The sequence below is a fragment of the Crocodylus siamensis genome, chromosome 3 (genome assembly GCF_052110815.1).
Source record: "Crocodylus siamensis isolate JL-2025a chromosome 3, ASM5211081v1, whole genome shotgun sequence".
Lineage (NCBI taxonomy): Eukaryota > Metazoa > Chordata > Crocodylia > Crocodylidae > Crocodylus > Crocodylus siamensis.
Window position 1 is genome coordinate 215251379 of NC_143397.1, and position 72089 is coordinate 215323467.

A 72089-nucleotide genomic window follows, 5' to 3' on the forward strand; every position below is an offset into this window, starting at 1 on the left:
ATAAACTTACCTGGTATAGCTTGTATTCCAACACCTTCTCTTTGTTGCTAATTCTGGGCCCACTCCAGTTTCTCTACATCCTTCTTATAATAGTGACACCCACACTTTGGCAGAAGCCTATTCAGCCTCAAGTTAGGGGGTATTATCACCTCCCATGTCATGCATACAGTGCTGTTGTCACTGAAAACCAAGCATATTTGTATTTGTTTGGAGACGGCACTTGCAGACGAGGGGGTGACCACATATTTCCTATACTGCATCTGCATTCCTTCTGTGTCATTTAGATTGTTCTAATTACAAGGTTATACAACTTCTATATAGAACCAAAAATATCAATTTGATAATAATCTTTATTAGTTTATTTTAAAAGGTACCTTGTAATCCTGAGCTACTGCTTTTGTACATTTATCATCATACAAAGACATGTCATTTACAGTTTGAAGAATACATTTATTGTGCTCCAAAATCCTCATCTGAATGTCACTTTGTCCTAACAGGAACATAGACAATTTAAAATATTACGTGTATCCCTGGAACATTCACATTGTTTTGCTCATCTGACCCCGTTATCTAATGACTATTGTGTTCTAAACTGCTCAGGACGTTCCTTCTGAATTCAGCAAAAAGTGTTTTTAAAACTGTTAAGATGGGCAGTGCAAGAACTGGTCCCTTAATCCTTTGGGAATACATCATTAGAAAATCAATTTCTGTTTCCGTATTCTCTTGAGAGAACCAATGTTAAATTGACCAACTGTATTTTGATGGAATAGTCCAAGTAACAGTTCACTAATTTTCATATTATAGTAGTCAGTGTAAAGTTACAGTTTCTCCCTTTGCAGTGACCAGTGCATAATTCTCCCAAAAAAGGAAATGTCTGCCATGATCAGCTGAAAGTAAGAGGAAACCCACCATCACCTTATCTTCACCTAAATGACATTTAAGTAATATAAAACAAGTCATATGAAATGCTTCCCTTAGACCCTGTGTAAAGGAACTCATACAAATAACCAGAGTTAAGTTCCATAAATCCAATCATGGCTTTTAGGATTTGCCTGTAAAAAACAAAACATTAATAAGTCCCAGGATCCTTGAGAAAAACATTTATCCAAGTTAAATTCCAATACAGGATAAATGGATAATTTCTGTTCTTTAACTGGATTACCAAAATATTGCATCTCTCTACCTGAAAATCTGAAAGCACACAGTGTTTACAAATGTTCTCTTCAGCAACAATTTCAGTTCCCAAAAGTACACTCTTATATTTCACTTCTGGAATAAGGTCACTATGATCTTAGGTAAAATGTACAGTAAGCATTTCAAGCAAAATGCTTATTGCTTAGATTTTAAAGCAAGCCACTTTAGTACAGTTGTAATTAAAATGCAAGTACAAATGTAAAGCTACTGTAGAAACACTTATAAACACCTCTTGCTTTTGAATACTTACTGATCACTTAAAGAATGGTGCAGGCTGATTTTAAAATAATAAAAAGGAACTGTAAAACGATACCGTTTGTTGGAATGAAATTCAACAATACTTAAGACAGGTGTATGGACATGTAAACAAAGCTTTAGTATTCAGAGCTTGGGAATCTAGCAGCAAAACAACCCATTTGCATATAATGTAGTGCAATAAACATTTGTTTTTAGAAGATCCCAAGGCTTAAAACTACTTTTAACAGAATAGAATCCTTACAGGAAAACAGTTGAAAAATGTCCAACATGTAGAATCCAGAACTAGTAGAGAGACCGTCTCACCTGCTACAATCTACCAATATAAGTCTATGCAAAACTGTGCTCTGGATAACTGACTTTTATGGCTCCCCAGTAACAGGCTCGAATAAGGCAGATTAAGCCTAAGAGGTAAGCAATAGCCCAAGAAACATATGTTGCATGAAAACGCGTGGCGAAGTCTTGTGTACCAACCTGGAAAAGAAAAAGAGAGCATCAGATACACAACAGTCTGGGTTCTTGGAGGACACTAGTGTTTCTTTAAAGATATTATTTTTTAAGTATAAACCGTCACGAGTTAACTGCCTTTTTTTTTTTAATACTCCCAGCGATATAGCATATTAATTCTTTAGAGTACATTATACCAATATTATAAGTGATGTCAAACATGTAAGCTGTTTTTTTTTTAAATCCAGCAAGTTTCTTGTTTTTACTCACTTTAATATAGCAAATCCTCCATTAATTTAAGCATGCAAACAGCTTGTTTTCCCACTACTAAGTTAAGAAGGCTAAGGGGGAAGTGTACACCCCCATAATGGTCAAAGTAAAAATAAATGCAGTTTACAGAGGCAGTAGATGATTTCATCTGCATACACATGAAAGGTGAAGGCAATATGGCTTACCTAGGAATGATACTGTAAGGGGCATATAAAAGACATTGTAGAAGATGAGGAGCTGCAAGATGCGAAAAAGCACACTGGGATGCAAAAACCTTAACTTATGCCAAAACAGTGTTGCATGTTCAGTGCTCCAGAATGAAACCAGTTTTTACCACTGCCCAATCCTAGGCATAACACTAATTGGGTAGATCAAAGAATTAAGTCTGCTATTTTTAATTTTCCTGGGTGGCCCATTATTTTAGTTAGATTTGGCCAAATCAAAGCATCGAGCCAGCCTTTTATACATCTTTCATTATTTTCTGTACTTCTACTTTGATCAGTTTTATTCATTTCATCTGTAAAAATACTTCTAAATTTTGTAATTTTCCTTCCTATTCAAATCCTCCTGTTATTTTTACCTTTCTCTGAACTCATTCTATTCCTGCTACATTCATTTTACAATGGCGTGATCAGAAACTAGCATAGTATTCAATAGCTAGTACCACTGATTCATATAATGGCTATTTTATATATACACTATTAATTTATGTACTTTTATTAATATAGCCCAAGATCTTGTTTGATTCTTTGATCACAACAGCATATTGATCAGATATTTTCTCTGAGATTTTTTCCTGTGTGTTTGCAGATATTAGAACCCATTAGTTTCTTTAAGGTGGCTAATTACTCATTACAATGTGCCTCACTACATATTTGCATTAGTCATTGTATGGGTCAATTGCATAGCTTCATAGGTCCTTCTTAAAAATTCCTCACAAAGTTTTTAGTGCAACAGAAGTCAGGTCTATACTACTGCTTTCTGCCAGAATAGCTATATCAGCCAAAGGTCCAAAGATTCCTAGATTTCTTGCTGGGGTCTCTTGATCCCAGATGACTTCCTGCCTATGGCAGGGGGAGGGAAGGGGCGGTGCTGGACCAGATCATCTCTTGAGGTCCCTTCCAGCCCCTAATGTCTATGAAATCTATGAAAAAGGTTTCAATTCCAACTAACATCAGAGTCCTATTGTATTTTTTTAAAAACTAAGAGGTGTGGTTTTATAAGTACAGCTTGTTTCATTCATGGGTGGTGGTTTTATTGTACTTTTACAAAGTGCAATTTCAGTGGTATAGCTGCATCCATAAGAATACTATGCCAATATAGTGTACGTGTAGTCTTATACTAATGAAATGCTCTAGCAGAGATTACTTGCAGACTATTAATAACATTACACACAATCATAATTGGATCCAAAATGCACACTTTCATTTTAGTTATAAGTATGCTTTTAATGGTTAGTGAATGATGTAACCATACCAAGTTTATATATTATGATGTTGCAGTTATATATTCAGACCAAGGCCTGACTGGTAGGCTCTGAGGGAGGCACAAAAGAACTTAATACTAATACATTTTTAACCATGTTGTTTGAAAAACAGATAGGAGAGGTATTTACTTAAATACAAGGCAAGGTCACCCTCCACCACAAATCAGCATGGGGGGGGGGGAGCCCCTCATCTTACATCTACATACAAGGAAACTTCATTAAATACATCGTCTATCATTAATCTGCTGCCAAAAACAGAATGTACTCAGTAATGAAAACCAACTGTGAAGTTCATTAAATGCACCCAACACTGAGCATAACTATAAAACCCATTATTCATATTGGGCAAACGCAAGTGTGCATGCATGTCCCTTAAAAATAAAAATAGGTGGGTGTTCCCCCCTCAGGGAACTGGCACCAGGCCTGAAGGTACTGCACTACCAGGCCAGGACTGGGAGGGCCAGAGTCAGCCCCAACACCCTTTCCTTGGTGCCAAAAAAGCTATATTTCATCTTGGCCAAAAAGGCCAACATGCTATAGGGGCCAATCTATTACAAGGACAAGTTAGTACAACCTTTCTGAATAAAATGTATGTTAGTGGCCATTGTGCATAGTCCCCCTCAGCACCTATTCTTTTTCAAGTCACAGTGAACAACTACACTGAATACATTTAGACTTCTTCACTTTCACAGCTAAGCTGCACCTTTCCCATTTCCAAAGATCCCTGTTTCTTCACCAGCCTTAATGTCTGGCAAACATCAAATAGGGCCCCAGAATCCCCCAGTTGCCCCATCTCTCAGCCTGTTGCATATGATTAGTATGGGCTGGCCCTCCATGAGGTGCAAGTGGACCAGGCTGTATGTGCAGGTGAGGCACAGGCCATTTTTGGAGGATCCCAAGACTCAGGACGAGACCAAGCAGGGGCTAATCAGCATATATCTCTCCTTTGTGAGGGTCTCTGGAGTACACATACATACTGAGCAGAGCTGACCTATGGGGTCACCATGGCTTGAAATGCTGTTAACACTGCTCAGGTCTAGCCCAATGAATTTTATGGTAAATCATAAGTCTTTTGGCTTTGGACTAATCATGCATAGTTCGTACTATATATAAGTAGGTGCAAAAATGCTGCTTAAGTGTGTTTATGGAGTACCTCTGCTAAAACTTGCAGCAATTTCAGAAGAGGTAAAATGCATCAGTTCTGACTGAACTAAGCCTGTGGGTTATATATATGCAGATTACTTCAGGTGTTTTTATTTCAAGGCCAGTATTTTCAAGTTTCCTCCTTACTTCTATGCTCCTAGGGATAGCAGGGTCTGACAGTAAGGAGGGGGGGGGGGAAGGGTCTGCAGAGGGAATAAACTGTGGGGGGGGCAGAGGGCAAGGGGACTACCTGACCTCCAAATTTAATTTTCCCTGTGGTAGCAGTGCAAGTGGGACAAATTCAAGTTAAACCTCCAATAACTAAATTCTATGCCTGGAACATTATAAAAGTTTATACATGTTTCATATATAGAATCTAATTGTTGGGGGTCATCTTATATTTGAGTAAATAAGGTCATCTATGGACAAATGGACACAATCCAGTCCAGTCCAGAAAGCCTGAAATAATAGTAAGCCAAGTGAAAATTAAGACTCCTTTCTCCAAATGTTTCACCTTCCCTAACGGTGCTTTTCAAGGATCACTGAGGAAGCAGTCTAGGCTTACACAGCAGGGAGGCAGGCAGGAAGCTAGGAAGAATTCTGATGGAAATCTACCTAATCCTTATGAAATGAGGGTGTTCTGGCAGCATATTTCAGATTTCAAGTCAACATTTTAAGTGGAAAATGTCTGGCCAGCTGCAGTTAGTTCATCTTGCCCTTAGTGCCCTCTCAGTCCCTAAGAGCAGGCCAGTGAGCATACGGAAAGTGATGAAGCAGCCCAACTGTGGGAACATTTCAATGTTTCCAAAATGAAAATACTCTGAAATTTATTTCTGTGAAAAATTAAACATTTGCCTTTTTGTCCCAATCAGGACAACATTCCCTAACTCTGCAAGAGGCAAGGATTTCTTAGGGCAATATCTTTTATTGGACCAACAATTTAGTTGGGATAGAGTTAGATAGTTGGTCTAATAAAAGATATCACCCTGCATAATTCCTGGACCATCACAGCTACATCAGCTTAACGTTCCCTAACTAAGTTTTTCTTCTGCAGACATTTCAGTTTGCCACAAAGCTCTAAGCAGAACCTTACAGAAACCTTCCTGCCTTTTTTTTATTTATTTAAAGATGTGTGCTAAAATAGGAGTTTCTGCTCAATAGTGGTCAGACAGTACTAAAATGTCAGAACTGAAGAAATGCTACTGAGATGCTGAGAGTTGAGAAAACAGTGGGGGCCTCTGTGAAAATTAGTATTGAAAAATACATTACTCACAGTTAGTCCAACTCCAATGAAAATGCATATCATTCCAATAGTAATGTATGCACAGCAGCGCCTTCTTGGTAGTGCACTTCCAACAGAGGAACTGCAGATGAATAGCATGTAAGAGCCAAACAAAATGAGTTATTAGACAGTAAAACACAGCCCATATACACACACAAATCATGTTGAAGCAATAAAGTTGTAGGCCAAGCTTATTACTAGACTAAATAAGTGTAATGCTTTTGAGAATTAGTCTTCCTGTAAGCAGAGTATATCAGAGGAGAACTGTGTCAAGACGAAGATTATCAACCATCTAGTGTCTTAACCAACATAGTATTGTGTTAAGGAGAGAAATTATAGTTCTACGCCTTATGACTGCCTGATGTGCCTGTGCCTGTGCATCGCCTGAATTATCCAAGTCTCTTTTTTAAAACAAAAATTATCAAAACACTGAATTACACTAAAACTATTAGAGGTCATCACTGGTGTTCTCCTCTTTTCTCTGAAACTGTCCTTCTGTCATAGAACATACAAGAACTGAAAATACTCCGTATTATTCACTAAAATAAAAAAAAAGGGTTCTCAATGAAGACTTGATCCTCTGACACCCATATGACCACCCACTGAAATAGCTGAAAAGATGCTTATATGTTATTGTCGCCTTCCTGGTTTCCTTTTTTATTTGGATTGGTAGACTTGGTCCCTGAATGAATGTCAGGAGTGACCACACTACGACTAATGAGCTGGATGCAGCTTCTAGGTAGTTTAATGAAATAAATAAATAGTTTAATGAAATAAATAAATCTTTTTCTGTTTATTTTTTTTGTATTTTTGATTTTCTTTATTTCTTATTATTTGTTCTGGGAACTCATTTAAAATTAGAACACATTATTCTTTGAGCTGTAGGGCTATGTGCAGATCATTGACTCCAGAGCATGCTGGTTTTGAAAGCTGTGCGTCTTGTGCCTCTTAGCGACATCAAAGTTTTAACTTGCAGCAGGAAGGGTTAGGAAGTTTGGCCAGTATTCAGTGCAAGGCTATATTATGCTGAAATACATTGTGAACACCAACTTCAAGACCAACAGTAAGTAGTGCCTTTGTGAGCTTACTAATATACATAAAAACTCTGAATCAGGGTAGCTATAAAACACTTGGGCTAGATATAGACATTCAAGAAGTCAGAGGCAGAATAGATCTAAAATTACAAAATTTTCTGTAAGTAGCGTAGTTTAGATCAGTAGTAAACAGACCATACATTCGCCCTTTGGTTGTGGGGAAGTGGGGAGAAGGGTTCTGCCATTTTTAAACCAGCGTGTATGTGCTGAACTTCTGTCCTGTTAGATGTATATGCCAGTTTCTGATCACTTGTACCAGTAAAACTGGAATGTCTGTACCTGGCCTTGATGTTTGGTAAGTATTAGGTGCAGAGCGTCTCAGCCTGACTCGTCTTTGTGCCATATAGGCATATCCCAAATATGTCCTTCCTTCATCATGTCTGGTTCAGTCAAAGCAGAGATTGTAATAGATATGAGAGTTTAGTTATTCAGCAGGAGTGGATGAGATTCTCACTTATTAGCAAGGGAGAATAACAGATTTTAAAATTAATCCTTCACTACTTCTAGGTTACAACGATGCAATTAACCTGTAAGTTGCTTAGCTGGTACAGATGGTACAAGTTCTAGGGAATGAGATTGCAGAACATTTCCACTTAAGCAGTGGCCCACCAAACTGAGCAACAATACTGAACAAATAATGTGCTGCAGGCAATAATCAGGCTTTAATCTTCCCATCGAGTTAAATTTAACTTTTTAATCCTTTGGGACAGTGAACAATACAGGGTCTTACAGGCATGTTGCCCATAAGCTATGGGTGGGAACCCCCAATTTAAGGTCTGCACTAAGAGACATTTAGAGTTCTCCTGCCATTACTATGTGCAGCTATGGTACTCTTAAAAGTCTGAAGAGGAATAACCATGAGTATCCAAGAAATATTTGTACAAAGAAAAACAACATAGAGAGTTAGGGGCAGAAGCAGGAGTGAAACCCAGAAATCCCAACTCCTTCACCCCATCTCATATCACTTAACTATTTCCTATCTCCAATGCCAAAGTTTATCCTAGCACAAGTAATTCAATTCAGTTTAAAATAAGGTTACCTAAATTAAGAAGAAAATATTTTGGTGTGCTACCAAATAAGTCTTGAACAGTCTTTCCGATTCCATGAAAAAAACCCTTTGGCTCAAGGCTTCAGCATGATTTGCGAGACAACAAAATATATTATTTTAGATGTTTTAAATCTATTATTAAAAGACTAAAATAACTAGAAATCACATTCTATCTTCAAAGCGTGATAAGTCTTTAAACTCTACCATCTCCTAAAGTAATTATTTACAAAACAGTTTCCTGAAAGAATGTCTCCACTGTCAAAAGAACTCTGCGTGATTTCTTCTTAAAAAGCATGAAAGTATTGACGTTTTTCTACTAGTCATGAAACATGAAAATATTTACTTACATAAAAAAGGGGAATTACACTTGTGAACATTAACCTTTAAGTCCATTTCAAGTAGCTATGTGAATCATAATCATTTCCAGGTTTCCAATTAAGATATACTACAAATTAACTGCACAAATTGCCATCAGTGAGCAAAGTAAACAAATCCCTTGAAAGCTGCACTACAAACACTTTGAGGAAGGCACCTTGTCTTCAAACCTGCCAACCTAAATAAATCTGACTAGAGCACTGCTCTTGCAATTCCTTTCTAAAACTGGCTAATAAAGGTCTAAGAAACAAAACAGAAAGAATCATGGGATCACAGGAAAGTAGGGCTGAGAGAGACCTCACGAGGTGAACTCATCCAGTCCCTGCTCAAGGCAAGATCATCCCTGACTAAAAACCATTCCAGCCAAGTGTCTGTCCAGCCTGCTCTTGGAAATCTTCAAGAATGAAGATACCTTATGTAGCCTGTTCCAATGACTGACCATCCTCATAGTTAGATTGGATGGGACCGACTAACAGCAAACTACTGAAACTTATAGAACAGCGGTGGGCAATTATTTTGGGCAGAGGGCTGCTTGCTAAGTTTTGGCAAGCCATCGAGGGCTGCATGACAGGCAGTCAGGGACAGATTAATATTAATTTTCTAAATTTTTTTTAGGGGCCCCCGTGGGCTGCATAGAATGGCCTGGCAGGCTGCATTTTGCCCACCCGTGTTACAGAAGGATATGCGACATCTCCACAAAACTAATACTTTTAGTTATATTTGTTTTGAGTATTAGGAGACCTAACACCAAAAGTATAACCAGCCCAAATCACAATCTTTTGCATGGATGCTTAAGTATTCTTCCATCCCCCTGTCCTACTTTAAGTATTCTTAATCCATTGCCATTTCTCTGCTGCTTTTAAGTTATGTAGTGAACAGAAGAAAAAGTATCTCTCTATTAATTGCCCTATTGCTACATGGCAACTTTTGGAGTGAGAGGCAAATGGCAGTAAGCACAACTGTAAGCCCAGCCCAGTACAGACCAGAACAATTTCAGGTAGAACATTTTATTAAAGACGAGTTTAGGATAGTGACCTCAAAATTTTGAAGCAGCACCTGAAATACTGCAAAGAGTATAACCAGACCAGCTTTTTGTACAAAGTTTGTAAAGGCACCAGGTTAGTTCTACTAGTTTGGTCTTTAACTTTCCCCTAACAGGGTGGTAGGGCAAGTGTGTTTGGTACCATGAAAAGTACTCTGATTTTTTAGTTCTATGACTTGGTCTGATTGACTATCCACATTTCAGTTTTAGTTTAGCAAGTATTATTGCCATCAGTCACTGGACCCTAGATAAATAGAAAAAGAGAGTTATCCAGCACATTACAAACTTCATTTGCTGCCACTTAATGTTTTAATACCCGTGTTTTAAACAATAAGGTTACACATGAGCCAGTGAGCTAAAATCATTCAAATTCAATGCAAATAAATGAAGGTGGGGAAAAAAAAAAAGCCACTTCCATCTTCACTAGATTCTGAAGTGAGCCAGCGTTACTGTCTGGTAGATGGGTGAGAGATCCCATTAAAGAGAGAGAGAGAAACTTTATCTACTGCCAAAGGGACACTAAACACCAGCAGTGCCTAAACTGTTTTTTGGCTGTACCAATGGCTGGAGCCAGTCTCATACGCTGTGTCCAGATGAGCCCAGACATGCAGTATGTGTCACTGCAAACGCATTTGTGGCACCACACTGCACATGCATGTCTTCCTCATTCTGCTTTGCAGCATGGGGATGTTTTCTGATCTCAGGAGATCTGAGTGAAAAAATACCCATGGCAAAAAAAAAAAAAAAAAAAAGTAGGGTGATGCACATGGTGGCAACATGCACCATCCAAAAACCAGAGTCTGACTGGCTGGAGCCACGCTTGTTCCAGCTGTTGGCCAGGCTCCTAGCTGTGGGAAATGTGCTGCAGCTGCAGCACCCTGAGGCCCCCAGGACCCCAAGTAAGACTGCTGGAGCTAGCACAGTTGCTGGCCCCAGCCCCTCCTACCCCACCCAGGGTAACCTGCCATGTGCCAGAGGGCGCATAGCATGGGCACTCCTCAGGGACGAATAGCAGCAACACGAGGAGTGTCATTGCTACTTGTTCCCGGGAGAACAAATATATATGTAGGAAAAGCAAGGGCAATGTTGGACCCCTGCTAAACCAGATAGGGCAACTGACAACTGACGCCCAGGAAAAAGCCAACCTATTAAATAGGTACTTTGCGTCAGTCTTTCATCAGTCACACGGGATGCCCATGCCTGCTATGGGACAGGGAAATCTGGGTGAGGGGGATCCCCTACCCTCCATCAATGCTGACCTCGTGAAGGAACACCTTGAGAAGCTGGATACCTTCAAGTCAGCTGGCCCTGACAACCTGCACCCCAGGGTACTCAAGGAGCTGGCGAGCGTCATAGCCCAGCCCCTGGCACGGATCTTTGAAAACTCCTGGCGCTCTGGTGTAGTGCCCGAAGACTGGAAGAAGGCCAATGTGGTGCCGATCTTCAAGAAAGGGAGGAGAGTGGATCCGGCTAACTACAGGCCCATTAGCCTGACTTCTATCCTGGGGAAGATCTTAGAAAAGTTTATTAAGGAGGCCATCCTTGAGGGACTGGCCCAGGCTAACATTCTAAGGGACAGCCAGCACGGGTTTGTTGCGGGTAGGTCTTGTTTGACCAATCTCATTTCCTTCTATGACCAGGTGACCTATCACCTGGACAAGGGAGAAGAGATTGATGTCATATATCTTGACTTCAAAAAAGCTTTTGATCTGGTATCCCATGATCACCTCTTGGCCAAACTGGCCAGTTGTGGCCTTGGGTCCACCACTATCCGCTGGCTGGGAAATTGGCTTCGTGGTCGGACCCAGAGGGTTGTGATTGATGGCAGTCACTCATCATGGTGCTCTGTGACCAGTGGGGTCCCTCAAGGCTCTGTCCTGGGACCCATACTGTTCAACATCTTCATTAATGATGTGGACATTGGAGTTAGGAGTGGACTGGCCAAGTTCGCCGATGACACCAAACTTTGGGGCAAAGCATCCACGCCAGAAGATAGGCGGGTGATCCAGGCTGACCTGGACAAGCTCAGCAAATGGGCGGACGAGAACCTGATGGTGTTTAATACCGAAAAATGCAAGGTTCTCCACCTTGGGAGGAAACACCTGCAGCACCCTTATAGGCTCGGCAGTGCTACGTTGGTTAACACTACAGAAGAAAAAGACTTGGGGGTCGTCATTGACCACAAGATGAACATGAGCCTGCAATGCGATGCTGCGGCTAGTAAAGCGACCAAAATGCTGGCGTGCATCCATAGATGTTTCTCGAGCAAATCCCGGGACGTCATTCTCCCCTTGTACTCGGCCTTGGTGAGGCCGCAGCTGGAGTACTGCGTCCAGTTTTGGGCGCCACAATTCAAAAAGGATGTGGAGAAGCTTGAGAGAGTCCAGAGGAGAGCCACGCGCATGATCAGAGGTCAGGAAAACAGATCTTACGATAACAGGCTGAGAGCCATGGGACTCTTTAGCCTGGAAAAGCACAGGCTCAGGGGTGATCTGATGGCCACCTATAAGTTTATCAGGGGTGACCACCAGGATCTGGGGGAATGTCTGTTCACCAGAGCGCCCCAAGGGATGACGAGGTCGAACAGTCACAAACCCCTGCAAGACCATTTCAGGCTGGACATAAGGAAGAATTTCTTTACTGTCCGAGCCCCCAAGGTCTGGAACAGTCTGCCAGCGGAGGTGGTTCAAGCACCTACACTGAATACCTTCAAGAGTAAATTGGATGCTTATCTTGCTGGGATCCTATGACCCCAGCTGACTTCCTGCCCTTTGGGCAGGGGGCTGGACTCGATCTCCCGAGGTCCCTTCCAGCCCTAATGTCTATGAAATCTATGAAATACCCTGAGGAATGAAGTTGACCCACCACCATTTTCTTAGAGGTGTCTACTGTGCCTAATATTGTACTGGCATCCATTCACTGTTACTAATGAATTTTATGAAACAATTAATTTTTAGAAATGGAAAAATTTCCTACAGAAAAATAAAGCACTGGAAAATTTTCCAACTCAGATCTCTGCAATGAGGTAAAATTCCTTCCTGACCCTAAATATGGCTACTGATCTGACCCTGGGGAGAGGGGAAAGACCCTCTAGCTAGGAACCTCTCAGCTTCCTAACAGAACCAGCACACCCCAGTTGAAGTCCCCATCCTTACCTGTAGCCAATACCCAATGCCTCTGGGGAGGCTTAAAAACATCTTGGTATGTATAGCACAAGTGTGTGGGAGGGGGTGGGGAGGGGAGAAACCAGTAAAGCCTAGAAGCATAGGAAATACCCATAGTGGAAAATAAGCATAGCAAACATCTTCCTTGAATAGCAGCTGTCCAACCTCTTCTTGAACACCTCCAGTGAGGGGGAGTCCACAACTTGCCTAGGCAGTCTACTCCACTGCTTCGCTATTCTCACAGTGAAGAAGTTTTTCCAGATATCCAATCTAACAGTTTCCATGTTCCCCAGCTACCATACCATCCCTTTTAACATTTAGTTGAATCACTCAACCAATCCATCTATTTGGGGATGGTAAACTGAGGTCTTTGCCTAATGGATCCAAGGCCTCCTACAACTGTGACATAAATATGGTGCTCTCCTGGGGAATCCCTGCCAAAAAATAAATGTTAATAAATGTTGAAGTGACTGTTTAAGCCAAGGCCGAATAGATGATCACTGCTTCTAGGTATCAGTTACCATAGTTTAGCGGGACAGGAGTAAAACAGCAACAGTTGGCATTTGGCTTCAGCAGCCCAAATAAGACCAATCCCACCCACTCAAATATATTGCTGACCTGGGCTGGGTACTAACTGGGTTCTCTGTGGGCCTGGGCCCAACTAGCTGGCATTCTGGGCAGGACACGCAGCAGTCTTTGATGTTTTGGTAGACTCCTAGCCAGAATTTCATAGAACACCCTCTCGTGTCTTCTCAGTCCCCAAGTGACCTGCCCATGGTATGCAGGGGTCTAACTTTAACACTTGGTTTTATTACTGCTTTGGCACCAACAGCATATACCATTATGTCCCTATAGCTTTGTGTCTCACAGCTCTCATTAGGAGGTCCTCTTGTAACACAAAATGAGGATCCTGGGAAGATAAAGCTGGGGTCTATCATGACCCTGCTGGCACAGAACAACCATACAGAACAGAAGAGAGAGAATCCTACGTTGTCTTTGAATAACATCTGGACCTTCTCCAACCTACTCCAGGTCTCCTCCCTCCAATTCTTGATGGCTCCATGGGGTTTTGGGTCTCCTGAACTTTCCCCAGGTTGTTTAGATCACATAATATGCTAATGCCTTTCTCCAAATGTCTCCTATGGTCCCCCCCATCTTGCACCTACATCTCTCCTGGCCCTCACGCATTCCTGGCAAGATCTGGGATGGGCTTCAAAGTGCTCACTGGGACTGTGGGGTATAGCCTACCATCCCTATGGATACACATTACACAGATATACTCTGCTGTTGGAACGTTGGGATCCACAAACAACTGATGTATAAAAAAAAAATAAATCTGTCCAGACCTCAACTCTACTAGTCCCATGACTTTGAATGGCACCATGCGACACTTAACATCTGGTCCCAGACAAGATTCAAGGGAAGGCAGGAAGAAGGGAAAAAGAGGGCTTATCTGCTTTAGGGCCTATTCCCCACCTGCAAAGTCTGTCTGTTGCTTACATAGTGGAGCATGTTACCCTGCCACTGAACCTCCTCTGGATTCACACCTGGACTCCAATTTAAAAAGTTTCAGCCACTGTTGCTTGCCACTATGTACCAGAATAATTTTCAAGAGGATGGTAGAACAAGGAACAGTGTTTCTGATGCTCTTATGCTACTGATTACAAAACCTTGTTTTACTAGACCACTTGGAGGATTCCCTATTGGGAATGTTACCACTCATCTAAAGTTATCCTGTTGGATCCACTGATCTCTAGGAAGAAAACTAGACACAAAACACACTTCAGACCTGGTCAAAAACTCGTTACAGATAAGATTATCTGATCATGACAAAAAAAGATGCATTAACATCCTGCATTTCCAACCCCATCACAAAGCATTCCCAGAGATAAGAACCAAGCCAGAGACCATCTAAAATTGCCCAGTATTGCCACAGAAGACACAGGATCCAAAGAAAGCACTTCAAAATGTGTTAGCACCATTCCACACTATGGAAAAGAGTCTGCACTAAGCAGCTTTGGGTTGCATGAACTGGTGCAATACAGGTGTGCACAGCGTTCCTGCCAATCACAATTACAGGTAGAGCTCCCCGGGGAGGGAGTAAGGAAGTAAAACATGGTTGGTAAGCACATACACCTTGGATAGACAGTATCCATACATTAAACACACTAGTGGAGATAGGATCAAAAAGGACATGGTCCCCTTTTGAACAACTAGCAGCCATGGGGGGGTGAGGAACAATTTTTGTTGTGCTTTGCCACACCACAGCTTGGCTCCATACAAGTCTTACTACTCTACAGACTGAAGCTAAAGTACTAGTCAATGTTGGGAATAGGCTTTCACTAGGGAAAAGCATTATAAAATAACATTTGCCAATGCAGGACTATAGATAGAAATGTTGCTGAGGAAAAATGGGAGCACACTTAATTCTATTGAAATGTACTGAATCTGTAAAGAAACTGGAAGGGCCAGAAATGGAAATTATAAATGTTTGAGTGAAATACATGGATTTCCCATTCTAAGTATGAATGGTTTGCATGTTTGTTAGCACCTCCTGAAACAACCTCTGGCATACATGATACAGGCAGCTGCTGTGTGAGGCACATGGCAGATCAGGAAGGGAACAGGCGGGACACTGGCAGATGGGACAGAAAGCAAAGCAGCAGATTGGGCATGGAGCACAAGGTAAGAAGCAGCACATCAGATCAGGAAAGGGAAGGGGCTCAGAGTGGCACTTGGGGGAGTGGGATTAATTTAGAATTACAGAAAAATTAGGGTTGGAAGGGATCTCAGGAGGTCATCTAGTCTAGTGGTTCTCAACCCTTTTGGACTCCAGGGCCCTCTCACTACTGGCCTGCAGCCCCCTAGCCCTGCCAGTGTCCCTAACTCCCAATCCCCTACCCCTCCAGCCCTACAGGTGCCCTTCACTCTCAACTTGCAGCCCCCTGGCCCTGCCAGTGCCCCTCACTCCTGACCTGCAGCCCCCCCCCCCCAGTCTCCAGCACCACAATGTGTGGGTCAGAGTAGGGGTATGGCCCAGGCACTGCTGCTCCCCTCAGGCCACCCATGCCGTCCCTCACTCCACCTCCCCTCTGGTGGCCAGAGGATTAGGGCAACACAGCCCCCCGCCCAGTCCATTACTCACCGCATGGCTGGTGGTATGGCTGGTGCAGGGCAATGAGTCTTGGTGCCCTGCTCCACATGGTAGCTTGTTATATTTTATGCTTTGAAGTTGCACCTCCTTATAGAGTGGTGAATTATAGTATTGTTTATATTTAGCCTTATTTAATCATTGCTGCTTAAGTTTTGTATAGCCTCATGAATTTTTTAGTTTATTAGCTGGCCATGAGTTATTTTTGTAGAGTTCATAGTGCTCATTATAATATATCTTTTCTTTTTATCACTGTGAGAAGTTCTTTTAACATAACACAGCATGGCCTTGTTACCAGCTCAGATGAACTGAACTTGGCACTAACCAGCTTAAATCAGAGGGATGAAAGGATTGGATATGTTAATGAAAAGTGATAAGGGCAATGACAAAGCTCAAAGTAAGATACCAGAAAAAGGCCAAATGAAAAGGTGTGCTTGCGATGGGTCTGTTGAACAAAGGAACATACTAAGAGGATAAAAATATGGACAATATGCTGACTGCAGCAAGACCAATCCAAAAGCAAGGAGTCATCAACAGGAGTGAAGTTGAAAAGCATGAAAGGGGGACAGCAAGAAAGTTAGATGTTACTGTCATAATACCTATCTGAACCCTCCCAGCCAATGGCACACCCTTTGACTTCAGGAACTGAGCAGCTGTCTTTTCTGTTGAGCAAAGTAACATCTGGGATTGGGTGAGATTATAGTACTGAATGTTTTTCTCTCTGAATAAAAAAAACTGTTTACTAATAAAGTTAACTTGGTGTCCTAAAATCAAAGTCTATCTGTGTTTGTATTTCACATTCCTTTTAAGGGTTAACAGTGTTGTAACAATCTCTAAGCACTATCTGTTTCAGTGTGCTAATAGCACACCTGTGTCTGGTCCCACCAGGTGGACTGTGGAGGTGGCTCCTGCCCAAAACTGGACAGAATTTGTGGCATGCCTGCCAAAAAGGTAGGTCTCCACCTGTCTTGAAACATATTTCACGTTTCCTGGTATATGATCAAGAAATGGCCCTGGAAATAATATTATAATACCTGAACTCTGTGTATGAAGATGAAAAGAAAAAAATATGTTTCCTTTGGATCTTGATACAACTAAAACGTTCATTTCTAAAAGGGAAAGTATACAAGAGAAAGCAAAAGCTGAACAAGCTGTGTCATATGACTCAAGTTCACAAACTGCTGAATTAAAAGCACAGCAAGGTTTCACATGTTTAGCGTGTGACTAGAATTCTTGAAATGTTCTTCTTGGAAAGCTTTCAAATGGATTGCTTTAAGAGGCTTTACATCACTCGTGTTTATCCACAAGGGATTTCCAAATTCTCCCAACATAGGGAAGGGGTCCTCAAGCTAATACACTGCCTTGTGACACAACCAATTTTAGCTATATCTTGAGATGCAAGAGTTGAAATTATGCAGCAAGCTAGTGGTGAATGCCTCCTTCGCAGGCCATAAAAAGTGACTCTGCATGCTAACTGTTCCCCCAAGAATGCTTCAGTGTAGAAGCCTCACCTCACAAATGTTTAAAACAGTGCAAGTGCAAGGTCCTATTAACCATCCCCACATTTTTAACAAAGAAGGTAAGTACTACCTATTATATCCATGCCAGGATATATACACATTCCATATAAATCATAGTATGGCCAAATTAATACAGGGGGAGGGGGGAAGATTGTACTTCTAAGGTTTCTATGTCTTGCGTTCTTGATTTTGCAATCTTAGCACTACAACACTGTTTGGGATTTATTTTTCCATATTCCTTCCCCTCCTCTAAATGAAGAAAGATAGGGAGACTCGGAGCCAGAGATGAAGCTACTACATTGCACAACATTTTATGGGACCAAAAAAACAAACAAAAAAACCCCAAACAAATTAGCTAAGTGAAACTATACAGCAGGCAATATTAGAAAGCAAAACCCCCCAGAACAACTTAGGCACAGAGAGGTTAAGGGTCCAAGGCCACATAAACATTCCGCAGTAAAGCTACTTGATAGATGTAATGACTAATGTTAGAATATACTTTACACACAAGTGACGTGAATACTAGAAAATATTAATCCTATCCCATGTGACAGAACCACCTGAAGAGCAGCAACTTAAACAATATTTCAGAATGTGTTCACGTAAAAAAACAAACAAACAAAATTTAAAGCCCAGTTTGTCCCCAAGTCCATTTAAACTAGACCTATTATTAGTGGAAACTAGTTCCATCACAGTTACCCCATAATTGGCTAGAATTCATAGTTTCATAGTTGGTAGGGTCGGAAGATGATCTGCTCAGGTCCCAAGTCCAACCCCCTGTCATGGCAGGAAAGAGTGCTGCGGTCAAATGACCCCAGCAAGGTGTTTGTTCAGCCTTGTCTTAAAGACCATCAAGGTAGGAGCCAGCACCACTTTGTTTGGAAGTTGGTTCCAGATCCTAGCCATCCTGACAGTGAAGTAGTGCCTCCTGATGTCTAATCTGAATTTACCCTCTGCCAGCTTGTGACCATTATTCCTGATCACTCCTGGTAGTGTTCCAGGGGGAACAGGGACTCGCCCAGTGCCTGCTGGTCCCCTCTGACTAGTTTGTAACAGGCCACCAGATCCCCCCTCAGCCTTCTCTTGTGGAGGCTGAACAGGTTCAGGTCCTGTAGTCTCTCCTTGTAGGGCCTGCTCTGCCGCCCCCTGATCATGCGAGTAGCCCTCCTCTGGACCTTCTCCATGTTGTCCACACCCCTCCTGAAGTGCAGCACCCAAAACTGGATGGAGTACTCCAGCTGCGGCCTGGACAGTGCTGCATAGAGGGGGAGGATCACCTCCTTGGATCTGCTTGAGATGCATCTGTGGATGCATGACAAGGTGCAACTGGCCTTCCTGACTGCATCCCCACACTGCCAGCCCATGTTCATCTTGGCATCAATGACGACTCCAAGATCCTTTTCTGCCTCTGCACTGACGAGAAGGGAGTTCCCCAGCCTGTAGGTTTCATGCTAGTTAGTAGCCTCATACTACAAGTAGTCCAGAGCTTTACAGAAAAGTAGGACATGCTCCAGATACCTGCCATAACCTGTGTTAAGAAATTGGAAGTATGTCACTGGGGTGAAAGGACAACTGAAGAATGGATGACCAGAAGAATCTTTTCATTAAATGGTAATGAGAAAGGGAACATATCTGGAACTTAAAACAGGGACATTCAGAGAGCAACCAAGATGGATGGGGAAAGCACAGCTTCCCTCATGCCATAAATACATCACCTGAAAGCACAAGAAGGATTTAGTGTAGGCAGGACTCGAAGAATCTGAACTGTGTTGTTTAAGTGTCATTTTTTCACTTTCAAAATATTAGGAGCGTCAGAACTCCCTCCACCCCCTTGGACAAACAGGGAAAGTATGTTCAAGACTTACATAAAAAGGGCAAGGACATTGAATTATTAACAAAGACCTACTCTTCATAATAGTAGGTCAGACACAGGAGATAAACCTGTTTATCACCACACTAAAGACTTCTGAGCAGTCTGAATAAAAAAGACTCCCCACCCCCACCAACTCTTCTAAGCTTTCTTCTTCACTGACTTATTTCATAATCTTACCATTTCTAAAGTTGCTTAAATGTTTTCCAGGAAGAAGATGAGGGAGGGGGGGTAGGCTGGGGAGGACACAGGAATTTTAATGAGAACTGAATACTGTATATGAGCAGAGGAAATATTGATGCTCCCCTGTCCCAGCTTTTGGAGTGAAGATTTAAAAGATCCTATCTATAGGCACAGCCAGGATTTTGTAAAGGGGAGTGAAAAAGCAGTGACTGCAGGGGGGGCTGCACCCCAACCCCACTGGGGTGAGTATGCCACACCAAACAAGCAAATACGGGATTTTTAGTCTGACAGGTAAGAACCTCCACTGCTCCCCGCCAGCACCTCCGCCATGCTCAGCAATACCTCCTCTCCTATCCACCCTGCCCCTGTTCTAGCTGGGCCTGCATAGGGAACCAGGCTCAGCCAGGAACAGAGGCAGTGGTAGGTGGATTCAATCTCCTGAGCCTGCTCCCATGCCAACAAGGAACACCAGGGGAGCGGGGGGGATTTGGTCAGGAAAGAGGAACCCACCTGCCACCACTGCTGGCCCAAGCTGAGACCAATCTCCCAAGCAGCCTAGATGGAACTGGGTAGGAACACAGCTACCCCCACCTGCCCTACCCAGGGCAGCCAGAGACAGTAGGAACAACAGGGGCGGGGAGGGGAGGGGAGAGAAGGGGACCCTGGGGACATGCTGTTGAGCAGAGGGGAAGTGAGGGACAGAGTCTTATCCGATTTGCTGCTCCTGTGGCCTCAAATGAAGTGGGGAGGGGACGCGTGCACTGCATCCCCTCTGCATCTGTCCCATTCCTACCTACCGTACTAACAACATACAAAAAGGTACATACTCCTTCCCTCACCAAGGCTATAGTTGACACTATAAAAGCACTGGAACAGAGTCACTACTCTCAGTTATATTTGGAGATCCCATTGGATCGCTTACATATGTTGGACCTCAACCATTTACATAAGCAAGAGCCACTAAACATTTGAAGCTTTTATTACAGCTCCTTTGTTAAGCCATTTTCAACAGATAAACTGACACAAGTAGCACTATGCATCAAGTTGATTACTTTCAAAATTGAGCTGTTAATCTACGTTATTTCTTACAAGCTAATGATTTTGCTCTCTGCATCTATATTATGAGTGGTCTCATTCTCTTCAGAAGTTACCTTGCAGGCAGTCTATATAAAGGAATAACTCAACCACTCAAAAAATCTTAATGTTAAAACTTGTGACAGCAACTAAAGGGGTGACATAGTAGTTACACAGACGTAAACAGATACCATACCCAGATGTAAAATAAGGACCTACTTAAAATCACAACAAGAAAAAGGTTTTTTGCAGCCTGCTCACAGCATGTAGAGCTGATTTCTCAGGCATTTCGCAGTGGTCCTGCTCCTTGGTGCTGCTTGGCAGAAAGGCTCCATGGAGAAGGCAGATGGGATGAGGGGGTGGCCGCCATCTTGATTGCTGGATGCCCTTTGGGCCACCCTGCCCCTCGGCACTGACTGGCTGAGAGTCTGGCAGGGAAGGAGGGAGAAGGGGGCAGCCATCATCTTGTCTGCTGAGCTTCATGCCCACTCACCAGTCAGTGCCTTCCCCTCCCAGCAGCAAGGACTACTCGCTTACAGTAGGGAGTTGGCATATTATTTTTATTAAGTTTTTTGTTGTTGTTTTGATTTTGCAGATTTCATGGGCAATCCCAGATTTCACAGTTTCCACGTAATCTGCAAAACCGTGAATTAAGTATGTTCCTAGACTTAAAATGTTGTTTTTGAAAGTCACTGATTCATTACATTTGTGTTCCAAAAGCATTTGGTGCGATTCTAGCTTTACACAAATTGGCTGTGTCCAGATGAGCAAGGGCATGCACTTGCAGCAGCACAGACTTGTGCTGCTACTTTGTGCCTCAGCATACTCCCCTACATGTGCACTTTGTTGCAGGACAAATTGCCCTGCTGTGAGCCAACTGCTCTTGCCCAGCTCCTCCCAGGTCTCTGCGTGCTGGGGCACAAATGGAGCATCGAGACACTCTTGTTGCCGGACAGAATGTCTCCCTGGAAGACCAAGCCTTCACTTCTCCCAATACATGCTACGGTAGAGTGCTCCGCTTCACTTTTTTCCTGGAGCTTTTTTGGTAGCAAATTTCACCCCACAACTCTGTAGATTTCCAGTGCAGGGCACATTTTAACATACCCATGCACTTGGTGGTGCCACAAACCACATGCCTCTGCTCATCTGGACATGGCCATTTTGTTTTTCCTCTGTTTCTCTAGGCCTCACCTTTAGTTCTGTTATTATGTACACACTTCAGAAACCCCAAAGATTTTACTAGCCAGATTCTGGCCCCCAGATGTGTGTGCAAATCATTTGCAGAGTTATACAGAACCTAAAAAGAAACCATTTGCAAATATATTTACACGTGTATTTATGTGTGCTAATGTTACTCAGAAGAATAATTCTGAACAAAGAATGATTCTTTCTTGCCCAAACACAATATTCACCTTCCTAAAAAGTTGAGTAAACAACATGCCAGCTAGGCTACATAAAAAATTGTGTCCACAACCGCATGAATGGGGAAAACACTCTTGCTAACAAGTCAAGGTGGACAGGACAAGGAAAAGGAACAAGAACAAGGAAAGTAGCAGGTCCTTGCTCTAATTAGATATCATTTGAATAGCCTGACATGGGAAAAGGAGGACAAAACAGAGAACAGAAGAGGAAGGAGGGCTGCAACAAAAAGCTGAGGTTCCACCCCTTCCCCTTGCCCTGTTTTGTTAACTTGAACTAAAAAAAAAAGTGCCTGTTTAAAATAAATATTTAGATATCCTGTGTTTTAAGGACAATGTCAGGAAAAAAGGAGGTCTTGAAGATCTACTGTGGAATACAGTGTGCTATATTTTAAAGCTAAATGTGATTAACGTTAATACTTAGACCTGAAGAGAAATGCTGGATATACTTACTGCTAACATAGACAGGACTTTGTTTCTTGAGTACAAGAACTGATACAGGCTCTACAGTTTATCTGGCCTAAACCAAGTAGTGTCTGCTAACCCATGCACAATCATTCATTTTTTTCATCATGCTCCCCTGACTCAAGATTTCCAAAAGCATCCTCCCAAACTGGCAATTCTTCCTCAATAACTTCAGTGATAGGTGAAAAGTAAAATCACTTTTGAAAACCAGACCACTCACATAGAAAGGATGGTCAGATAGATAAGTATCTACGTTTTTATATGATACACACCTGGGTCAGTGGCTCTTCCCTTTCAATGCAAAGGTGTTGTTCCCATGATCAGGACCAGCATAAAACAAATCAAGGAAAGAGAGGAACCTCCACATAAAATAGGAATCAAGTTTCCAAAGCAACTTGATTTCATGTGTTTTATGCCATATACTTGTGATCATCTTGTTTTGTACACATTCTAGGCACTGTTGGGAACATACATTTTATCTTCAAATGTTTCAAAATATTACTAACCCCATTTAACAATTGCAAAATTTAAGCCTGCTTTCTATTTTTTGTTGTTGTTGTTAATATATGTTTTATTACTTTCACTCTCCTTCTTGGCACAGTCTCCCACTCCTTACCAGGTTAGAATTTAGTCTCCAGTTAGTTGCATACAGTGAGCAAAGAAGATACTAAACTTGAATTAGTTTTTTTGGGGACATGAAGGAAGCTTAAAGTGCATTACAAATGAATAAATAAATAGAGGATAGCTTTTATTTCTTGTGTCCACTGTCCCAAAGTGAAGGCAAACTACATATTTAACCATGACATCCTGATTAATTGAATGAAATGATAACATTCTAAGGACATCTTATTAAAAAGAATCTGAATTGCTGCTAGGTTTTAGTAATCTATTTATTCCTGCTATTAGCAGAATATTTTCTACCCTGACACTAACAATCAAATCATTTACAAATCAAACCTATATATTAAAGCTACTTCTCAAGAATTAAAGCTACTTCTCAAGAATTAAAGCAGACAATTCTCAGATCCATGCCTGTGTATTCTCAGATCCATAGAGAAAAATATCTGTAAACAGATTGTTCTTAACCAATAACATCTGATATATGCTTAGCAGTTTTAAATTGGTTTCCAAAGAACCTCTCAACAATATTAGCATTTTTAGGCAACTTACATTTTTTTGCAGTGCGGGCATTTTGCCAGAGTGTTAAACCTCAGTTCCATCCACTGTGGAAAAAAAAAAAAAAAAGAGAGAGAAAAGAAAGATGCTGAAAAAACAAAAAAACAAAAACCCAAACAAAAACAAAACACAGCCCTGAGAAAACGTCTATTTTACTTCATATTACATGTCACTAGGGATCACTGTGAAAACCTTTCGCTTCTCATGCTTCAAGCTGACTTGCTTCCTTCCGTAAATGGAATGCCCTTTTGCCATCTACAAAGTTGTACTCCTTGGATTAGGATGCCCATGTGAAATAATTTCCCATGACATGCCTAACTGTTAGGAGGTTGTTTGACGTAGCATGGGTCCCATTTACAGGCAGCAGCAAAAGCAATGCAGTACAGCTAATAAAGTAATTTATCTTAATTCTATGACTTTGGACGCTGTCTGAACCAGAACAAATATTTTCTTTGGAATCATCACACAACCTTGGTCTTCCAGAAACATACAAATGCAGACCCTAATAACACTTTTCTTTCCTTTTATCCTTTAACTTCTTTTCTTGATGCGCCCGTCCCATGGGAAAGTGGGGCTGGGACTGGGCAGGAATTAGGAGGGAGTGGAGCAGAGCCAGGATTGAGCCCAGGGCCTTCTGTGCCCATGCAGACACCCTTTCCCACACCCGTTCCCTTGCACCAGAGAGCCTCGTGAGCCACCACCTCCCAGTCCTGCACCGGCCCCAGACCCACACTGCCTGGGGAGATGTGGAGACAGAAGCCAGAATGAGACCAGGCCTGGCTGCACTGCCAGGCCACCCCCGGCACCCCCACGCCTACCCCGAGTTGTCCCCGGGAAGATCTCAGCACAACCCAGCAGCTCTTCCAGACACACTGCACAGGGGAACTAGGGGAAGTTCCATAGGGAGCCATGACCCAGCTGGACCAGGTCACGGGACAATTGGAGCCTGGCAACTCGTCCAGAGTTAGTGCAGCGCTGGGGAGTCAGGGTGGTGGGGCCCATGCCCTCCCCCACTCCAATCTTTGCACAGGGCAAGGGCAGGCACAGTTGGGTTCAGCCTCTGTTTCCTGCCTCTATATCTCACTCCCACCACTGTTTTGAAAGCAGTGACAGCAGCCAAACAGAGGCCAGGAGCAAAGAGCCCAGCTAGCAGCTGTGGCCCACCCTTGCCCCATGCAAAGTTCGGGGGGGGCACATGCCCCCCCCCCCACCCCAGCTCCCTGGCACCAGATCTCTCGAGGAGCTGCTGGGCTCCAACTGTCTCATGACCCAGCCCAGCCAGGGCTCTACTCACTGTGAGTGCGGCCCTGGTCAGGCCGGATTGTGGGACAATCCCCACAGTGCAGGAGGAAGCAGGGCAAGGGTGAATGGATTCGCCTTGCCCCTACCCCACTCTCTTCTGCACTGTGGGGGTCTCAATCTGCCCCCACCCCCCAAAGCCCAGGCAGTGATAAAGATTGAAAGAAACTTACCTGCCTTCAGCTGGCCAGCTGCAAGTACACAGGGTACCCGAGTATGCCCCCTCTACCTTACAGCCCTATCTGCTGCCATGTGTTGGGGGGGGGGGGAGTGAGCCCTGTTAGTCCCCCTTCCGCTGCCTATGACCATGACATTTCCTAGCACCTTTTAAAAAACTTAATTTAATATTAGCAAAGCAGATGTGCACTACACATTTGGAATACTCCTTATTGAAAATAAAAGTAAAAATTAACTCGAGATAATGCCTTTACTAAAGGTAGCAATTTCCATCACAATCTACATGTTACACCTGAAAGAGCAGTAAAGACAATACCCGACTGTTTAAAAATACAGTGGCTGTTTGACTGGTTTTAAAAGTTGGGATAAGAAATGCAGTTCTGTGGAGAGTCTAACTGCAGTGAGCTAGAGCAGCATTTCTTAACCTGTGGGTCACAACCCAAAAGAGTGAGTTGCAAGAATATATGAAAGGGTCGCAAACAAAGTATGGGAAATCATGGCTTTTCCCTTGCAGGCTGGTAAAGTTCCAGCCTGCAAGGGGCTGCTTGGGTCCCTCTCTCCCCACATATACTCACACCCTGCCCCACACACTTTGGGGCTGGGGGCAGCAGGTTGGGACTGGCCATCGATGTTTACAAATGGGTTTTGGTACAACAAATGTTGAAAACCACTGAGCTAGAGCAGGGGTTTTCACCCTTTTTGGGTCAGCGTACCCTGGCAGCTGGATGCAGAGCAGGGGGGGAGAGGCGGGGGGTGTGCAGCCAGATGCAGAGTGACAGCAGCCGCCGCATATGAGCTTCCCCCGCCTCCCACGTCCAGCCAGGTGAGTGATGCCTGTGTGACAACACAGCCTTCTGCATGTCAGAGCTCCATCCCTACCTGTCTGTATACACCCCCTAGAGCTTTCTCAAGTACCCCCTTGAGCTAGACAACCCCCGAGCTACAGAATCCTTGAGAGACATGGGAGTATGCTCTATAGCACTACTTAGTCATCAGGAAAAAAAAAAAAGTGTTCAGACACTGCAAGTAAGAATTCACAATTATAACCAGAATAGGTTACCTATAACCTTACTGTTCCTCACATTCTCCACTTTTACACTAGAAACAGAGCAGTACTTAACAATTATTTCTAAAGAGAGGTAGCTTTTCAGTGTCCATCATGATTTTTTCCAAAACTTAAACAAGGGTCATGCTACAAAAAACCCTAGCCATTCTGAAACACAGATTTCAAATACTACTGTCTTGAACTGATCTAGCCCATATCCATGTAAAATCAGAACTAAATCTACTAAAACGAATAGTATCATATTGGTACAAATATAGTATTAAGAAGATCAAAACAGTCCCAATAATTGTATTACCAAGGTACCTCAAACAATATCAGCACAGTTGAATGCTCCTCTCACACCTAAGTAGGAGTTCCAAGGTGGAAAGGAATCAAACAGATTCTTGATCATCTCAAACAGATGGCATTTCTATCAATAAGCCACATAAATCCACCGACATACTTATCAGGTTGTCTTGCTTCTTGCATTTCAATTCCTGGACTACTTCTTTCAGGAGCGATAAAAATTCTTGCTATAGCACTAGTTCTATTTTATTCTCCCCCCTAGTAAAACTTTTTTGGGGAGAGAAAAGGAGAGGGGAGGGAGATCAAGTCTGATAACTGTACAGATATTTGGACACAGTTTTGTTTTTTTTTATAGAAACTATTTTGGTCTTAAACTTGTTTTATTGGAAGGTCACCAATGTCATTTTTTTTATCTTCAGTGTAAATGCAAGATCACTTGTTGTCCTGTTTACAGTTCATGTTGGTAGCATATCCCTTTTCTGTTTCTGATTTGATGCTTTGATTGGTGACTTCAGCTGCATTTATTACATTTTCTAGCAGCTTCTGAAAGTGCTTCATTAGCTAAGTGAAGCATATGGTTATTCTGTAAAGTAGACCTCATAGATATCTTGGATCTAAATTTGAATAATCACTTCTTGCTTCCTCTGAAAACATGAACCCAAACTTTATTGACCATTTCAGCTGAAATATTTTGCTACAGGATATCACATTGACAACATTTTTATAGTGAATTAATGCAAAGTATTTAATTTATTACACTAAAATTAAAATTAAGTCTTGTTTTAGAGAATCCTGCGTTTGTGCCCTGAACTAGTCTAACTGGACATTCTACTTAGGTTCTGGCCCTGAAAAATATGTAAATGAGTAAATAGCTCAACTAAATTATTTATGTACTTAAAATCTGCCATATCAGTCTATAAAAAGACTCAACAGATCAAACAGAGGGTATAGGGAAGCACAAAAGAATCATTATTATTGAAAGTTGTCCATACATGTAAATATTAAAAAAAGTGAAAAGACAAAAGCACTGAACCGGCTCTATTATAATAGAAGTTAAACCACAATAAAATACATTTTATAATGATGTACTTTGCAGCCAGAAAAAGATCTCCACATACTAAATGTACTAACATGAGAGGACTTTAATTTACTAAGATAATAAAATCCCAGTGCACTCCATTTATCTGCATTTGGGTGGAATGCAAAATTTGCATGGCACAATTCTTGTCACAGTTTTTTGCCTATTACTAACAACATGGGCCATCTTCAAAACTACACCATCTGGCCTGCTGGGCTCCAAGAGGAGCTGTGAACTTGGAGAGAGTGGGGGCACCCAGAGGTGCAGCCACAGAAACCTGGGGTGTAATGGAGCCATGCTGGACATGCATGTTAGTGTCAAGCAGTGAACAACAAGCATTAAACCCTGCAGCTCCCTGATACCATGAGCTCTGCCACTGGTTTCAGATAAGGATCTGACCTGCTAGAAGCCCTGCAGTCTGGATCCAGCCAAGCAGGGCTGGGTGAATTTGGAACTGCTGGAATACTGTATAACAAATGCATTGTCTGCAGAGGAGCTCTCCAGACCCACTGAGTACTTTAATACATGGGCGCCAATCCCATCTGGTCCTGCAGGCTAGATGAGGGATGCCGGGCTGGTCCACAGGCTGCTTCAAGGCCCAAAGACCCTATCCCCCTCCCTCAGCATCATCTAAACTGGCCTGGGCCCTGTGCTACGTGTGGTGAAGATTCTAGAGCAACCAGAACAGGTGTCACATGCAGTGTAGTCCAGCCAAGAGTGCAATGCAGATCTCAGACCAGAGTAGGCATCATGCTGCATGCAGTGCCTGCCCTGGCCAGACTGCACCACACGTGGTACCCACAGTGGAACTGTGCCTACTCCAGCCAGTCCAGGACCCATACTACATGTGGCATGTGCAGGTACTACAGCTGGGGCAGGCACCGCATGAGGCCAGCATCCTGAGCCCTGCCTGCAGGGCTGGTCCAGCATGCATCATGCCCTGTGTGGGTTTGTTAAGACCGAAGAGCAGCACCTGTGACAATGGCAGGGCATCCAGGTCACATCTGACACCATTGCTTTAATAGAATACTTAACTCCATAATTCATTAATCATTACTGGTCAATTTAATTTACAAGCTTCAAATAAGCAGTTCTCAACTGCTCAGATTAGCTGTCAGAAACGCCTCCCAGCAGCTGGCTGGAATGACCCAGCTTGGGTCCAAGTTTGGCCAGCACCAGGAACCAGGCATCATTACTGCCGCTTCTCCTTACCAGCACACAAAGCTACCTGCTGTCTGGCCATGGCACAAGTGAAATCCCCTGCTGCCAAAGCCCCAGCTCCACAGGTCAGATCCAATGGTTTCCAGAGCTGGATCCAGTCCATGGGGTACAGACTACTGTTCCATGAACTAGATCTTGTCAACTTCATGATTTCTGCTATAGGCATAGGGTGCTCTGAGTAATACGATAACAAACCTTAAGGTCACAAAGTTGAGCCACAGGTTGTTCCTAGTTAGCAAGCACTGCTTATGTTAAGTTTGAAACAGGCGATGTAACTGTCTGTTTCGAAACTATGCATCTAAACAGAATATACTGTACAATGGCTTTCAGTTCTTGAAGCAGTATTTTCTTACATTTATACAAAACCAAGAATACTGGTTTATCTGTTGAATAATAATAATGTAGATTAAAGTAATTCAATTGCAACAGAAGCATTAATTTTTTTCCAGCTAAGAGTAAAAAGCATCACTTGGAGAGACGGATTAACATGGGTTATAGGTAGTTAAAAGCTGGCAGTATGAAGACAGAGGAAGAGAGGTCAATCTTGTAATTCCCAAAGCAGTCTTTGCAAATGACCAAACAACAATGCAAAAAAATCAAGCTAGTAGGCCTCATCAGCATCAGTCCCAGCTGGTGGAATTTAGAAAGAGATTAAGCTGGAGTGCAGGGATCCTGTAGGAGCCCCAAGTAACACAGAGGGAAGAACTGCACATTATCCAATTTTGTAATTTTGGACAAAGAGACAAACTTCTTCATGCATCTGAATCTGTATTTATCTGGGACTAGGTGGTTGGTTTGTTTTTAAAAACAGGCACATGCCTGCACTAGTATTTTAGTCAAAGACTTCTCCCCACTCCCATCCTCAGGTTCCTTCTAGACCAGAACACTGCAGAAGGAAGGCTATTCTTAGATCCAAAGCAGGAACATTAATTCTCTTTCAAAGATTAACTGCAAACTGGAAAGTCCAAGTCTTGCCACCCTCAGAAAACAATGCAAAACCCATCCATCTCCAACAGGTATCCCCTCCAGAATGATTACTATGATGTTTCACCTAGAAAGAATGATGACTACAATGTTTCACCGAGACTATAGAAGTGTAAACAGTCCCACTTACAAAGCAGTAAAACTACTGAAGGAACATAGTTACATAGTTCTTCTGAATGACAATGCTTTTCTTGTGTTCTATATGATGCCTACACATACTATAGCAACAAGAAATTAAATATATTTTTGTGTTAAGGTACTAAAAGGAGTTCTTGACACTTGAAATTCTCTCTCCTGTCTTGCACTCATCCATTTGAAGTTTCACAGAGTGAACTACTGGTGTAACTTAGTTAAAAGTTCACAACAGATTTTAAACAGGCCATGCGTGTCCTGAGCACATGAAAACACAGATGTGTCAGAAGAGCTCAGTTATTAAAATTAGATATCAAAGTGACATTCCTTTCATAATCTTGTTTAAGTTTGTGGACAGGAATATGCACCTGGAGAAAAACCCTTGAAGTTTTCCAGGCTGCCATCCACTGGAAAGTATGCTGTATGTGAAGTAATTAAAATCCTACTGAATGTTCCCACCTTCACATTTTAAAAATTCCTCTGCAGCAATATATTAAATTATGAGAAAGAACAAAATTAGAATGCCCTACTTACCAACTGCCTCTCTACCTACAGAAAGTGTCCATTAAAAAGAGAATAGGGGTCTAACAAAGCTACCTAGACAGGAGAGATTCAGACAACAAAAGTTTCTGGCCCCATTAACAGTCAATGGAAGAAGCCTCTTGAGAAAACTAGATAATGACGGTTGTTGATAGCTAAGTACAACATTTAATGTATTTTGCTTAGTTTAACAAGTAACTAATCATGATTTTCAAAACTAAAGTCACCACTGGGTAAGGTAAGAATACCTCATCCAACGCTTAAGGTAGAGCCTGTAATTTGCGCTCATTTCAAGGGACTAATCCAAATTCCCAAGTTTGCCTCAGTAGATTTGATTTTCTGTTGGGAAACACCCTTTGTGTCATTAAAATTGAAATTTCTGATTAGACAATAATCCAATTCACAAAATGGATGTTCTGAAACACTAGAGGGGGATTTCAGAGACCCACGAGAATTTATTTCTGTTACAGATTTTCTAGGTAAACAAACAGCCCATCTGAGGAGAGACAAGCGTTCCTACAGGAGCTGGCGGCATGGTGGAGTGCCATCATGATGGTGGGGACACAGAGGACGGGGGCGGGGGGAGGAAGAGGGCGAGGCCAGCACAGCTGGCCTGCCCTCTCTCCCTGCCCTACTCCCTGGAGATGGAGGCAACGGAGTGGACCTGCCCTGCTCCTTGCAGGTGGCGACAGAAGTAGCAGGGGGACGAGGACACCGACGCTTGCCTCGGCTCGCCCCTCCCCCCTTCCGTCATCACTCCCTGCAGGGGTGATGTGGGATGACGTGGCAGCGGCAGGGGGGAGAAATAGCAAGCACACCGCAGCAGCAGCGCGGTGAGGAGGAGAGAGGCCTGGGCCCAAGGATTGGGAGAAACTGGGCCACAGCAATGGGGGTAGAAGCTGGGCTGGGCTGACCCAGCAGCAGCAGGTTAGGGGGGGAAGAGCAGGCTCGGAGCTGACGTGAGGAGGGGGGAAAGAGTGGGACCAAGCCCGAGCTGGGGGAGAAGTGGGCCCACCATGGCAGTGGGGGGGAAAACAGCGGACCCAGCCCAACACTGCAGCAGCTGGGAGATGGCAGGGGCAAGCCTCCTCCCCATCTCAGGCCTAGTCCTAATCCTCCCCCAACCCCCCACCCCTGCATCAGCTTTGAGCCCACTCTTCCCAGGGTGATCATGGAACACCTGTAGATGCAGCCAGCCCTGCCGGCAGTGGGTGGCAAGCGGCGACTACCTGCAGGCACCGCCAACAGGCGCTTTTTTGCAAGGGATGCACGTGCACCCCCGCCCCACCAACTCCTTGCATATTGGGGCCCCCAGTGAGAAGTAGGCAGGGGCTTTGCCTTGCTCCTCCAATCCCCCTGGGAACAGGAGGAGGACTGCAACAACCCTCAACTTCCCCAGACCAGAATCACCCCAGTCTTGGGAAGATGCAAAGAGCAGGGGAGAGAGGGCTGTTGCAAGCTGAATGCTTGTACTGCTCCCTCTTCTAGAATCACTTAGCGGTAGAAGTTTTCCACCACTAGAAATGAACACTTATAAGCAGTCGTTGTTGAAATACTGTAAACCTCACAGCCCATATATTAAATGAAATAGCTAAACCACTTCAAGGGATGAACCATAGGCAACACAGAAGACTACTTAAGATTCAGAACTTTGGGTCCCACTTACTAAATCTATCACAGCTGTCTACAGCAGTCTTTTCTGTTAAGTATTTACCAACACTGCTACTGCTGGCTCAGCTCCACCAGTGGCAGCAACAGTGGAAATTAGTACAAAAACTTTCTACAATTACTAGAGGTTTCTACAGCATGGTTTGGCAGGTGTTGCACGCTGTCTGGGAGCTGGGGCCACTAGGGCTGAGCGCTGCTGGGTTCCGGGTGACTGACGGAGCTGCACCAGCTCCCAGACAGCGTGCGGTGCCCTGCTGAGCTGTGCTGCACCCATGAGATGGGGCAGCTGCCACATGGGTGCCAGGCGGGGGAGGTGCGGGTGATTCCCGGTGCCCTGCACTGCATGGGGGGGCTCTGCCACGAGCCCTCAGAGGCCCTGATTGCCGCTGCCAGAGCCAGTGAGTGCGAGGCTTAAAAAATAAAAAAAGGGGTCGGGACTAGGCTGGGGCCGGTCGGAAGCGGGATGGGGCTGGGCAGGGCAGCCATGTGGGCATCTCCCATGGCTCTCTCTGCCCAGGAAAAGGCAGGAGAAGCCACGGGAAAACCTGCAGCCACCCAGCTGTGCTTGCCTTTCCCCGGCCAGTCTGAACCTCTGAAACAGCATTGAAACTCCTAAACAGATCTGGCCAAATCGAAACAGAGCAGTGATCTGAAACACCAAAACAAATCACTGTCCTCCTAAATCGCTGAATCTGAAATTGAAATGAGACATAGCCATTTCACACAGCCCTGGCCTTGGCCAAGAGAGACGTTTCACTGCATATCTGAGAGGAAATGGAAGGGATCTACAAAAAAATGAAGGACAGATATACATTCTGGAGTACTGTGTCCAGTTCTGGGCGCTGCACTTCAAGAGAGATGTGGGGAACCTGGAGAGGGTCCAGAGGAGGGCCACTTGTATGCTTGAGGGCCTCTGTGGCCAGCCCTATGAGGAGAGGCTGAGGGACCTGAATCTCTTCAGTCTCCACAAGAGACTGATTGCCGCTGCCAGAGCCAGTGAGTGCGAGGCTTGTGGCTGCCTACAACCTTATCAGGGGCCAGCAGCAGGGACTCAGGGAAAGTCTGTTCCCAGGGCCCCCCTTGGAGTCACCAGGAACAATGGCCACAAGCTGAGGGAGGATAGCTTTAGGTTAGATATTAGGAAAAACTACTTCACGGTAAGGGTGGCCAGAGCCTGGAATAGGCTTCCCAGAGAGGTGGTGCTCTCACCTTCCCTGGAGATCTTCAAGAGGAGACTGGACAGGCACCTGGCTGGGGTCTTGTGACCCCTGCCACCCCCAGTGCTCCTTCCTGCCCATGGCAGGGGGTTGGACTAGATGATCTGTCGAGGTCCCTTCCAACTCATTGATTCCATGATTCTGAAGAGACAAGGACATCCTAGTCTACCTGTAGTTGGAATACTATGGTAAAAGATACCTTTACAGAATAGTCAACAAACAGTTACTCATGGGAAAAGTAAGAGAGAAAAGAACTATTTCATACTAAAAGTTCCTCTGGAAATCCAACTCTCTCTGGTTTATTATCCTATTTAATGTCAAATAGGGCATAGGTAGAGACCTACCGAATTCAGAGCAGAAGCGGGCTCTGTGGCAGCTCCTTTCACCTTGCAGGTTCCCTCACATACCCCTCCTCATTGCTGACTGGTTGAGGCACCCTATGGGTTCTGCTGCTTGCCGCTGACCAACCAGGAGGCAAAAATGGCACCTTATTTAAAACCATAGATTTTTGCCTCCCTGCCAAATCAAGAGTGAAGGGCAGTCCCCTCTCCCAATCAGTGGGAGGGGGAGAGGGAATGTGGGGAAACCTACAAGATGAAGAGAGATGCTGCACAGCGTGCTTCCACCATGAATTTGATAGGTCCCTAGGCAGAGTTATAGTTATAGATCATGCTTTACTACCATGATACCTTTGGGGACAAGTGTCCAAAACAGCTGTGATCTAAAGCAAAATGCATTCCATCACAAACAGGTCACTTTGAAGCAAAAAGAACTCAATACAATTTAAGCAAAAAATTAGATTTCACAGATTACTAGATAAAAAATAATTAGGTACAGTCAGCAAATCTTTTGCTTTCACAATTTTCTAGTACTAGAGAGGTTGCAAGGGCTTATCTTGACACACAAATGACATGGGCTTAAAAATGTGACTAGCAATGTGATTTGAAGAGTCAAACAAAATACCATATTTGAAAACTTAGTTATTTAAAGGCTTAAATGCAGTAGGTATGAGTATAACAATTACTATAGTCTTCTTCATACACGGAATCCCACTTCACAGAAGAACAGAATCTGAAGTCCAAGTAAATTATGGAATTAACAATTTTGATTTTGCCTACAGAGGTAGGAGCACAGATAATTAAAGCCTCAGTGTTTATGAGAATGTCTGAATAACGATGAACTAGAAGGAGAATTTGATTGCACTGAATCTTTCTAATAAAAGAAAGCTAAGTAAAGGCTTGTCTGTCCTACTTATTTTAGTTTATAAAACTTTGCTTCTGCCAGTACAGATTGAACTAAAGCAGCCCAACACCTAGATTACAACTCTACCCGACTTCACTGTTCAGGCAGGATTCTGGTAGGACTCTATAATGTTTTTTTTAATTTTAGCACTAGAAAGATTACTCATGTTAGAAGATGATTTTTATTAAAAGATTGTATATGGACCCTTTAAAAATTGCTCTTGGTGGTTGAAGACTTTTTTTAAACAGCATCTTACGTAAGTGTACACATACCATGGTCATGCAGTTCTGAAACAGTCCAAATTAAACACATGTGTACCTGCTTAAGTCAGAATTAAACTCATGAGTATGAGCTTAACTTTTCTGATGTCTGAGGCTAAGTACAGACAGTTAAAAAGCCTGAGGCTGAATCAGTTCAATGTAGGCAGCTTCCTTTAAGCTGTATAGGTTGAACTGATAACAAACTGAACTGACATTCAGTTTTCAGTTGGGAAAGGCAGGGAATTTCCCACTTCCCACCTCCCTTCCCAGCTGCTGATTGCTTCAGCCACTGCCACAGTAGGGAGGGAGCAGAAGTCCTTCAGGCCGGATGCCTGCCTATGCAACCCAGCACAGGGGCAGTGGACAGCCCCCACCTTGGGGAGCTTCCCCTCACCCTAGCTCAGGCCCCCAACCTGGGGCAGCCCCAGGGAACTCTGCAGGTTCAGGAAGTGAAGAATTGCCTTCAGCTCTCAGGGTTCCCCAGCCCTAGGCAGCCCAAAGGCTGGAGGTGAGGGAAGCCCTGCAAGATGGGGGCTCCCCAGTGCCTCCATGCTGGGCTGCATGGGGGGGGGGGACACTCAGCCTGAAGGACTCCTTCTCCCTCCCTCCTGTTGTAGCCACTGAAGCAAATCAGCAGCTGGGAAAGGGAAGGGGCGAGGGCTGCCAGGGTCTGAAAGCCCCCACCATAGGGACTTTCCCTCCCCACCACTTGCTGTGCAGACCCTGGCTAGGGAGACTTGGGTTCTGTTCCCCTGCCCCACCCCCATCCATATGGACAGACAGACAAAGTCAGGAAGCAGGCTAAGGACCAGAGGGCCAAGGCAGTCCCTGTTCCATGGGGGCAGGCAACATAGCCCAGGGCTGCAAAGCATCTTAGGATGTCAGAGGACTGCGAGATAACTTGAACCAGGAAGGGATCTGGGACAGAAATTCCATAAGCTAGCTTGATCTAAATGCATTAAGGGATCATGGAAATCAGGAAGTTCAAGAAAAGGATACACAATTATTTGAGGGAAGCTCATTTCTCTGTCCTCCCACACAAAAATAATTCAGTTATTTGCTCAAGTTCTCAAATGTTTTCAAATTTAGATATAAACCGAAGTTCCAGTCTTTCAAGGATGATATGTGCTTGTCTTCACCTGCTTGGTTAGAGTTAAGCATGCACCCAAGTTCTGCATAACTGGAGTCCAGGCAGAGAACGTTTCATCCAAGAGTGCAAGTTCTAGAAAGTTATACGTAACTGAAAAAGTTAACTATAACAAGCACCAACTATACTATCTTAACTATCATGGAACATAACCAGTACTTGTACGCTAACAAAAACAGGTCCTTATACAGTTTTCCCCATCAGTAGGGCAATAATTATGGGTTTGACTGATCCCTAGATGCAAGAAATACTGGGAATTCCTTGAACATACATGTGGGAAAAATCCCAGCTACCAACTGTTCAGATGTGTTTTATCTCAAAACATGAAATCAGCTCACCAAGAGCTTTAGTTTCACATCAGTGATAGATGGCTGGGAAGACTCTAGGATGCAATTCCAGGACTTTCGATAGTAGCAGATATGAGAGAGAAAATTTGGCCTTTGAATTCGCAATGCACACTGGTTACTTACCAAAAATGTATTTCCACAGTGTCCACACACTACCCTAGTACCATCTGGTTGAACAGGCAAGACAGACTGAGCTGGCTGTTCTTCTGGAATCAACATCACTGGACCAAGATTAATGATGCGTCTACTGGGGTAAGAATATTAAATGCATGTTATCATTAGGCTGGTGAAGGGGAAGGCATATGCAAGTGATTAGCGCTAGATACAAACATGTCTTTATACCTATAAAATGTATTAAAATATTAAAAATGCACTCATTTGGGTCTCTCTCACTACAGGGTTTTCCAAATAGATAAAGGATTTCTTCCCTTCCCCCTGCTCCCACTGGAGGTTATATTACCATCCACTTAAGTGGAAACTATTTCAAGAGAAAAGGCATAGTCAGCAAATGGCAAAGAGCCTGGGGTTTATAAGAACTCTCTCTCAGACATAGTCCATCAAGCCTGGAATAACCAGACATTCAAGCTTGTGATCTGGGATAGGCAGAAGTGGCCAGAGAAAATATGCAGCAGAACTAAGGAATATTTTTTGGTCTTCTGGCCAAAATTATTTCCCCAATCAGTTTCTATCCTGATTAAAAATGAGGCATTGCTCCCTATTATTTCCTCCAGCCAAATTGCTTCTTCCTGCCCTACCCAGTTCACCCTAAACCAAACCAGGCAAACTCCCTATACCTTCTGTAGCCAAAAAGTCAGTCAATCTCGTGGATCAGAAGAATACTGGAAATGCTAAGATTTGCTTAATCAAAAACTTTTAATACACTAAACCCAGGGTGTCAAACTCATTTGGTCCCATTAACCAGATCCAAACTATGGGGCTTCTTGTAGGCTGCAGAGCCCACCTCTGGCAGCAGAGCAATCAACAGTAGCATTAACCCCTTAGGTTCTGGCAGCTGCACAATTCTTGCTTCAGACCTACAGTCCTAACAGGGATCCAAAACTGGGAATTCACTAGTGAAGCAAGCAACATTAACTGCCCCGGTGCTGCCCTTGCCAATGTAATTGCTCTGGTAGCCACTGGGATTAATGCCCCCCCCCCGAAAGTCCTAGAGGCCACATGTTTGATACCCCTGCATTCATCTAACATCAAGTTCACCCTACCGATATATATCAGTGCCATATCAGATTGGCACTGATAAAAGCAAAATTAACATCAGCAGCTATTGGCTTTTTTGGCTGGTATAGCCAACAGTGTACCAATAAATGTAATATGCCTTCTGCCTGGGGCCCCCAGACACCATGCACAGGTGCACAGCTGCATGCATGAACACAGCCAGGAACACACTCAGGCAGTGTGGAGAGCAGCACCTTGCAGGTAAGTCTGTGGATGGGAAGAAAATGGGGAAGAGGGGGCAAATTAAGGCCCCCCCCCACAGTGTGGTAGGGCATGGGGCAGGGGCAAGGTAGTGAATGGAACCCTGCGGCCCAGGCAGGGAATGGGATGGAGCCGTGGGAAGCTCATCCAGGGGATCAGCGTCCCAGCACTTAAAAATTGCAGCTGGGGCACTTGAATTAATGTTCACTGAAAGAGCTTTGGTTCAAGCACCACCAACACCATTTTTAAGCACCGGGATGCTTTTAATTGGAGTGAAGCCCAATGGGGCAAGGGTGGAGATGGGCTGCCTGCTGTGGGCTTGGGGCTCTTTGTCCCAGGAGCCATGTACTGGCCATGCCACACACCCTACTCATCTAGCATCAGAAGGAACAGCTCACCACCACCACTGCCACCAGACAGGCAGGGGATGCGGCATGGCCAGCATGCAGCTCCTGGGGCAAAGGCAGCAGGGTGAAGAACCCTGAGTCCACAGTGGGCAGCCTGCTTCTACCCTGGTGCCGCTCCAGTTAAAAGGATCCCAGCGCTTAAAAATTGTGGTGGCAGTGCTTGAACTAAAGCTCATTCAATGGGCTTTAGTTCAAGTGCCCCTGCCACCATTTTTAAATGCTAGGACAAGCCACCCATGGCTCTGTCCCACTCCCTGCCCTGGCCCTAGGGGCAGATCAGTGAAGGATCCTGTTCACAGGGGGCCTCGATGTGCACACCCTATGCTGCTTCCCTTCCACAGACTTGCCTGTGGGCCCTGTTTTCCACGCTGCCCGGCTGCATTCCTGTAAATCAGTTATTGTATCGGTATCAGCTGATATGCTTGGTGAATGATTTGCTATCTGTATCAGTGCACCCCAATATGATACTAATAAAGTCATCAATTTCTAGCTCTTAATACCATGTAATGTCAATGTGTGTCATTTGCTTGATTTTATGATCAAATAATCCACACTGGATTATTCCATATTTCCAATTTAGTTATGTAACTTGTTCATGCAGAATGACAGCACATGAAAAAAAAAAAAAGATAGAAAAATTCTCATTGAGTTCTGCTCATTTCTGGCACTGGAAACCTGACAGCGGTATGGCGGTGGGAAACAACAAAGTCTTGCAATGCACAAGGTCTCTCTCCCTCTGTCATACTGGCAGAGTTAAGATTTGCAGACACTATCGTTGAGCTGGTTCCTCTTTAGAATAGGTGGCAGGATTCACAGCAGGCCATTCTCTGTGAAGGGCTCTCTACAGAAGGAACTGCCTACAGACTGGTCAAAAATCTGCTCAGTTATCCCCACAAACAAGGCATATCTTAGAGCTGCTCAAAAGGTATCACTGTTGGAAATGATCATTTAATAAGATTAGGGTATTTAGGTTTTTTGCTGCATTTTTACCTGTATATTAGATACTGTGACAAAAGCAGGACAAGAAATGTCTGTCCCATCCTGCAAGTATGTCTGAGATTTCAGAAGCTTTTCTTCTTCTGCACTGGCACAAAACAAGACGTTTTCAAGCTTTCCCAAGAGGAAAGATGCCCTTCCCATGCTCCAGATCAAGGTTGGTGGTCAGTGCAGATAATGTGGTGTAGGCTTTGCTCTGCCTAATTGGTTCAGTTGCAGCTCCTGCACTTTGCAGTTAAATGCTGGGACGCTGATCCCCTGGACAAGCCACGCACAGCTCTGTCCAAGGGATCAGCGTTCTGACACCCGGAGAGGGTGGGAGGGAGGGAGGGACAGAGGAAGAGATTACTGCTATATAGAGCCTGTTATGGCACTCATCAGGGAGTTGTGTATAATGAATATTTTCTTCTTGCAATGAATATTTAATTATGTATACAAAGCTCCAACAGTACAGGCTGAGACTCACACTAGAACACCTGCATGTGCCTTGATTAGAACACTCACTTGAGACATGATGCAGGAGACCCAGGTTAAAGCCACTGCTCTAAAATCAGGCACTAAAAGGATTTGAACCAATGTCTCAAACACCCTAGGTATCTGTCAGGATCAGCAAGCTATCAGCTCCTTGCAATTGTAGATGCTTCAAATTTAATGGGAAATCCCCTTATGGATATAAAAAGAATTCTTCACTGACATAACTTTTCACATGCTGTATGAAAAGATTCAGGTTTTAACTAAGCTAGTGTTTTCCAATTGGGAGGGGGAGGAAACAGCTGAAAAATTCCAACCAGTTCGAGTTACAACTAGGATAGTGAGAATTTCACTCATGGTACTCAAGTATGCACCAGAACCATCCTATGCATTGAGAGAGGCCTCTTTTTTTAAGGCTGGAAGAACACAACATCAGATTGCTTAAGTCAGCTAATTATTCTAAGTAAAGAGTAGCAATACATCTTCAGGGTGTTTTGAAGAGGAAAGGATAGGTGACACTTCTTCAAAGAGATATTGCAAGTTTTCACAGTTTATGAGCTATAAAAAGGGGTGTAATAAAGTAAGTTGTGTACTTGCCACTTTTCTGGGGAAAATAAGACGCAGCATTTACCAGAATTTAAGTGTTCACTCCATTGTATTGTTACTGCCTTCATATATTCCTTGTAAATCATATAAACATGCAACTTAAGTGAAATACCATTCCATAAAAAGTAGAGATATTTGAAGCCAATCCCAAACAGACTATAGTTACTATGGCACAAGGTATTATTTTTTCTTTAAGTATGTTAACATAATGAATCAGGTAAATTAATATCGGCCAGAGTTCTACACAAATGCTTGTAAATATAGTTTTAATGAAATGATCAAAGTCTATACTTTCTTTATTTTATAATGACTTAAATATCTGTGTACCTTTAGCTAGTTATTTACCGTATTTGCATTACAATATAATCCTAGTAATTTTATTATAAATGAAATGGAACTACTGCAGTTAAGAATTTTCTTACCAGTTGGGTCTTGGACAGCCTATTCTTCGAGATGTATCCTTACAGATTAGGAGACAATTACATGGGCATCTAACATACTTCTTCCCTGAAGGAGGGTTTTTGATTGGCTAGACCAGAAAAAGGAGACAGAAATTAGACTTGAAATAATGAACTTTGCTTTATTTTTGAATTCCTTAAAGGTATGGCCATATGGACATCTTAGCCACTCTGAAAAGAATGAGAGAGCTGCTACACCACAGCATGCAGCAGATGATACAGTTTAACTGCCAATGGGATATGGCACTATGGTCACATCATCCTTCAATGCTGTGAGCTCCAGTCTCGTCTACCAGGCACACATGTAATGAGCTCTCTGCCTCTACCACACTCTCCTTCTCAGTTTCCTGGACCTAATCCTGATTAGGTTTGTATGAATCTGTATCAGTGGTACTCAAATCTTTTGGCCCCATTGGTCAGATGATTGGCACCTGGCTGGATCAGGCCTCATGCATCTTGGCCCCATGCACCCAATATAGTGTGCAAGGCTTTTATATAGCCTGTGGGGCTCCCCACGGGTTTTCAAATTTGGCAGCAGGGGAGCAGCAATTCAGGCTGTCCCACTGCCAAGTTTTCAGTCCCATGTGGAGTTCTGAGGGCCAGATGATCCCCAGCCCACAGGCCAGATCTGGCCTACTGAGCTGTGTCAAACACCATTAGTTTATATCAATATAAATTAGCTAATAGTCCTTAACTTGATAGCAAATGGAGCCAGGTTAGAGTTGGAGCAACTTAGTTCCATTTATTTCTGCAGAATTATGCACTGTAACAGCTAGTATTAGTATCCTGCTAAAAATAGAGTACGCACATATACTTAAGGTATTGCAATAAAAAAAGTCACCATGAGGTAAATTAGGGTGTGAATTAATAGTGGTTTAAGGTAGTGGTGCCCAGTTTCCCACCCCTTGCGTGCCAGATCTGGCTGGTGGTCCTCATCTGGCACCTGGACTGGGCACAGCGAGCACCATTTAGCCATGAAGAGGCAGGCAGGAGGCAGTATGGTCCTAAACCAGCCCCAAGGAGAGTGAAGTGGGGAGAAGGAGGAACAGCCTGGCCCTGACAGCCATACAGGGCTTGCTGCTTGGCAAGCTGGCAGGGCACGGAGGGTGACCATATTAATAGTTACTGCTCCCCTGCTATCAGATTTCCCAATCCAGGTGGAGCCCCACAGACCAGATGCCAAGGCTCCACGGGTTGTATCTGGCGCATGGGCCAAAGGTTGAGCACCCCTGGTTTAAGCTACTCCACTAATTGCCTTGCTGCATGCTCTGACAAATGCAAGTTAGCTAACTCCTCAATGAAGTAGGGCAAATTGCTTTGTGGTAAGGCTAAAAGTACACATACAGGCAGTGACCAAAGAGAACCTGTACTGTTAAGTTCACACCCTAACTTATCCCCAGTAGTTTCTATAATCACAACTATAATATACAGCCACCAGTGAACATATGTATAAAAAACAAACCAAGGATTTTATGACCCAGTGGAAAAAGTGAAACATTCATATCCTGAGAATTGTAATTGCATTAAGCATTAACTTAAATGTTTTTTAAACAAATAACCTTGCTTGAAGTAGTAAATGGATAAGCTTTGCCTTTTCATGATGAACCCACTGACTGCACGGAGGTTCAGTTCAGTGAAAACAAGATATTTCAAAATAAAGTAGAACCTGGATACTTCACAGGGTTAGGTCCTCCCTCTTCTGTGAAGATAAGGATTTCCAGAGTAACCAGAGGAATACAGAGACACAAACAGCAGGACTGCTAAGCTTTTATTTCAAATGGCATTTCTTTGCTGATTAGCTGTACAGGACTACTAAGTGAAAAAGCAGTGCCCTTTGAAGAAAGCCACACCAAACAGCTGACTGGTTTGCCCTTAATTTGGCAACCTGCCGCAAATCAAGCTGCTTCCAAACCACCTGGATAATGACCACCTCTCTGTTCTACTACATCAACTACTAACACAGGAATTCAGCTTCTATGTTTCCTCTCAAAGGAAAATCATAAATATCAAAAAGCTGAGAGATGTACTCTTGATAATGCTACAGGAGTTCACACTATCAGTTGGCAGGGGAAAAAGGGTTTTACTGTTAAAAGCCAAATTACCATTTTTCTTTTAAAAACATCACATAGATCTGTCAGATTTTTTTTTTTTGGGGGGGGGGGGAGGAAGACAGGAAGGGGCTCATAACCAGTTATCATTACTAAGTTAAAACTAAATGTTCTCAACACTTTCAGTGTTAACCAAACTAGGTAAGATAGCCATACTTTTCCATTTTGCCCAAAGAATCTGTCAACTGTCCATAAGCATCTTCACTTTCCTTAACATATTTCTGATATACTTTCATTTTAATTGACACAGTTAGCAATAACAACTACAATTACTCGACACTTCTCATTATAAAATACTATAACCCTTTGGCAAAGCTTTAAATCACAATACCCTCAAATTTGTCTGCTAGTTCATTTTAGTAGTTACGTGGACATGGGACCTACCCTTTATAGGTAACAGGAATTGATAACAGCATGTCAATAACAACAGAAAAAGCTAAAAACCCAATTTACCGTAGCTTCATTGCAAACTGTGCACTTAACAACATGCTGGTGAAGCTTGCCATCCAAATTGATTAAAGACTGGCACACACGGCAGTTTATTACAGGAACACCACTGGCATCTGGACTGGCAATGGCGGTATATGGAGGTGGGAGTTCCGCTGCAGAGAAATAATGAAAAGAAGTTTAAAAAAAACCCAAACCCTTAGAGATCCCAGGCTCACTCTTCACCAGATAAATATTTCTGTCAATTAAAAATAGTTTGAAACAAGAATAAGAGCATTACTAGTTGGTATGATAATATGAGTAACTGTCAAACTAACTGCACTTATGAGTTTTTTATAAAGGGTCATTAGTCCTACTTCAATGTAAAGAATACTGACAATTCAGAAGCATTACATGACACAATAAGGAAGCAAAAAAGACAGAACAACTACCCCTGTAACCCTGCATTGTTGTTCTCTGAGCATTTGGTACCAGATTCTCTCACTCCAAAAAAGTCAAAGAACAAAAGAAGTTCTTTAAGAGTTAGCACTGATTTCTGAAGGATAAGGAAGAGTTACATAAAACAGACATAGCTGGAGAACTCGGAGCAAAAATGAAATCATCCAAAGAGGGTGAAACACTAGGACAAGTATTTTTAGTGCAATATAAAAAGGTGGGTACTAGAAGCAGCCAAAGAAAGTTAGAGAAAGTGAAATTCAGAATTTCAAGAGTCCCCTTCTTTCCAAGTCCATAAGCTTAATCCTGTAACATGTAGCAACCCTTAAGGTCCTGAGACCCTTCACCTTTCACTGAAGGTAGCTCTTCTGAGAGGCCTACCAATATTTCTAGAAATGGGCCTTCCTGCTGATCCAGCCACCCTTGACCACTGGACACTTGGACTCCCCAAACACTATGATTATCTCATAGACAGCCCCTAAAAATACCTGCAAGCTAGTTGTTCCCATCAGCATAATCTCAATTGCTGAGTCTAAGAATCCCCAGAAATGTCTCTCTTTCTTGAGGCATCTGGAATTCTTTTAGTTAATGGCCCATTTCTCTGAGCGCTTTCATTATAGTGGGGTTAATTTTCCTGTTACAAGCAGAAAATAACTTGGGGGCCTGTCCCAACAATAGCCCCCCCTACCCGTGCTTGTGAGTGGCAATTTATCTTCACCTAATTACACAATGTCAAGAGATACTTAACAATTTTGCCTTCTCCCTTTTCTTTAGGTATGCATTCCTCAATTCCTTGGATTAAACTACGTTCCAAAATCATAAAGATTACCCGCAGATGGCATAATATAATCCAAACAGTGATAAAATCAGCATAAATGATCACAGTATAACACTGGCTTTTCAATGAAACTACATGGCATATCATAAAACAAACTCAAGAAAACATGCATGATATCCCACAAATGCCTCAAAATATTGTGGGAATCATAACAGTCTCTCAGTGGAAGTTTGCAGCACACTATGTGATATTTGGCCCTGGCAAGAATGGAGTGAATGTAATAACACACTGAATCATCTTGGGGTTCTTGCTTCTTTTTTAAGAGGGAAAGTTTTAGTCATTTAAAATTGCTCCTTTAAATGAGGAATAAGGGCCCACAACATGCTGAGCCAGCAGATTTCCCTTTTTCCACTCTCTACAGAAGGCAGAAAGGAAGAGGGTACCAGGTCCATGCTACAATTCAGAAAGACAAAAAAAGAATTTCAGTAGGCAAAAGATGATACAAGGAGTCTTATACGACAACATTCATAAATACCTTTAATCGCTTGTTTTATTAAGACACTAATTTGCATAAATATACTCAGGAGTAGAAAAAAAAAATAAACATAACTGAAGCCTAAAGCCAGAAAAGGTATGAAATGTGAAAAGCTCCCTTTAAGTTACAGAGCCAAGACACACTAAAACAAACTCTACAGTAGCTCACATTTGAAGCTTTTGTTAGCTCCTCAGAGAAACCAAAACGGACATTTTATTCCTGTTTAAAAGAACAGCTACTAGAAAAAAATTAAAATATGACCATCACAGCTGAAAGGCCTAGCATTAGCTCTACCAGGTTTCTCTAGGCATGGGGAGCCACAACATATCCTTTCTTTACTCCGTTACCGTAAGCAGGTTAGGTGCATATAACAAGAATGCTAACCCATCTCCAAATGTTGGACACTGTCCCTCCCCACTATAACAAAACAAAACAAAACGCCCAACAGTTAACCTCAGTTTTGGTAGTTCATAAAAAGCAACTCAAAACACTAATAGAATTTGACTCCAAGTCAAAGAAGAACAGAATTTCTGTAAGTCTGTCATTTGCCCTGGAGTAATTCTGGGGTGACTTCCCCAAGTTATATAGATTCTCCAGAGTTACAAGTGCACAGCCAAAGCAGACATTTCATTAGTTTGGATATGTTCACTTTCATGTTTTCAGCCTCTGATAACTTCCCTTATAGGAACTAATAACCTCTTGTGGATGTTTCAAATTATCATTACAACGTTCTTACTCTTAAATTGTTTGGTTTCTAGACTAGAAAACCACCCTGATGAATGTTTCTGGGAAAGTCATCTTTGCCTGTATCACAAAATGATACTAAGAATGTGGAAATAACAGTACCTACTGCTAAAAGATACTATAAGCACACAAGTCAAGATGACAAATCAAATTCAGGCTAAACATTTAGGAATCTGAAGTTTAAAAATATTTTCTACCATCCATACACTTAACACGAAAAACCTCAGTAGATCATCACAGCTACAGGTTTTTAAAAAAAAAGGTTGGGGGGGGGGCTAGGGTGAATTTTGGGGTGCCTGCTTGCCCTGAGCGCCGGGAAGAGCCTGGTGCTGCTGCCAGACCACAGCAGCAGCCTGCTCTCATCCTGTGCGCAGATCCAGGGGCATGTGCTCCTGGGGAAGAGCCTGGCGCAGCCCCGCAGCCTGCCTGGGGTGCACCTAGCAGCGAGAGCTGCACCCTGCACCAACTGACATTCCCCACTTTGCTCCCTGCTCAACCTGAGGACAGGCCGACACCACCTGCCTGCAGCCATTGGGTTGTGCCGCATCTTTCCCCCTGCCCCTTCCCCTACAGACTTACCTCACATAACAAATTTTCCTTGCATATAACAAATTTAGGGTGTAAAAATTGTCATTGCATAAGAGCAAATTTGCATATACAGAACCCACAAAAAGCAAGGGAAACATGTAATATGGTTAGCCCCAAGAAGATGAGAAGATACTTCCATCACCCTTTAACAACTTTCAATGTCAGATATTCAGAAAGGCAGAGTCCATCTCCAAGGGGAACTGAATCTGTATTTCCTTGATCAGACTGGATGGCTGGGACACAGGCCTATAAAAGGAAATTGTAAGTGAATAATCTTCTGGGGAAAATACATTATTGCTTTAATCACAGCACCCCAAACTGCAGCCCACCTCCAGCCACTGCTCTGTGGACTCTTCCTGGTGGATCATGTAATAGTCCAGTCCCTGCAACCTGGCTTTCCAAGGGTACAGTCCAGGAGAAGGTTTCTCTTGGTGTGTACTGCAAAATAACCATGTTGGTAAACCAACATGCTTCACAAAACTGAGAAGATATTTACTGCTGCCACTAACAGGTTGTAGGGTATATCTGAGCATTCCTGCATTCTGCTATAGACATGCTGCCAGGCCACTTCTTTGAGGAGCATACTTTGCTGCTCCCTCCTACTTCAGAGGACCATGTGTGCCTAATATTTGCTTGCTGTGGCATATACACTAATAGGGTAATAGACTTTTCTAATCATTTACCTAACAGGCCATGATCTTCTGGGACATTATACCTGGGATGAACCCCTAACACAAGCCTATGCACTTTAGAGAGATCCCACCTTTCCGCTTGTGTGAAAAGAAGCTCCCTGCAGGTCTGGTGCTTCCAGTGCACCATACCTTGGGAGTATGTAAGCAGCTACAGACTCCTTAATAAGAAAGAAACAGCTCTTCCTCTTCAAAAAATGTCTTGGTAACAAAATTAAGTCATTCCCAGAATACAAAGAACACACCCAGCACTTAATATAGCCTATTAGCCCAGGTAAGAACAAGCTAGTAGGACCCAAAATACAGGGAGGGCAATAAGGAAAAAGCTCTCTTCCCATTGGAAAAGGAATACTGACCCTAAAAGCCAGAGTCCTTCGTAGTTTAAGGAAGTACATAGGCTGGGTACTGTAGCTTATTAGAACTCACAGTCCAGGTATTCAGGCACCAGTTCTGCAGTTACCCTTTCTTCTTCTTTGCTTTCAGTTAGCTATTCCCGATAACCTCTCTCTCCTATTTCACAGGCCTGCATACTGCTTTTAGTTTTAGCTAAAAACCTTAACTGAGGTGTGGAAATGAACAACAGTGAAGTGCTGGATGCACTGTCAAGATACTCCAGAAGGCTAGGTTTTGTATCAGTCTGAATAAGAGATGTACACTTAACTATAATGACTACAGGACTAATAAAACAGTATCTTTTTGCCTACTTTGTTCTAATTTTTTTAACTTGATATAGTGTCTAGCAAATAATTGCATATGCCAATAAAGTTGTATTTAGTTCTGCTTGACCTTAAACTAAATACTATAGCTGTGGGCCCCACAGCATATTAGTACATCTTGTAGCTTCTCTTTAACTGGAGAAAGATGTGTATTGTGTTGCTGCACCATGCCATCTGCACGTGCCTTTGCAAAATCCTAGATTCATACATGGATAGTGTACTGAACCCTGGAAACTGCACAGGAGCCAAAAGGAGGGTTATCAAATTTATGAGGGATTCTGAGGGCATACGGTCACAGCTGACATAGTACTTTGCCAGGCCTGCCTGGGCAGAGATGCGGAAGTGCTCTCCAACTAGGGCAGAGAACAACTTCTCCCTTCTCTCATTGATGCTAGCTCTACATACTGCAGAGTCCCTTTTCAACTAGCAGACAGCCTTCTTACGAGTAACTGACTGACAGAGGCAAATACCAGGAAACAATAGTCAGTTTATGTAATGTGTCAGAAAACTTGAACCCATTCTTGCAGAACAAAATAAAGGAAGAATACATGTGCCCTTATAAATAAAGGGAAGCAAGGATTTCTTAGGCCAATATCTTCTGTTAGACTAACTGCATAGTTGAGATACAGCTATGCAGTTGGTCCAATAAAAAGATATTACCTTAAAAAATCCTTGCCTCGCATAATTCCTGGACCATCATGGCTACAACCCCACCCTGCTACTACATTTACAAGCAACTTTTATGAACTGTAAGGTATACAAGATTGTTGTTCCAAGTACTTCTTTGGTGAACAAAAGAACTCCATTCACAAGGACTCTGCACCTCTTCTGTGGGAGAACAGAGTTGTTAATACCATGCAGTCATTTGAATTCACCTTCCAGGCCCTCTCTTGACCACAACATGCACATATACCAAGTACTGGCTGGGTTCTTGTGACCCTGAAAGCTATAAGCATTTTGTTTTTTCCTCCATTTCAACAGTCAATATTATTAGGAATAAGACAAGTCAGAGCCAAGTGCTACATCATAAGCTTAAACCTGGGTTCAAGCCTGAGTCACTGCACTGAATCATCCCCATTACATAATTAATAATCTGAAGTGTACAGACATACAGAGAGAATAATGAATACTTTTAAAAAGCCACTGAACATGAGAATTCTTATCCTTTTAAAAAAATATACTGGTTTCTAAAGTGGTTAGGAATAGCCTTCTATTCAGAACTGCCTCCTGTGCAGGCAATCCTACATAATTAAATTCCACCTTAAATCTAATATCCAAGACCTCTGGTTTGGGCCTGGTACTGGCCTGTGCTATTCAAAATGTCAGGTGATTGCTAGTATGTTCCCAGAGCATTAGCAGAGCTGTGTTATTACCATATATCTAGCAAGAAAAGAACCCTATTTTCCGTCAGCTTAAAGGTCAGATCATGGACAACTGGTGCCTTCCAAGTCTGGGGAGGCACCAGATCACCGATGGGGGGTGGGGGGGGCATGACCGATCACCAACTGGGGGGGAGGGGTCCCCCAGCAATCAATCACTGAGCCAGCGGCGAAACTTGAAGTGCATTTCCGATTTCACAGCTGGCACTTCCAGGTGGTGCATGGCCAATCTCAGGGGGTGCACGTGCACCCCCATAAGTCACCAACGGATCAAACTAAATACAAACTGGTTTGCAGGTAGCATTTATCCATTTTCATTTAGAGTCCCATCTACCATATATTCCTGTGTAAAATCGCATGTTGTTTTAGCTCTCGTTATTGTTATTATTCAGGAAAACTAGAGGTTACCCATCTTGTAACAAATGAGAAAGTTAGGGTGCATTTCCACCTCCTTGGAAGGCACTGATTGCAGGACTGGAATCTTGCATTTGAAATGCTCCTACTAAAGCTGAACTAATCTTATTTAGCTTTAACAGTCTGAGCTTTTTCCGGCACTCTGCTTGTTCAAAAGGTTTACCTAGCTCAAAACCAAAACAATACAAAACATACAAAGTAGAGGGTTTTTATCCCCACATATTCAAAATTTAAGTGTACTAATGTTCTTAGCTCCAAGTTTGGGTGGCTTCGTTAAGTAATAAAACCTAAATCCCTATCACTGAGCAGACCTGAATGGGCCACTTTCCCCATACCTATAAAAAGAAAGAACCACAACATGAATTTAAGTCACAAATAGACTAGCACATAAACCTGGCTTTTTAAAAATATGCCTTGTCACATGACACTCACAGTGATGCCTGTTAAATAGCCAGTCCAGGCTGCACAGCTGCTACTGCTTGGTACCAGTCTGCCCAGCAAAGTAGCACTGCACTACCTGGTGTCCACTGGTACATGGCTTTGATAAGCAGTGGAGATTAGATGGAGATTTCTGAGCATTTCCCCCCACTTGACTTCTTTCAGAAATCCTTGCAGCAGTCCCAGTTCTGTACCCCTGAGCTCCCCCCAAAAAGTCTGGCTCGTGACAATGAACTGTTCTTTGGGCTTATGCCTGCCCCTAATTAAGGGGAAAGACTAAAGCCCAATAATTAAAGCTTTAACATGTGAAGTGGTGACTGTAAATAAACGGGTCCCAGCTTGTTCTGCAGCTGGGAACCACTCGGGATTTTTTTACTTCCCATGTGAATTGGGGGATCCACGCTGCCCTTCCCTTAGCACTACCTGTTGTCCCGCAGCTTTCCCGCAATTCCAGGAGAGAGAGAGGAGCCGGGCCGCCGAGCAGCGTGACTCCGAGTGAACAATGGGCTGGAGCAGGAGGGAAATCTCAAGGCCGGGCAGGACCCCCGCCCCCGGCCTGCGGGGCTGGGAGTGTCACCGGGAGAAGCCCGCAGCGGGCGGGCAGGGCTGGGCCCCCCGCCCGGGGAAGGCAGCCGGGGCCCTCGGAGAAGTTGAGGCTCCCCCGTGGCGGGGCAGGGAGCCCCTCAAGGGCACGGCAAGGAGGCGCCCCCAGCCCGATGGCTGCGGAGGCAGCGCCTTGCAAACTCATCGCCCTGCCTCTCCTGCCGGCTGCGCCGCGGGCCCTGCAGCCGCTCCGCGGGCCTTACCTCGGGGGCTGCCGTCGGGCAGGTAGGGAGGCGCGGTCGGGGTGACGCTGCCGGAGCTGGGCGCCGAGAGCAGCGGGGACCGCTCGTCCACCCCCTCCGCAGCCATGACTGCGGCACCGGCAGCAGCAGACAGGAGCTGCCGGGGAAGAGCCCTTCTCTCTCGCTCTCTCCCTCCGTGTGTCACAAGGCAGGGGGAGGAGAAGCAAACAGAGGAGGTTGGGAGTGGGGCCGGGAGGGAGGAGGGGAAAAAAACCCGGAGGGGGGATGGGACTAGGCAGCGCTGCCTCCGTCCATCTCTGCCACGAGCTGATGGATGGGGGTGGCCAGGGGCAGGCCTTGCCCTGAGAGCAGCCTCTGGCGAAGTTGACAGAGCAGGGGGGAAAGCCGAGGCGATGTGGCACCTCCTGCTGTCTGCCACCACCCCGCCTTGGGAGCAGAGCAGGGCAGGGGATCCCTGAGCTTTCTAGCTGCAGCCGGGGTGCTCCTGATGGGAGCTGATCAGGGAAGAGGGCACCTGTGCTTGCCCCCGGCACCTTGGGGCTTGTTCTGCTCAAAGGCCTCTTGCCCTTGCCAGCTTCTCCTGTTCCCTCTTATAGGAGCAACACTATAAGATCAAGAGTGCCATACGCTGAAAAAGATTTTCATGCACAAATTGTTGGAACAGACATGCATGTTTTCCTGCTTCTACTTTAAGTTGTTAAAATAGGAAAATGACTGTTTTCTCTACTTCCTGTATCCCCTTAGTGGGTGGAACTGTCCCCACCTCCCCCCTTCTCTCAGTCTGGCGGGTTTTCTTGCCCCGTGGTGTCAAGACACAATACAAAATTCAAGTCCAAGATACCCAAGAGAAAAAAGGATGTTTTATAAACCACAAGCTCGTCACAGGTGAGAGGTCAAGATAAATAGCAAAAAAGAGTTACAGAGATGGCATAGAAGGCCGATAGCCTCTATAAAGGAATCTGGTGAAGAGGTAAACTTGGGACTTCATTTTGGAGATCTTTGTGAAGAGGATGGTGGCCTTTAAGACAGATTAAATAGATATAGAAAAACCCACACTCTTTCTGTTTTTGAGTCTGCTCATCTGAGCGTGGCCTTCTGGTTTCGCTAAACTCTCTGAGGATGCAAGGCACCACTTAATGTTATTTCTGGCTGAAAGCCCTATCTGGCACCAGCTGGAAATCCCTGAGGGTGGACAGGGGATAACCTTTCCTATTGCTTCTCTGTGTAGATTGCAGAGACAGATGTTTGTCACACTGTATCATCTACATACATCACCAGCTGAACAAAGACTCCCAGGCAAGAACCGCTAATATGTGACATGTAAGTGATAACACAATGCATGCAGTTACTCTGGCTGATGGCATGCTTAAAGTATGAAAGAGATTGCTAGTGTCATCAATGCACCCAGAATCTGGTTATCTAGGGCAACTCAATTTCTTGGAGTCCATTATTTGGTAAATGGTCTTACCTCATTATAAGAACAGTATAATAAGTCTTGATACTGAAGTGATACTAGCCACCACAGTCAGATATTTCGTTAGTATTATCATAACAGTGTTATAAAGGAAGGTCAGATGCCTTCCTTCATAATGATGTTTTTATAAGATATATTACTTAAAGAAGGTTTTCCACATTGATGCTCTTCCATCAGAAAATGCTGATTCCAAAAGATTTAAATGTTTTGAATGAATGTCTTGATTTCATCAAAAGCTTTTGTTGCAAATGATCTAAATGTTTTATGCATATTTCAATGCTGTTTTTTTTTTATTGTAATATATTGGTAATATAATCAATGCTGTATTTACTTGCATACCATTTTTTCCTGAAAATTAGCCATGCAAACTGGGGCACATGTTCTAAGTGAGGAAGCTAATTTCTGTACTAGAACGGAAGCTTGGGAACACTGGAAAGGTGGCATAGGGCTGTGCTCTGCACCAGTTTACCTGAAGCTGAGCCTTCCCAGGGCAGGGAGAAGGGCAGAATCGGAGGCATAACTGAGTGCTTGAGTGCCCTGAACAACAGCACAGGACAGTATCATTGGCTGTAGTGCAGCTGTCAGCTTAAATACTGCTCTTTTTTTTGCCCCCACTCAAGGTCCATGTCCAAGACCGGTATCCCAGTTCCCTCCCCTTCATTACGCTATTGGGTGGAGCCCTGTTATCAGCATCATTCCCCTCCTCTTACTGCAAGGCAATAGCTACAGATTTAACTCTGCCACAGCTTTTGCTGAATTATCAACAGCTGCTGGCCAAGCAGCAGTGATGCCAATGATGGGACTTTGCTCCTGTTCCTTGAATCCGGTGCTTTAAGCCTTGAGTGAGCTGGTGTCATGGCAGGTAAGACTCAGAAAAAAATCTTTTTTTCTTCATTCAGGCTTCCTGAAGCAAGTTGTACATCTGATTCAGGGAGGGTAGAAAGAGGAGGAGGCTTAGGGTAGTACTGAATAAATGTGGTATATTATAGCAAAATGAGAAACAGTGTTTTAGCTTTACTGAAGTACTGGACCATTTGCATCTCTTTTGATGCTTCTGTGAATTAAAAATATCAGAATTTTTATTTCATGATAATGATTTAAATATCGACTTTTCATTCCAATTAGGGACAAAAGGAAATTTTGAAATATTGGAATTTTCCATGGAGCAGATATTCGGAATTTCAGTTAACTAATTACGTAAGTAATTAAGTGTGACGAGGCAGCTGGTTGTTAGGCCAAGTACCCTCCCTTGTCACCTCAAACTACTGTAATATTCACCTTACAAAATGCTGTAACTAACCCTGCAAAAAAAAAAGAAGAGAAAAAGCAGTTTCAGAGTTATTTCATGTTAAGCTGCATTAAATAGGACTTCCCCTGAAAGGCAACAAGCAACCAGATTTCCCATTGATTTAAATCTGAATTAGAGGGTCTCAGAACTTTCCAGGATTAGGCCAAATTTAGAGATTTTTTTTTTCCTATGCGGGCCCTCAAGGTGATGATGACTGCCCCCCAGGTCTTTTCTACCATTTCCCAGATGCTGTTTAGCTAATTGCTATATATCAGTAATAGGCATTTCATATTTCTTGTTAAGATATAGCACCAGAGCAGCTTCCCAGTATGATCTTATTGTCAAGAGCTCAGGCTTTAGCAAATATAAAGATATATTGCTTATAAAGACCTGTTGCATTCCTAATGAAGAATCCAGCATTTCCAACCAGGCATCATCCCTATTTCTGCTATATTTTGAAAAATACAATAGTTAGAAAGAATAAAGATAACAGATAGAAAATAGGAATAACTGAGTTCCACCAATAGTAAGTATATGGGATATATCTACTATAATTATGTCTCATGCTTCAGAAGACTATAATGCCCCAGTGGGGAGAGGTCTTCCCAACTCTCTTCTGCCAATCCTGTAAAGCCTGTGCACGTGTATGAGAAGTAAGTTAATCAGATGCTCCTGTTTTTCTTGATTTTAAATCAAAATGATTAAGCATACTGCAGATTTGTCATTACAAGTTGACTAATGGCTCACTCAGGGACTGGGAATCATGAATATGGACATGTGGAACTCTACTTTGGTATGCAAGATTGTTCAACTAACTGATCCAACATTATACAGCTGTCACTCCATCATCATCATCCTTGGCAATCCCTCGCAGTTGAGGATGATTGTCTTCCAACACTGTCTTATCTGTAGATCTGAAGATGGTCAATTCCAGATAGATCTCATCAGCCAACTCTTTTGCAGCATCTCCTGTATGCTGTCTACATCTCAGCTCTGTATAGTAAGGTGGGGATTGAACCTTCTTGATAAACCAGGAGCCTGGTTTTTAATCCAATGTCGCAATCTTCAAACGCCCATTTCCTCAGGCATCTGGAGGCTGCACTTACGCATTGGAGGCTATGTTGGGTTTCTTTGTTGATGTCAGCCTTCTGCAAGAGAGAGCTTTTGAGGTACAGGAAATACTTAACAGTCTCCAGTCTCACCATGAATCGGAATTACCAGAGTTGGGAACTACTCATTAAGAGCTTGTTGCTGGAGGACTTAGGCTTCTGAATGTTAAACGTAAGTGACATCTTTACTGAGACATACAAGAAAATGGAAATGATTGCGTGAAGGTTTGCTTCTAAGTTAGCGCAACACTACAGTATCATCAGTATACTGGAGCTCAGTGATTGAGTTTGGGGTGGTCCTGGTTTTGGCTTGAGGTTGGCTGACCATCCATTTTGGTAGTTTAGTTCCGCAGCTAAACCATCCATTTGGAATCTTGTTGGTGGTCAGCTGTAGCATTGCAGTAAAGAATATTGAGAAGAGTTTTGGAGCAATGATGCAGCCTTGCTTAACTCCCAACTTAACCTCAAAAGGATTTGTGATAGATCTGTTACTGAGAACCACCACTCTCATACCATCATGAAGCAGGTAAAGAATCTGATGAATTTTGGTGAACATCCATACTTCAGGAGGATCCTCCACAGTGCTTCTCAGTTGACAGAGTTGAAGCTTTCGTGCAGTCAAGGAAGGCCATGTAGAAAAGTTTTCATGTTGATGGCCTAAACCTACACTGAGATTCTGGGAGATGCTCTTCAACCAGTGGAAGGAGGTGGTTTAAGAGGGTTCTCACAGTGATCTTTCCTGTGGTGGACAGCAAGGTGATCCCACTGTAACTTCCACAGTTGGACTTGTCTCCTTGCTTGAAGGTCATCTGCGATATCCACATCATTCCAGATCCTTAAGATTAGGGCATAGAGCTGTGATGTGAGCTTCTCTCCCCACTGCTTGAAGATTTTGGCAGGAATTCCATCAGCTCGAAGAATGGGAAGGTACTTAATCTGCTTGATGGCTTTCCGCACCTTGTTGAGGGTGGGGGGGATTCCAAGATCACTTCTGACTGGGAGTGGAGTCCTACTGATTTAGTTCCAAAGATTGTTCAACCAGCTAATCCAACACATTATACAGCTGTCACTAGAGATGGACTAAACAACAACAATGTCCGTTTTAATGTTACTTTGTTTGTAAAGTCAAAGTTAAGAGAGTGCCAGATTTAAGGTTGTTTTGACCACAATAATTTGCCTCTCTCTGCATGTGCCATATGGTATATGATCACCTAGTATTTTTTTCATGACTCCTACCTTATTTTATGCACAGGAGGCAGTCCTGCTTACAACAGAGCACGCAAAGTAATAATAGTACCAGCTAAGTGAGCTTGTCAATGAAATTTGAAACTGTCCCCAATGAACTGCCAACTGCAAAAGCCAAGCAATAGGTGGTAGAGCCAAGGGATTCTTATCTTTTGGGTATTCTTATATTGAAGTCGCCTTTTTTGTTTGCATGTCTACTGACTGTAAAGGCAAGTGTGTGCTGTAATAGAAAGTCCATGCAACATTAATCTCAGAGCCAGGGGAAAAACTTTAGGTATAAGACTTGTGAAGGAAATGGCTGCTTAGTGCAGGTAAGCTGAAAAGCATCCTACTAGGGCTTTCAAAGTCTTGCAGGCAAAAAAAAAAAAAAAAGACCCAGCTGTGCCTTATGAGAATTTAACCTTACAAAAGGCTGCTTCAAATATCTTCAGCTGTAGATCACAAAACCAAGTCCACAGTGTAGCTCTTCTTCCAGTCCACAAGCTTGCTGGGCTTTGCCACTGCATTTTTGTAGCTTTAAAACTAGAATCATACAGGGAATCCTTCAGAAGTACTAACTCTATGCAATGTGAAAGAGCATTAATACAGTTATTTCACTTTCAATCATTATTATAGTTAAGAAGCTTGAAAATACACAACACTGATGGTTCTTTGCATTACTATTTTGGAAACATAGATAGTTTTCTCTCTAATTATTTTTAGGAGGAAAGAAGCAAAATCACTCTGTTTAATAACAACAAGTTCAAATTCTCTGGCCCCTTATCAAGTGTGAACATATGTGCATTGCCATTATGAATGATATACCCACGGAACTCAACTTACTTTTCCTTAGTTAAATACAGTTACTGAACTAGCATAGAAACTATAAAACATTTTTGAGAGTCCTGTATTTTTAACTGGGCTTTCTAAGTATTATGTAAATTTACAAGTTAAATTTAAAGTGTTGGTTTTGCTCTGTGAAAACAAACTTCTTCAGTGCAAATATCTTTTGCTAATAACACTGGACATTTTATGTGACTGTTGTTAGTTGTATCATAGTAACACCTAAAGACATCAAATCTAAATCAAGGTATACATTGTGCCCTGATGGTTTACAAATACATAAGGAGATGTATAGTTCCTGCCAGTTCACAGTCTAAGTAGACAAAACAAACAAAGTCTGGATGAAATGATTTACACAAGCCCAAAGAACTTCTCAGTGGTAGAGCTAGGAATAGAACAAAGCTTTTCTGCGTAATAGGCTAGTGCCCTATTAACTAGACCAAGCCTCCTCTCAGTGGCTGTAGGATTAGGAAAGAAAGTCTGAGTACACTTGTTTTCAGTATAGAACGTGCAACACTTACTGTAGGAGTTGTGTAAAACTAAGTTAGATGATATTAAACCGATACTGCATCTTAGCTCAGAGAGACAGCTTTAAGGGCAGGATCACCCGCGCGTCTCTCACCGCTCCAGAGCCTACCTGAGTGTCCCCTCGGGCTCTGTGGCCCCTCCACTGGGCACCGCAGAGACGGCCACCCAGACGGAGCCCATGGTTCCGGGCTCCACGCAGACGGAGCCCCTGGCTCTTGGCTGCGGGGGCTGCCTGTCCCTTTTTCAGGCTCTGGGGCCCGGGAGCATGGCCCCCTCCCCTTGCGGGGTCTGGTCCCTACTGGGGTCTCTGGCGCACCAGCTGGAGGAGCTCCAGGCCACAGTCCAGAGACTGCGTGCCATCAGGGACTATGAGCAGGAGATAGACTCCTACTGCCAGGCCCTTCTCCCCCGGGAGCCACAGGGGAGAGCTCCGTCTCCCTCCGCGACTAAGGAGGACTCTGGGACCTCCCGCTCTGCCCAGTCAGGGGCATGGACCAAGGTGGTCAAGGGCCCCAAGGCCCGCCGCACCAAGGCCGCTGCCCCACCGGAGCTTAGCAACAGGTTCGCACCTCTTGCAGTCCCAGCAGAGCCGACGCAGTTGCCAGCTCCCGCAGGCAACCCAGACTCGACCGCAGCTACTGGCCCCGCTCTCCCCAAGACAAAGCGTAAGGTGTTTGTTGTGGGAGACTCCATCCTGCGGGGCACTGAGGGGGCAATCTGCTGCCCTGACCCATTAGCCCGGGAAGTCTGCTGCTTCCCGGGGGCCCGCATCCAAGACATTGCGGAGAGGATCCCGCAGCTCCTCCGGCCCACAGACCACTACCCTATGCTCCTTATTCATGTGGGCACCAATGACACGGCTCGGAGCACCCCCAGCCAGGTCATGAGGTGCTACAGGGAGTTGGGAGCAGGGCTTAGGGGTCTGGGAGCTCAGGTGGTGTTTTCGTCGATCCTCCCAGTCTCGGGCTATGGGCTGAGGAGGGAGAGGAGGATCCACGTGGTGAACCAAAGACTGCGGCGCTGGTGTTATCAGGAAGGCTTTGGCTTCCATAACCACAGCCAGCTCTTTGGAGAGAGGGGCAGCGAGCTGCTGGGAAGAGATGGCCTCCACCTCTCTCCCCTGGGGAGGAGGCTCTTCTCAGCCAGGCTGGCTGACCTGCTCCACCGGGCTTTAAACGAAGCCCGCTGGGGGATGGGGGGACTACTGCCCCTGCTGGCCCGCTGAACGGCCCTTGCAAAGCCAGCGGACCAAGGCACTTAAGGGGGCACTTAAGGGAGCTCACCCCTTCCCCAGCCCTGGCACAATCTGTGGGCAAGGCAAGAGCCCCCAAGGGCACACTTGCCTGCCTGTACACTAATGCCAGGAGCCTGGGCAACAAGCAGGACGAGCTCGTCCTCTTGCTCAGTGCAAAGAAATATGATGTCATTGGGATAACAGAGACCTGGTGGGACTCCACCCATGACTGGACCACGGGGATAGAGGGCTATACCCTATACAGGAGGGATCGTGTTGACAAAAGGGGCGGGGGTGTAGCTCTCTATGTGAAGGAAAGCTACATGTCCCTGCAAGCTGATGTTGGTGACCGGCATGGACAGCTAGAGACCCTCTGGGTAAAAATTCGTGGGGAATTCGGCACAGGGGACACAATGGTGGGAGTCTACTACAGACCTCCCACTCAAAGTCCCGAGCTTGACCAGGAGTTCGCCCGGGAACTGACTGAGGCCGCTTGCTCCAGGACCTTGGTTGTCATGGGTGACTTCAATTACCCGGACATCTCGTGGGAAGATCACTCAGCTAAATCTGAGCGGGCGCAAAGCTTTCTCTCATGTGTGGATGACCTCTACCTGACCCAAGAAGTCTATGGGCCAACGAGAGGCAAAGCGCTGCTTGACCTGGTACTGGCTACGGGGGATGACCTAATTGGCGACCTAGTGATTGATGGGAAGTTGGGTGACAGCGACCACGAGCTGATCACCTTCACCATCCGCCGTAAAGCTGGCAAGTCAGTCAGCAACACAAAAGTCCTTGACTTCAGAAAAGCCGACTTTGACAAGCTCAAGTGGCTAGTCGGTCAGGCCCTCGGGGACCATGACCCCAGGGAGTTGGGAGTTCAAGAAGAGTGGTTGCTTCTCAAGGAAGCGATCCTCAGTGCACAAGCTAAATCTATTCCAACACGGAGGAAAGGCAGCAAGAAGGCACAGCAGCCCCCCTGGCTCTCCAGAGACCTAGCGGACCTCCTGTGGCTAAAAAGGAAAGCCTACAAAGGATGGAGGACGGGATTCACCTCCAAGGAGGGTTACTCTGTGCTGGTCCGGTCCTGCAGGGACCAAACCAGGAAAGCCAAGGCTGCAACTGAACTCCAACTAGCTTCAGGCATCAAGGACAACAAAAAGTCCTTTTTCAGGTATGTAGGGAGCCAGAGGAAAAGCAAGGGCAATGTTGGACCCCTGCTAAACCAGATGGGGCAACTGACAACTGACGCCCAGGAAAAAGCCAACCTATTAAATAGGTACTTTGCGTCAGTCTTTCATCAGTCACACGGGATGCCCATGCCTGCTATGGGACAGGGAAATCTGGGTGAGGGGAATCCCCTACCCTCCGTCAATGCTGACCTCGTGAAGGAACACCTTGAGAAGCTGGATACTTTCAAGTCAGCTGGCCCTGACAACCTGCACCCCAGGGTACTCAAGGAGCTGGCGAGCGTCATAGCCCAGCCCCTGGCACGGATCTTTGAAAACTCCTGGCGCTCTGGTGTAGTGCCCGAAGACTGGAAGAAGGCCAATGTGGTGCCGATCTTCAAGAAAGGGAGGAGAGTGGATCCGGCTAACTACAGGCCCATTAGCCTGACTTCTATCCTGGGGAAGATCTTAGAAAAGTTTATTAAGGAGGCCATCCTTGAGGGACTGGCCCAGGCTAACATTCTAAGGGACAGCCAGCAGGGGTTTGTTGTGGGTAGGTCTTGTTTGACCAATCTCATTTCCTTCTATGACCAGGTGACCTATCACCTGGACAAGGGAGAAGAGATGTCATATATCTTGACTTCAGAAAAGCTTTTGATCTGGTATCCCACGATCACCTCTTGGCCAAACTGCCCAGTTGTGGCCTTGGCTCCACCACGATCCGCTGGCTGGGAAATTGGCTTCGTGGTCGGACCCAGAGGGTTGTGATTGATGGCAGTCACTCATCGTGGTGCCCTGTAACCAGTGGGGTCCCTCAAGGCTCTGTCCTGGGACCCATACTGTTCAACATCTTCATTAACGATGTGGACATTGGAGTCAGGAGTGGACTAGCCAAGTTCGCCGATGACACCAAACTTTGGGGCAAAGCATCCACGCCAGAAGATAGGTGGGTGATCCAGGCTGACCTGGACAAGCTCAGCAAATGGGCAGACGAGAACCTCATGGTATTTAACACCGAAAAATGCAAGGTTCTCCACCTTGGGAGGAAAAACCTTCAGCACGCTTATAGGCTCGGCAGTGCTATGTTGGTTAGCACTACAGAAGAAAAAGACTTGGGGGTCATCATTGACCACAAGATGAACATGAGCCTGCAATGCGATGCTGCGGCTAGTAAAGCGACCAAAATGCTGGCGTGCATCCATAGATGCTTCTCGAGCAAATCCCGGGACGTCATTCTCCCCTTGTACTCGGCCTTGGTGAGGCCGCAGCTGGAGTACTGCGTCCAGTTTTGGGCTCCACAATTCAAAAAGGATGTGGAGAAGCTTGAGAGAGTGCAGAGGAGAGCCACGCGCATGATCAGAGGTCAGGAAAACAGATCTTACGATGACAGGCTGAGAGCCATGGGACTCTTTTTAGCCTGGAAAAGCGCAGGCTCAGGGGTGATCTGATGGCCACCTATAAGTTTATCAGGAGTGACCACCAGGATCTGGGCGAACGTCTGTTCACCAGAGCGCCCCAAGGGATGACGAGGTCGAACGGTCACAAACTCCTGCAAGAGCGTTTCAGGCTGGACATAAGGAAGAATTTCTTTACTGTCCGAGCCCCCAAGGTCTGGAACAGTCTGCCAGCGGAGGTGTTTCAAGCACCTACATTGAACACCTTCAAGAGTAAATTGGATGCTTATCTTGCTGGGATCCTATGACCCCAGCTGACTTCCTGCCCTTTGGGCAGGGGGCTGGACTCGATCTCCCCAGGTCCCTTCCAGCCCTAATGTCTATGAAATCTATGAAACCCCATTATGAGAAAGAAGGAAAGAGTGAGTGAGAAGAAAGGCATTTCACCTTTAAGGCCAGAGAGTTTTGGCTGGAAATGCGAACCCTGCAGGTATATCTTAACCTAGTATGAGAGAATGCTTGGCAGAAGAGTCCTGCCAGTACACAGGAGGAGCTCTCCTGGCGAAAGAGCTGAAGAGCTGAATCTTTGAAGAGATGACCATAAATAGGCCCTGAAGAGGAATGGAGCTAGCTGAAGGACTAAAAGGGAAGGCAGCCAGGAAGGGAATGAAGCTAGTCTTGTCTGCCTTGACCAAGAGGCATCTTGGCAATGGGAGCCTATGCCGCGAGGCATAGGGCAGTTCAGGAAAGCAGGAAGGCCACTGAAGGCACTCCAAAAGAGTGTGTAATCTGAGTACCTTTGGGGGCCAAGACAGCCCTGTGAACTGATCGCAGGAGGTCTGATTGTGGGGAACTGATTACAGAGACTGATTAGGGGCTGATAAGAATATTGGGTGGATGAAAGAGGTTTGCCTAGATTGGACACTTCATGGGCCTGGTTAGGGAAAGCCCTTTGTAAAGAAATAAAGAAAGGCATTGCCCCATCCACTTCCAAATTCAGGGCTTTGGACCCTCATCTCCATATAAAAAAATAACAGTTGCAGGACCAGGGTAGGGTTAACCTGGTTCTTGGCAATGACACTTCTCTCTCAGCAGTGTCCTGCCTCCACTCTACTCAGGTCTATGCAGCTGGAGGCATGAGTCCCCCTGCCTCCATTTCAGTACAAAGTCTATCAATTATACTTCTGGGGGCAGGGATTAGAGTGGCACTTAGGCAGGGTTAGGGCTTGCCTTGTGGCATGCTTGCCAAAAACATTGGCCACCACTACTTTATGTGTTGATTTGAGTTGTTTTTCATATGCAATTCTCCATTACAATCTGTTCCCTTTTTTTAAACTACAAGTTTCTAAAAATATGAAAAGAATTCAGGTCTTTCATCATAAAATATAAGCAATTCAGCCTCCTAGAAACATTTGTTTCCAAAGTCCATGGTTTCAGGAACAAACACCTAGATGTACTAGTAAAAATTTCCATGTCCTAGATTTACTAGTACATCTAGCAAAAGTACAAGATTTCCTTTAAGTTTCAGTTGAAAGCCTTCAAACAGAGGATAGTTTCACTGAATATTCAGGCTAACAAAAATCTCAGAAACTTAGTGAATCTTTGCATCCCCAAATACCCAGTCTTCATTTACAAAAGGGATTCTGCTAAGATGAAGCAAACAATCTTTCTGTATTTTGTTAATTTGTTGGATAAACACATTTTTTATTACATTCAGGATAAGTGGGTTTTAACTGTCACTCTTCCTATATCAGAAACTCACACCTTGAAGCTTTGCATCGGATCCATCAATCTTCATTCATCTCTCTGTTACTCATGATAACACATGAGGGGAAAATGAACTTCTATATGAACTCAATTCAAACTTTAATCCTACTCATGGGCATATGGCCATTCGCAGAATCAGAGGGCATTTAAGAGCTACATAGTTAATGCTGGTGGATTTTTCCCCTATTATGGGCTGGAAAGAGTGCATAGAACATGCTTTCTTAATGAAGGTAAAATAGTACTGGACTCAGAACAGACCCCTGGGAGACCCCACTTGATAGCTCCTCTTAATTAGACATTGAGCTATTAATGACTGCTGTATGAGCACACTTCTAATCAGTTACAGTACTTTCACCTAGACTGTATTTCGTTAGCTTTTTAATAAGAATGTTGAAAGTGTAGCTAAAGTCAGGGCATACTGCATCTAGTCCCACCCCATCCAGTCCTCTCTCTTCCCATCATCAGAACCCATCATCTAACTATAGAAAGAGCTCAGGTTGGCTAGGCCTGATTTGCTCTTGATGAATCCATGCTGACTGTTCCTGATCATTTTGGGCACTCTTACAATTGTTCCGGGGGCGGGAGGGCGCTGTTTTATTAGGGTGTTCCAATAGCTGCTCTAATTAAAGTGCCGCTATGTGTCCTGTATCAATGTCCCCACACTTAAAAATGGCAGCGGGGGACTTGAACTAAGCTCATTTGATGCTTTTTAGTTCAAGTGCCCCTGCCACCACTTTTCAGTGCAGGGATACTGACACACGAGATGCGACTGCAGCAGACTGGATCAATTAAGTTTGCTCCAATGTGCTGGAATTCCAGCATGTCAGAACAGCCTCGGCACTCATGTACAGGCACCCTTTGTTTTCCTCTAAGTGCTCAGGAATAGATTGGAATAGATTTCTTGATGACCTGATTCATAATCATTCCAGGTACTGAAGTTAGATGGGTTGGTCTGTAATTCCCCAGATCCTTCTCATTCTTTTTCTTAAAAGGAATATAGTCCCTTTCTTAAAACATGCTATATTTGTCATTTTTCAGTTGTCTGGGACCTCCATGAGTTATGAAAGAGAATAGCCCATGGCTCCGCAATTATCAGAGCTAATTCACTGAATATTCTAAGACGCATCCTTTCCAACTCTGATGACTTGAAAATATCTACTTTTTCTAAGTAGTTTTTCCATTCCAGGTTTCTTATCTCCTCCCCTATCCTTGCTGCCAACTCTCCTCATCATTTGGTAGCAGACCTTAAGTGAAGACTCAAGTAAAGAAGGCATTAAATACTTCATCCTTCTCTGCATTGTCCATTATTAGATTGCCCTTTGCATTCACTAGGGGACTTACACTTTCCTTGGTCTTCATCTTCTAACATACTTGAAGAATGCGTTTTTGTTGCCTACACATCCCTTGCTATGCACCCTGAAAACTCAGAAAACAGAAGCCCAAATATATTATTTTTCTAAATTACTTGGGGTTGACAATAATGGTAGTAGCTGAGTTGTTTTGAGGTGTGCAGTTAGGTTCAGCTAAGTTACAATGATTGTTTTCATGTTCAGTTTTCCTCTTGTTGTCTTTGCCCACAGTCTGCTGTTTCCCAGTCTCCTCGGGCTACTCTAATTTTCAAGAAATTTGTTCTCCAAGTCAGGAGAGTGACAGGTATGTCTTATATTTCTGCTATAAAAAGTCAGTACAAGGAAACCTACTGGAGCAGACACCTTTTCTAGTGTTTTTGATCATCTTTTTAGAGTGAATATTAATGAAGGAGGATGAAGGGAGAAAACCTTAAATATCTGAGAGACTGCCAGAAAAATGTACTGCAGTGGGGATTAAGCATTTTACACCCGAATGGGACTCCAGTAACTACCAATGTGCAGTAATATAGAGGTAGTTAGCCATTTTGGTCTGAAGATAGGACAGGGTGGCATTTTAGAAACTGACTGGTTCAGGAAGAAATTAAATTCAGTAAGAACAAATGTAAAGTCCTATGCTTGGGACAGAATAATCACATGCATTAATACTAATTGGAGAATGACTGGCTAAGCAAAAAAGGACCTGAGAGATTATAGAGGACCGTAAATTGTTGTTAAAACAATAGTGTGCTCTTGTTGCACATTTCAAGAAATACAAGTTGGAAAAAGTTGGGTGGATAGCCACAAAAATGATGAGAGGTCTAATAAACATGATTTATGAGGAACATTTGGAATTAACTGAGTTATATGGTTTGGAAAAGAAAAGACTGAAGAGGGATTTGCACTCTTCAAATATCTGATTGGTGTTTATAAAGAGGATGTTGACAGACTATTCTCTGTAGCTGCAGGAGATAGGACAAGGAACCTTAAACTGACAAGGGATATGTAGGTTTCCCTTTTCACTATAAGGGTGGTCAAGCACTAGAAAAGATTACAAACCTAGAGAGGTTGTGGAATCATCATTTGTGGAAGTTTTAAATAGTGGATTTAGGCAAACGTTTGTCTGGTATGGTTTAAACAGGGATAATTCTGCCTTGAGCAGGAGTTGGACTAAAAAACCTGAGATCCTTTCTAGCCCAACTTTTTCCTATGATTCGATAATTCAATTTATTTTAATTACATGTCTTGATGATAAAGACAAGAAAACTGTTTTAAAGATAAAAGATTAGATTATCATTAATCATTTGATTTTTTTTTTTTTTTTTTTTTTTTAAGCAGCTGGGGTTTAAAATAAAAATCAAAGATTGCAAGTTTCACTATATATTTGTAAGAGTTGGGGGGAAATGTGCTATCACTGATAAATACCATATATCAGAAGGATTAGGACCTTAGTAATTACTGCCACCTATATCAGTAAATTTGATCTGAAGTCTTCCTAGAAAATGACATCCTCTGAAAATCAATGCCTGGGTTTTTTGAACATGCAGTTCCCAGCTCTGGATAGTTGTGAGGGGGGTTGTGAATACTTGTTTCCATTTTTAAAGCAATCCTTACAAAGAAAGTTCTTTAATTCTCTTTACGTTTCTGTAAGTGGAGGAAGTAGATAGATGTGGATTTTGTGGGCCTCCAAATGTTGGATCTGAAAATAAGGTGTACACTTCTATTTCAATTTTAAATATAATTCATTAAGGACTTTGTTAATAGATAAATCTTAAAGAAACAATAGCAGGTTTATTAGATCCTTTTTAGGAAAAATTGCTAGAGTAAGCCAGTTCCATAGTGGGGGGGAGGGGGGGTTGCTCTGGTAGTCTTGGCCTTCACCTCCTGCGTCTTTTCCGACTCTTTCCTGCCATATCTTGATGATTGTAGATGTTATTAGTCGGGAGGTAGTATGTACCGCAGTAGGGTACCGGCAAACCCTAACCCCTTTTATCTGTGGTCTCGCCTTTTCATTGCCTCCTTTAATGATGCGAGGGATTTTGTGTGACACTCAAACCACACTCTATCATAAGTAAGCAAATCCTTTTATTGTCCTTTGAGTGTTGTTTCATAGTTTCTAGGGTTGGAAGGGACCTGAGCAGATCATCTAGTCCGACCCCCTGCCATGGCAGGAAATAATACTGGGGTCAAACGACCCCAGCAAGATCTTCATCCAACCTCCTCTTAAAACCCCCCAGGGTAGGAGCCAGCACCACTTCTCTTGGAAGTTGGTTCCAGACCCTAGCCACCCTGACCGTGAAGTAGCGCCTCCTGATATCTAGCCTAAACCTGCCCTCTGCCAGCTTGTGACCATTATTCCTGGTCACTCCTGGCAGTGCATGGGGGAATAGTGACTTCCCCAGTGCCTGCTGATCCCCCCCCTGTCTAATTTGTAACAGGCCACTAGATCCCCCCTCAGTCTTCTCTTTTGGAGGCTGAACAGGTTGAGGTTCCATAGCTTCTCCTCGTAGGGCCTGCCCTGCTGCCCCCTGATCATGTGAGTCAGGGGAAGGGGAAGATGAGGGCGGAGGAAACATCAGACTGCCAGTCCAAACAACACCCACAGCTACAGCCCAGCCCAACCCAATGAGCGAAACGAGCGAACAGGTAAGCAATGGGGGCCAGGGCAATGCTGGGACTAGGGGGGCAGTACACACATCCACAGGAGGCCTCAAATGCCTCTACACAAACGCTTGTAGCATGGGAAACAAGCAGGAGAAACTCACCCTCCTGATAGCTGACACCAGCCCGGACATAGTGGGAATCACGGAAACATGGTGGGACACTACGCATGACTGGGCGGTGAATGTCAAGGGCTATAGGTTGTAAAGGAGGGACACGATAGGAAGGAGAGGTGGGGGTGTGGCACTCTATATCAAGGAGGAATACACATCCTCGTCAGTTAGCAAGGAGTCAGAGGAGGGGCACTCTGAGGTGCTTTGGGTTAGAGTACAAGGCAGTTGAGGGGAGAGAGACTTAACGGTGGGGGTCTTCTACAGACCTCCCAATCAGGGGGAAGAGCTTGACCAGGAATTCTTGGGTCAGCTCACAGAGGTAGTGAAGGCTAAAGATGTGGTAGTCATGGGGGACCTGAACTTCCCAGACATCTGCTGGGAGGAGCAGTCAGCCAGGTCTGACGGCTTACGTAGGTTCTTAGACAGAGTGTAGGACCTCCATCTAACCCAGGAGGTGCACAGCCCCACCAGGGGGGATGCCTTGTTGGACCTAGTGCTGGCCACGGGTGATGACCTGGTGAGGGGGCTGCGGGTGCTCGACCACCTGGGCGACAGCGATCATCGCCTGCTGGAATTTACCATCCAGTGCAAGGTGGCAAAGGCATGCAGTAAGGCAGCAGCCCTAGACTTTAGAAGGGCAAACTTCAATGAGCTAAGGAGGATAGTTGGGGATGTGCTGAGGTCCCAGAGGGGAGGGAAGCCAGATGTCCAAGGAGAGTGGCTGCTACCTAAGGAGGCAATCCTCCAAGCCCAAAGGAAGGTAATCCCAATGAGGATCAAAGGGAGCAGGAGAGCACATAAGCCTCCATGGCTCCCTAAAAGCATCCGGGAATGTCTCCTTGCTAAAAAGGAGGCGTATACCCAATGGAAAGAAGGGGTCATCACCAGGGATGACTATTCTGCAGTCGCTCGAGGTTGTAGGGGGGCAGTTAGGAAGGCCAAGGCAAAGATGGAATTAGGACTAGCTTCTCAGATTAAGGACAATAAGAAGTCCTTTTTTAAATACATAGGGGGCAAAAAGAAGGTCCCGGGTAACGTGGGGCCCTTGCAGGATGCGTTAGGTAATGTGGTCGTCATACCAGACAACAAAGTTAACATGTTTAATGATTTCTTTTTCTCTGTCTTCCTAAGTAGGGACCAGAACAGCCACCTCCCTGCAGGGCCCCCCTCGGGCCCCAGGGGAGGTACACCTGGGCCAAGGGTTGCCGTGGAACTAGTTAGGGGGCTTCTGGAGGGGCTGGACGTGTTCAAGTCAGCCAGCCCAAACGATCTCCACCCTATAGTCCTAAAGGAATTGGCTGAGGTCATTGCAGGACCCCTGGCACGGCTCTGAGCACTTGTGGTGCTCTGGTGTGGTCCCAGAGGACTGGAAGAGGGCCAACATGGTTCCCATCTTCAAAAAGGGGAGGAAGGAGGACCCAGGAAACTATAGGCCAGTTAGTCTTACCTCGATCCTAGGCAAGCTGTTTGAGAAAATTATGCTGGCACACATCCATGAGGGGCCAACGGGGGACTGCATGCTTAGGGGCAACCAACACGGGTTCATCAGTGGCAGATCCTGTCAGACCAACCTGGTGGCCTTCTATGATCTGATTACCAGATCATTAGATGCAGGGGTAGCAGTAGATATAGTGGATATGCCTTCTTGGACTTCCGGATGGTATTCGACACTGTCTCTCACCCTGTTCTCATTAAGAAACTGGGGGACTGTGTTGTCGACGCCCACACAGTCAATTGGGTCGCCAGCTGGCTGGAGGGCTGCACCCAGAGGGTGGTGGTGGATGGGTCCTTCTCAACCTGGAAGGACGTGGGCAGTGGGGTTCCGCAGGGCTCGGTCCTCGGGCCCGCACTGTTCAACATCTTCAGCAGTGATTTGGACGAGGGGGTAAAAAGCACCCTGTTCAAATTTGCTGATGGCACTAAGATGTGGGGGGATGTGGGCACACTAGAAGGAAGCATCAGGCTTCAATCAGACCTAGACAGGCTACAAGGGTGGGCGGATGTGAATAGGATGGGATTCGACACAGACAAGTGCAAGCTGATGCACCTGGGGAGGAACAACTGGCACCATACCTACCGGTTGGGGAACTCCCCTCTTTTCAGCACGGAGGCGGAAAAGGATCTTGGAGTCATCATTGACTCCAAGATGAACATGGGCCGGCAGTGTGGGGAGGCAGTCAGGAAGGCCAACCGCACCTTGTCATACATCCACAGATGCATCTCAAGCAGGTCCAAGGAGGTGATCCTCCCCCTCTATGTGGCACTGGTGTAGGCCGCAGCTGGAATACTGCGTCCAGTTCTGGGCGCCGCACTTCAAGAGGGATGTGGACAGCATGTTATACTCTTGACCATTAAAAAAAAAAACAACTTTTTTTGTTTTTTTAGAGACGCCTTTGAAGTGTTCTTATCTTCATTGATGCCGTGATCGGTCCATCTACCTTTCAGAGCTGAACCAGGGATTGCTTTGAAATCTCCACCTTTAACTTTCAGGTAAGTAAAAGAAAAAAAATTCTTATTTTGTTTTGTCCACAAGCCCTCACTAGGGATAGTCAACAACTAAAAATCCAAAAATCAAAGGTAAGGTTTCCTTATGTTTTTGTTGTACTCCTCTCTCTCTTCTCTCACTGTCTTTTCTTTTTTTCAGGGGATCCGCTCTTGTCTCTGCTTCTCGCGGCTTCTCCACTTCCCCTCCTGGGTGATCCTTCCCTTGCTCGGGATATATTCGCCGCTTTTCTTTGTCCAGCCCTCTCTCTCTCACTGGACTGGCGTCCCAGCTCGCCCCCTCCCCGTGGTCTTCTTCTTGTTCTCCCCCATTGAGGAGACTCTGCCCCTTTTCCCCCACTCCTTCCTGCTGCGCGGCTCTCTCTCTCATGGCTCCTTTATAAGCAGGGAGCAGCTGCTCTTAAAGCGCTACACTCCCAGCATGATTGATTTCTCCATGTCAGCATCATTCTCAGGGAAGGGCACTATATAAAAGAAATGCAGGTCCCAGTAAAGAACTTTAGGGCAAAACAGCATATGACATTCTGACCTTTGCATTCTCTGTATGCTGCATCTTTATAATATCAAGATAAGAGTGCTAGAAGCTTTGATTTATTATTTGCAGTTGTCAGTGTAGCACTGAGTAAAACAAATTTGGGCATCCTTGCTATAATATCTGAGGTTGTGGGTTTTACCGTTTATGATGTATGTACATCAGCAAACTCTCAGCACAAACTCAGTGAAAGAAGAGCCTGTTAGGAAGGATTATGTACAGCTGCATGTAGCAAGTGCTAGTCCCAGTGGTGGTCACGATGACCCTTTCTCCTTTACTCGCTTGCCATGCCTTGTTGTTGTTAACTTCTGATGAAAGGGAGGCTGCTCCAGGGCTTCCCAAGCCTGGTCTTACTCTTAGGACCACAGGTGCCAATGGCCATTGCCTTAAGGGCTAATTTTATGGGCTCCATCCTCCTCAATACCCATGATCTGCCAACAGCAGATACCCTTCCTGGGCTATGGGCTTCCAGCCCCAGTCCTCCCTCTTCCTGGCTTGCAGGTTCTTTGGCCCCCTTGGTCTCCAGCTGTGACACCCAATCTTTGGCCGATCTATTCCATGGCCCTGCTCCTGCTCCTAAGCCAGGTGAGATTTCTGGGCTCCCAGGCCCTGGCAGTCTCTGGTGTTCAGCCCATCTCTGGGTTCTGGCCCTGCTCCTGGGCCAGTGGGACTTCTGGGCTCCCAGGCCTTGCTGATGCTTACCCCTCCTGGGCTCCAGACCTCGGGACTTTCTAATCCTGCTGACACATTGCCCTCTTTGGGCTTGGGCCCTTTGGCCCCACACTCTACCCTTCTATGGGCTCTCTGGCCCCACACTCTGACCCCAGGCACTGGAGTTTCTCTCAATGTACCCTAATTCCTCTTGGCCACTAGATTCTTGTTACCAGATTTACTTGTCCCTTTGGGGTGCACGCTGATAAATGAGTTATGTTTCTGGACTCTCTGTAATTCTATCAATATAGGCGATGCACAGGTGGGCCATGTGCCCCTCCCCACCCCTCTGAGAGTGCTGGTGCCCCCCTGACAGCAAGTGCTTTGGCTGGTAGGGGGGCTAGGAGAGTGCTAGTGCCCCCCACCCTGAAATTGGCTCTACTGGCACGCTAGATGACCAGCCACTGGAGGACCCTTTCTCCCTGATTGCCAGCTGGCCACTGGGACCCTGCTGGTGATGCCCCACTGGTGCCCCCGCAGACTTAGGAGGCACCAGTTGCCCATGTCTATCAATGTACTGTTTGTGTCATTTGTGTTTCTATATGGAGTTCTATCTCGCCCTTCTGCAAGTCCTCACCCCCAGTGGAGCTACCTTGCAAGGTTTAGTTTCAGTGGGTCTGGGTTCCTCCAGCTACCAAATCAGTCGAACATATACACACACACACAGATTAACAGAGCACGTCTGAGCAGTCAGGGTTACTCAGCATTTCCAGGCTGACACCCTCATGTGCCCCGAACTCAGCACAAGAACAGAGTACGTCTGAGCCAGGCTGGGTCAAGCAGAATTAACAGGCTGACACCCTCATATGCCCTGGCTCAGCAGTCCCCAATCTCTTGTCCCAGTTGTCCTGGTAGTAACTTCCTTGATGACCAAACCCCACAGGATTTTTGGGCTTTACAGAGATCTTTGGCATAGGTAAAAGAAGCATTGCTGCAGAGCAAATGGGGAGGTTGAGGAGAAGGAAGAGTAAATGAGGGACAGAGAGAGTATGGCAACCAGCTTGACCATAAAAATTACTTTATTGCCAGGTATGTGAAATGTATAATGGCAGTAGTAGGAATAGCCATACAAGGAGAGACAAACAAACAAAGCAGTTACAATATTGGACAGTTTCAGTTGGGTATTTGGGGAAGTCTAGCTCAGGTTTGATCAACAAAAGTCAGGCTTATAAACCTGTGCCTGAAGAGGCCAAGGCGCTTGAACTGGTTGAGGTTCCTATGTGTTTGGGGAGCTTGCAGACAGTTTGTTCAGATTCAGGTCCAGGGGGTGTGAGACAGGTAGAGCCCCCAGCACAATCAGTGAAGATATTTCAGGCAAGAAAGGAAAAGGTGAAGTCCCAGTGGAATTGGTGCAGTGTTTGGATCCAAACACCAGAACAAAAACTTGAGCTTGGGTAGGGGTTTTTGTAGGGAAATAACAATGGTTCA

At 44.4% G+C, this 72089-nt stretch overlaps 1 protein-coding gene across 1 annotated transcript; it reads right to left on the bottom strand.

Annotated features, from left to right (window-relative positions):
* Positions 1–332: 332 nt before the first annotated feature.
* PIP4P2 (phosphatidylinositol-4,5-bisphosphate 4-phosphatase 2) lies at positions 333–51004 on the bottom strand. Its single transcript, XM_090040316.1, has 7 exons — positions 50770–51004; positions 43254–43402; positions 40657–40763; positions 36444–36567; positions 23652–23704; positions 6069–6159; positions 333–1923 (listed from the first exon to the last, which is right to left on the bottom strand). The coding sequence occupies exons 1-7, from the start codon at positions 50873–50875 to the stop codon at positions 1780–1782; spliced, it is 774 nt and encodes a 257-aa protein (XP_089896442.1). The 5' UTR covers positions 50876–51004; the 3' UTR covers positions 333–1779.
* Between the last annotated feature and the right edge of the window lie 21085 nt (positions 51005–72089).

Coding starts and splice junctions, on each gene's coding strand:
- PIP4P2 (XM_090040316.1), bottom strand. CDS start 50,875: ATGGCTGCGGAGGGGGTGGACGAGCGGTCCCCGCTGCTCTCGGCGCCC. Junction 36,568..40,656: donor GGCTGTCCAAGACCCAACTG/GTAAGAAAATTC, acceptor TTCTTACCCCAG/TAGACGCATCATTAATCTTG. Junction 23,705..36,443: donor ACTGTGGAAATACATTTTTG/GTAAGTAACCAG, acceptor TTTTTTCCACAG/TGGATGGAACTGAGGTTTAA.